At 41.7% G+C, this 72089-nt stretch overlaps 8 non-coding genes across 8 annotated transcripts; all 8 read left to right on the top strand.

Moving 5' to 3' along the window:
• The first annotated feature begins 3118 nt into the window (after positions 1–3118).
• trnaw-cca (transfer RNA tryptophan (anticodon CCA)) lies at positions 3119–3190 on the top strand. Its single transcript has one exon. It is a non-coding gene; the product is annotated as a tRNA-Trp (tRNA).
• Positions 3191–5499: 2309 nt separating this feature from the next.
• On the top strand, positions 5500–5571 carry trnag-ucc (transfer RNA glycine (anticodon UCC)). Its single transcript has one exon. It is a non-coding gene; the product is annotated as a tRNA-Gly (tRNA).
• Positions 5572–28973: 23402 nt separating this feature from the next.
• trnag-ucc (transfer RNA glycine (anticodon UCC)) lies at positions 28974–29045 on the top strand. Its single transcript has one exon. It is a non-coding gene; the product is annotated as a tRNA-Gly (tRNA).
• A 6253-nt stretch (positions 29046–35298) lies between these two features.
• trnaw-cca (transfer RNA tryptophan (anticodon CCA)) lies at positions 35299–35370 on the top strand. Its single transcript has one exon. It is a non-coding gene; the product is annotated as a tRNA-Trp (tRNA).
• Positions 35371–37677: 2307 nt separating this feature from the next.
• Positions 37678–37749, top strand: trnag-ucc (transfer RNA glycine (anticodon UCC)). The gene has a single exon. It is a non-coding gene; the product is annotated as a tRNA-Gly (tRNA).
• Positions 37750–46288: 8539 nt separating this feature from the next.
• On the top strand, positions 46289–46360 carry trnag-ucc (transfer RNA glycine (anticodon UCC)). The gene has a single exon. It is a non-coding gene; the product is annotated as a tRNA-Gly (tRNA).
• A 6239-nt stretch (positions 46361–52599) lies between these two features.
• Positions 52600–52671, top strand: trnaw-cca (transfer RNA tryptophan (anticodon CCA)). The gene has a single exon. It is a non-coding gene; the product is annotated as a tRNA-Trp (tRNA).
• A 2298-nt stretch (positions 52672–54969) lies between these two features.
• trnag-ucc (transfer RNA glycine (anticodon UCC)) lies at positions 54970–55041 on the top strand. Its single transcript has one exon. It is a non-coding gene; the product is annotated as a tRNA-Gly (tRNA).
• The last annotated feature ends 17048 nt before the right edge of the window (positions 55042–72089 follow it).

Here is a 72089-nt window from a genome sequence, read left to right as displayed (position 1 = left end):
TGTGCATTCTTACCGATGCCCCACAACGATCACACCTTTTGATCGATCAGCTATTTAACTCTTTCATCAACCTCCATTACCTATAACATAATTTTGAGAAATGTACTTTTTCTTTCAAGTGTGCTGCAGGAAACATCCACTTATTTATAATTCGTTTTATGTCACTTGTTTGCTGCAAGAAAGGCAAGGCGGTAAGGCTGTAGAACACTGCTACATTATGCATCTTGCACTATGGTGTCTGTAATATAGTTTTTTCGTGCAATACTAATTTATATTGTATTCATAATTCGATTTGTCACTTGTTTCTTGCATACTGTTTTTATTTTGTGTGGTTTTTTATTGTTTCAAAAATAAAGAAAATCTAAGACATAAAGCTATGCAGTTTCTGTGTGAGTGTATGAACACAATGATCGGTGGTGGAATTGGCTGCGATGCCAGGGGCACCAGCTAAAATCTTGCCTAGGGCATCAAATTGGTCAGGGCCGGCCCAGGGCGGAATGACTGATGTGCGGTCCTAATTAATCGGCTACGTAAATCATTCCTTTCCGACCGAACCTGTAACGCTCAAATAATTAATCTGTATAATTTAAATCTATAATCTCTATGAATTATTCCTCGCAGAAAAGCTACTGGGTCTGGATCACTACTGAATCTGTTAGGAACGGCGCCGTCATTGTTGGGGGACACAGTCAGCTGTCATTTAACTGGGCAGATGAAATACAGTCAGATTGTTAGCCATCTAACTTCAAGTTAACCTGACAGGGAGCAGGTTTGAGATGCTGGACATGCTGCTCTGGAAACATAGCTGGCTGAACTTTAAACTCGCTACGGAGAATGGAAAATCCCGAGTTAATGCCAAGTTATCCTGAAACTTAGCCGGCTAACCTACTTATCCAAGTAGGAAGAACACACCCAGGTGCCTATATGTTGTTGGTTTCTTTACAATGCTTGTGTAACTTAATAATATATATACTTTTCCTTGTGCAGAAAACATATCGGCACAATTCGAACTTGTGCAAGTTTTATTGTAGAATACTACTACTAATAATAATAATTACAATTATTATGATAATAAACACGAAACAGAGACTGATTAGCATACGTTGAGGTTATCAACAAAGCTATTAACTCTTTACCATAATGCATTTTTACTATTAAGTTGTATCTGAAGCATATCATCTTTCGTGAAACTTGATTTGATTATGTACTTTCCCAGCGTTACTTTTAACTTTTCTGTATGTGCACATATTCCTGTTATCCACAAACCACTGTAGTTATTTAAAGCAACTAAACGCAATAACTTCATCGTCACTCTTGTAACATTAAAACCCAATATTCACTGGCGCTGTTTAAACTGTGAATAACTAGGTGAGTGCATGTTTTTTCAGACAATGGCCAATTCTACCTGTTCACCAAAAGCAAGCATGTGCAAATATGTACATTTATTATTTGGACCTTATTATATTAAACCTATTGTAAAATAAAATACAATATTAGTAAAGGCAAATACACTCACCTAAAGGATTATTAGATACACCTGTTCAATTTCTCATTAATGCAATTATCTAACCAACCAATCACATGGCAGTTGCTTCAATGCATTTAGGGGTGTGGTCCTGGTCAAGACAATCTCCTGAACTCCAAACTGGATGTCTGAATGGGAATGAAAGGTGATTTAAGCAATTTTGAGCGTGGCATGGTTGTTGGTGCCAGACGGGCCGGTCTGAGTATTTCACAATCTGCTCAGTTACTGGGATTTTCACGCACAACCATTTCTAGGGTTTACAAAAAATGGTGTGAAAAGGGAAAAACATCCAGTATGCAGCAGTCCTGTGGGCGAAAATGCCTTGTTGATGCTAGAGGTCAGAGGAGAATGGGCCGACTGATTCAAGCTGATAGAAGAGCAACTTTGACTGAAATAACCACTCGTTACAACCGAGGTATGCAGCAAGGCATTTGTGAAGCCACAACACGTACAACCTTGAGGCGGATGGGCTACAACAGCAGAAGACCCCACCGGGTACCACTCATCTCCACTACAGATAGGAAAAAGAGGCTACAATTTGCACAAGCTCACCAAAATTGGACAGTTGAAGACTGGAAAAATGTTGCCTGGTCTGATGAGTCTCGATTTCTGTTGAGACATTCAGATGGTAGAGTCAGAATTTGGCGTAAACAGAATGAGAACATGGATCCATCATGCCTTGTTACCACTGTGCAGGCTGGTGGTGGTGGTGTAATGGTGTGGGGGATGTTTTCTTGGCACACTTTAGGCCCCTTAGTGCCAATTGGGCATCGTTTAAATGCCACGGCCTACCTGAGCATTGTTTCTGAGCATGTCCATCCCTTTATGACCACCATGTACCCATCCTCTGATGGCTACTTCCAGCAGGATAATGCACCATGTCACAAAGGTCGAATCATTTCAAATTGGTTTCTTGAACATGACAATGAGTTCACTGTACTAAACTGGCCCCCACAGTCACCAGATCTCGACCCAATTGAGCATCTTTGGGATGTGGTGGAACGGGAGCTTCGTGCCCTGGATGTGCATCCCACAAATCTCGATCAACTGCAAGATGCTATCCTATCAATATGGGCCAACATTTCTAAAGAATGCTTTCAGCACCTTGTTGAATCAATGCCACGTAGAATTAAGGCAGTTCTGAAGGCGAAAGGGGGTAAAACACAGTATTAGTATGGTGTTCCTAATAATCCTTTAGGTGAGTGTATAAGCGGAATATATTTGTTATAAATACAGCAAATATAGTTTTATATTCACTGTATTTTCCATTTCATGGGATTCCAGAATAATTTCTGTATCAAATTTAAACTACTGAGATATCATATTAAAGATATAGGAAAGACCAAACACATGTGCAGTATCCGTTTTTTTTTCTTTCTTTCTGTAATTTCTGCTTTAAGTTTAACTTGGTATTCACGTCATGCCATGTGTTCTGTGTCATGCTCACTGTCACTATCTCTTTAGCATTCTGTTTAACTTCTTCATCACGTCAATGCTTCAGTTGCCCATTCATTAACCTAAATGGTCACTAGCAAAACATCACCATAGTTCCCAATATTTTTCCTTGACGTCCTGTGTTAACTGAAGTTTAAGGACCTCGTGGCACAACGGTAGCGCGTCTGACTCCAGATCAGAAGGTTGTGTGTTCAAATCACGTCGGGGTCAGTCTTTTACTCTACATTCCCTGTAATATCACTCAATAATTCCTGCTGTGGAGAGTGTTATTAATATCCTAGAATGCAAACGTTGTTAGTCTAAGTAACATGCATCTACACCCGAGAGGATGCATAAAAGTCAGTCTGGTCTCCTGCACGTTGAAATTATATTTGATTTTAAGATTCCGTATCGTTTGTTATATTTTAATCTGCCTTGTTATAGGCTATTAACAGTAGACTGTCACAATCCGTGTTTTATTCACCTGCTGTATAGCTCCCTTTTATGTATTTCTTGTGCTTTCGATTACCGCCTACCCAATACTGTCTCACTTTCTGATCCCTGGTCGACACAATTCATACACTAATAATAACGTATAGAAATACTTTAGATAACATCAACACTACTAGGTAATAATAGTAGATGGGATTCAATGTTCATTTCTCGGTTCATGTTTGAGCGATTCCGAGGCCTCGCTAAGGTGCCTTTTAGTGATGCGCCAAGGTCGCTGCACTGTGGCGCGGCACACCGACCCCCCAGGATGTTGCCATATTATTAGGAATATTATTAGGGTTCCACTGTACAAGATCTGCTGCCGTGCTCGGCATTACCAGCAGCTTATCCAGACGGAGGCGCCGGGTGTCACAGAGAGATGCAGGTCGGTGCTGCTAGTGGAGCGAGTCACTCATACTTTGACAATCACTCTTTGGGTGCATCGGGGTGTGTATATTGAAGTCACTAGACTTTCATTGACGTACACGGAGTAGCCTACACAGCATCAGCTGAGTTTGCGCCTGTAGAAAAGCCTGGCTGAATTTCTGCCAGCCCCAGCTCCTCTAGTCCAATAGTGCTATTAGTCAGCAACATTAGATGGCAGTCACACACAAGGTGCTTGAACTTGAGACTGAGAAAGTTTCCAGCTGTTGGAGCGCACCGCTTTCTACGTGGCACTAGTGTAAAGATGTCACTAATGTAAGTTTGTTCGAGATATGATTCTCTCTTAGAGTGCGAGAGGTCCTGGTTTAAAATGCCTTTCTTTTACGGTTTTCTTAATTTCTCATTGTATAAAACACATTATTATTATTTTTATTTCTTGGCAGACGCCCTTATGCAGGGCGACTTGCAACATAAGTGCAAGAATACAGTTAAGTACAAGGCATCAAACATTACAAATTCAAATTTACATTAAACAAAGCAATTCAAGATAATACATTTTACAACTTCCAATGTATACAGTTAAGTACAGTAAGTGCAGTCATACATTGTGAAAAGTAAAGCTAAGTGCCGTCAAGATGTACGACAATTGTCGAAATCATGTATTTGGCCAGTGAATAAGATCTCTTCTCCTCTCATCAGCATTTTATTATGGTATTACCCCTTTTATGTAAAGATTAGTTTATAATGCACATGCATATACTACATATACTATTATCATTTAAAATATTGTAGACAGACGCCATCCGACTGTCTATCCGTCTATTTTTAAATCCATCTAGTTTTGTCCATTTGTCCAAAATGTGGCTAGAGACAGTGGCTTGCTTTCTACCTAGTTCCCCCAGTAAAAGCCATTAACCACTGAAGAAACTCAATTCATTTCTGACAGTCATTTAAGGTAAGGTACATCCTTGCCATTCTTAACAATGACTGTGATGTCATCTACGTAAGCCACCGCTTTGAAAAGTTTCATTAATACACCAGGAACAATCAGCCCAAATAGTCTGTAGGTTATGTAAATGCATCACTACCAGCAGGTGACACACACACACACACACACACACACACTTTTCTCTCGAGTTTGTTTTTCCATTCCAATGGGTGTCCAAGTTACTCCAACAGTCCAAGTTACACTGTCAATCAAATACATCATTGTCCGTGTTCCACCTTGGTGGGTAAATTCAATAAACTATGCGCTAAATAAAAACTGACCTTTAAATAAACAGTATTCATCTATCGAGAATCTATGTTCATGGATTGTATAGAAGTATTTCCACATATGCATCTGGACACTCGGGCAAGCCAGCTGAGAAGTCGCTCAAGTCGCCGCAGCTAAGTATCGCCTTTTTCTCTCGCGTTTCCTAGTTTAGTTAAGAGTTACATTGATTGTTTACGTGGTTTGTTTAGCTAAGAATGATATATCTTGCACCTGTTTTGTAGTAAGAGCAGCGACTGTTTGTTAGTGAATTTAGCAAGTTACTTAGCACACTCAACACGCCCTGTCTGTAATCAGAAGCTTTACACTGTAGGCTGTAATTATTCGCATGTATCTAGTCAGATGAATGATCTGAAATGCATCAAAAGTCATGGAATGAGAGACTTTCTGGGCGTTGGTGGTATAGTGGTGAGCATAGCTGCCTTCCAAGCAGTTGACCCGGGTTCGATTCCCGGCCAACGCAACGTTTTCTTTCTAGGCTTCCGCCATCACACTTGTGATGCTTCGGGGGAGTTCGACACCATTCAAGCTATTGCGACCCTACTAAGCCTGCACTTACCGCTGTTTTCACTAACACACTTCTGGTGAACCGTTGCGCATGAACAGATGACGAATAAATGGCCTTACACTAGTATCCCACAGCACCAGCTTCGTCTGTAGAAAAACAAAGGTTCCTCTCCCTGCTGCAGGATACCCACATCACACTTGACTCGCAGACCTTTACTGCGCCCTCTTGCTTGACGTGGGCCGTGCTCCCAGTAGCGCTGTAACATACATGTGCACTTGCGTGCAAAAGTATTCGGTATTACATTTATTTGACGTGTTCTTTGCTTGAATATACTTTAAAAGCTAATACACTCCTCTCCATGCTCACCAACAACAATGTTGGCGACGATGACGGCTAAAGTAAAGTGAAATAGAAATGCCACTTCCATTCACTCCAATTACTATTGTTGTTATTATTACAAGGGAAAACTATGACCCTTGTTCATCAGTGTCTTGGGCGGACAGTTATGTCATTTAACAACATCCAAGATACCCGAGCCATCGGTCAGTCAGCACCGCTAGATGGCGGCAGTCAGACACTCATGCAATGTTTGAAGGAGAAAGTGTTCAAATAGAGGAGCGCACAACTCTCTACGTGGCACCGATGTTAACTAGTTTTCACAGAAACCTGTGCTATGTGGCTCGTTGGTCTAGGGGTATGATTCAAAGGGTTCAAATCCCGGACGAGCCCTTTGTTTTAGTCTTCTCTCATTCATTTTCATTTTGACAGGGTACTTTTGCCAACATGAAAAACATTTCCTTCATGTATCATGACTTCATTATGGTAATATCTCATTTCGTATGTTTCCAAATAGGCCTCTTAACAATCATCTACAAGCCTACATATACCAGCATGATTTCATACAATGTGCACGATATGTAGTCCATGTCTGTCTCTCTGTCTGTCTAGATATATGTTTATAATTGAGTTGATGATAGTTGCATCTGTGCGCCAAACTGTGTCTGAGCAGCAGACTGTAACTTGAAATAATTGCATGAAAATGTCTGTATCTTCTTAATTTTATGCAGGTTAGTTCAGCTAGTAAGAAAGGTCACTATCTTTTTTTTATCTTTTTCTGTAACTAAACCATTCTGTCTTTCTACATGATGCCGTAAATCCAACATTTCCCCAATTCGCTCCCTGCGAGAAGACAATGCGGTGTGCAATGAAAGTGATAGCCTGTCACTTGGCACTTCAGTTCTGCGTACCACCAAGTCTTATTAGACTCCTTAGTTCTAACTGCAAGTTCCCTGCCATGTCCATGAAAGGGGATTGAGTCCGTATTGAACCATTATCTAAAACACAAAACTATGAGAAAGCTTTCGTGATCTATTGGTGCGCATCGCTACCTTCCGAGTAGTGGCCAGTACTACTACTACTAAAGGTAATTATACTAAGGAACGAATGAACGAAAGAGAGAGTATCATTACTCAGTACACTTAGAGGCTATGTGTGTACTAGTAACTTGTTACTTGATTTAAGTCACGAAAAGTCGCATCCAACGTCAGTCCCATCCTATGTAATGTGTGATGTCCAGAGCCGGCCCTAGCCATTTGGGGGCCATATGCGAGATTTGATAGTAGCCCCAGAACCATCCCCCCTCTCGATGAAAAAAATTTTAGTGGTGCCCATGTTTATGGCGTATAGAGAATGTTTAGTTAAAACTAAAATAAACACAAACATTTAAATAATGCACATCACAGAACATGTATTGCACTTTAACATACACTGTACTTGTTGAAGAAATTGATGTAATAATCAATACAAATGTAAATAGTGCACTATGCATATTGAAATCAGAGCAATAACTAATAAACTGTTTAGGTAAAATAACATCCACACCAAAAATACTCAATACTGAAAATACTATAGTGCACAAAAAACTGAATTTAAATAATACAATTCTATCAAAAATCATTAGCTGACAACTGGCAAACTACTGCAGTACTTAACTACTAGCTGATCATTATCATCATTTGGATGGCAACTGGCAGTAGGCTAGCTAGCAAAGTGAGCTGGATTATTACTTTATAATGATATATAATTTATAAAGACATGTAAATTCCTCACAAAGTTATGACTTAAAGTCCCACTGCTTGGAATTTAGAAAACACAGAACATCACTAAAGTTCCCCTGACATTATCTTTATAAACTCCACCACAATATACATTATATCCATCATATTTACATTACATTTAGCATACATATCCCTGACGCGTGTATTGACCTCACTGGAGACAATATGCTCGAGTCACAGATTAAATGCCCCTCTCCCTCTCGGGTTTACATGGTCTTAGTTTATTGCACTAGAGACGAGTTGTTTACCCGCAGCACTGCACAGGGCAAAGGACTGTCTTGTGCATTGCGCCTTGTTTAATACTTTGTTTTAATGATCTTACCGAGTGGTTTTTTACGTCACTGGTGGGGCTACAAAGCCATGAATCGAAGTGTTTTATCAAGTTAGGATTAAAACACGATGTACAGTACTGAACAGTGTACAACAGACCCACAACAATTTAGAGAGCATAATGATAAAGGAAACCACTGATCCGCATTAACCATGAAACGTCCATCAGCAATGTACTTTACCTTGAAACCCACAATAAATGGACCAGACCGTTACCTTGCACTTTTAAAATGCGTCCATTTCGGGAATGTTACATGGATACCATCATCTCAGACATTAGATTTTGCACGTAAACTGTGGGCTTAGATCGTGGAAAATTGTGCATGTTTTCAAAATTTCTACGCCATTTACTGGTGTTCTTGGGATGCTCCTTCTGTGTGACCGTATACCTCGAGTAAACGTTTACTCGGTCTGCTTGAGCAAGTGGGTTGAAATGACGTGTGTAAGCCGAAAGCCAGTAATGTATTTTGATACCAGACATTACAGCTTTCATGACCAGGGGCGCAGCGAGGATTTCAGGGCCCCATGAAAGTAAAAAAGGTAGTTACCGAAATGTGACCCATCGGGAGGATAGCTAAACCCGGGGGTTATGCCTGTGAGGAGAGGTTGAGGGGTGGATGAGGAAGCTCGCCACTTGATAGGTCAGGTCGTTGAGGTAGGAGGAGAAACAAGTGAGAGCAGTCCCAGAGATTCCAAGGTCAGCGAGGCAGGAGAGGAGGATGGAGTGATCGACGGTGTCAAATGTTGCGGAGAGACCAAGGAGGATGAGGATTGAGGAGAGGGAGGCTGCCCGAGCACAGTTGAGGGAGTCAGTGACTGCCAGGACAGCAGTCTCAGTGGTGTGAGCGGTGTTTGGAAGGCGGATTGCAGAGGATCAAGAAGTGAGAGATGGGAAAGGAATGCAGAGAGCTGACAGTGGACCGCACGCTCGAGGGTCTTTGAGAGGAAGGGGAGTAGGGCGACAGGGCAGAGACAGGTGCCTCTGAGGAGAGGTGGGGTCAAGGGTAGGTTTCTTGAGGAGTGGGATGACCGCAGCTTGTTTAAATGCAAGAGGGGAAACAGCCAGAGAGGAGTGAGGAGTTGAGGAGGGAGGAGAAGAAGGGGAGTTGAAATGGAGCAGACGCTTGCAGGAGGCGAGTAGAGAGAGGGTCCAGGGGACATATTATGGGTTTGTGACCTAGGAGGAGAGAGGAAAGTTCAGAGTCTGAGAGAGGAGAGAATGAAGAAATGGAAGCTTGATCGGTGGGAGACTTGGGCAGGGTGGGAGTGGAGAGGAGACTGTTGAAGAGCTTGTGGATGTCTGTGATCTTGTAGAAGAATGAGGCAAAATGATGAGGTGAGATGAGATGAGGGAGGAGGGGGGAGATGAGAGAGAAGGTGGAGTAAAGCTTGCAGGGGTTGTGGACAGTGGATTCAAAGAATGACTGGAAGTAAGACTGAGGTGAGCGAGGAGGGGAATGTGGGCAGTAGAGAGTGGTAGAGTGCGAGGGTCGCTGGGAGTTTGGATCTCTTCCACTTGTGCTCAGTGGTGCGCAGACTGGATCAGGTTGAGCGGAGAACAGAAGAGATCCAAGGCTGAGGAGGGGAGGGACGGACAGAACGAGACGGTGTAAATGAAGAACTTTTTCCTGAAATCAGGAGCGATTCAAACTTCCGGTTTGAAATAGCTGTAGAACTGTCGCTATTTCGGTTGGAATTTCATGAATAAATTAATATAGGGACAACCTATGGACTGCCTACAAGACGCACAATCCCAAGAAAAAGGGAGCAAAGTCGATCCACGAATTGTTTATGAAGGCAAAAAAAAAATAGGCAATTAACCAATCGTGAAGCATGAATCGATTCCAAAGTACAACAACCCTGCTAGCACATTGCCTCAATGCTGTAGCAATATAAATTATATTGCTACAATGTTATTGGCAATGTTGTGTGTTAGCAGGGAATACCTGTACAGTTTTTTTCCAACAATCTGAAAAGTTAAATACTGGTGCTGAAAAATTAAGTACTAATAAAACAGAAGTATTTGGCACACACAAGTAATGTGTGTTGGTTCGGCAGTTACTGCTCTCAGGAAGGTAATGTGACTGCCTCCCGTCTCCAAAAAAGCTCCCGTCATTGATGAAGCAGGCGTGACCGCACCTTCCCAAGCTCTTCACTATGACTTCACATCTTGTCGCTATTAAAATCTAGGATGTGTCACAGAGTGGAAGTTATACAGTACCACTGGGGGGTAAAACTTATGGAAGCACGACTACACCACCTAGCGGTTGTCTACAGCCGCTAGGACCCATTGGGAGGTTGTCGATTGCCCAAATATGCCCATTTTGCATTTACTACCTCTCAATTCTCCCTTCGATTTAGGTTATTTAAATTGGGGAATCTCAAGCCAGGAGCACACCACAGACCACACAAGACAGGTATACAATTAACTGGATTACAAATCTCTAATATAAAATCCATCAGACTTCCTCTTTATGTTAAAAAGACAAAAGTTCAAACTAAAAAATGCATTCGTGGAGGGTTCTGTTGGTCTCCTCCGGCAGCACCAGGAGCTGGAATGGGGCAGGCAATAGTCCACGTGTCCTAGTACAAAGTAATGAGGGGCTCCGACAAAAATTCAGCTTCTGCTCTGGTCCGGGTTTGGCAATACAAAGAAATTACAATGTCCATGTACAGTCCAAGAAAACAATGGCCGAGTAAAAAAAAAAAAAAACAGGTTGTTTGTTGTTATCCTTTGAAACACTACTGTAGTTCAAAAAGCCTGTACGCTATCCCTTCTCTGGATACTCTCGCTAGCGTTGCAGAGGTCGCCTCAGCTCTCCTCTGGGTCTCTTAGCCCTTTCCGTTACTTGTCCATCAAGTCCTTCGTTCGCCTTTGGCTCCACGTTTCGTTCCCGTTGCTCTGCAATCCCGTCCCCCCCAGCTCCACCCCGGGAGCATTTTATCTCCAGCCTAACAGGTGCTCCTCATGGTCAATTATTGAATTTCGTAGAACCTGGCGAATAAGCGGGTACTCTCATGAATGCGTGATTAGCCATGTGTATATTTAAATCAATCAATCGTAAATAAAACTCGTGCATTTCCGTGAAGTGGGGCGGGACATTCAAAGTAAACAAACGTGATTTTAATGGGAATAATGTGATAATATAAGAGGTTTAAAGTGAATTAATAAAACAAAACAAAAAGCAATCAAAAACACACAAAACAAATACCAAATGCTAGTGATGCAGTAAAGGGACACTGTTTGGAATGAATGAGAATTGTGCATTCTTACCGATGCCCCACAACGATCACACCTTTTGATCGATCAGCTATTTAACTCTTTCATCAACCTCCATTACCTATAACATAATTCTGAGAAATATATCTTTTCTTTCAAGTGTGCTGCAGGAAACATCCACTTATTTATAATTCGTTTTATGTCACTTGTTTGCTGCAAGAAAGGCAAGGCGGTAAGGCTGTAGAACACTGCTACATTATGCATCTTGCACTATGGTGTCGGTAATATAGTTTTTTCGTGCAATACTTATTTATATTGTATTCATAATTCGTTTTGTCACTTGTTTCTTGCATACTGTTTTTATTTTGTGTGTTTTTTTCTTGTTTCAAACATAAAGAAAATCTAAGACATGAAGCTATGCAGTTTCTGTGTAAGTGTATGAACACAATGATCGGTGGTGGAATTGGCTGCGATGCAAGGGGACCAGCTAAAATCTTGCCTAGGGCATCAAATTGGTCAGGGCCGGCCCAGGGCGGAATGACTGATGTGAGTAGATAGTAGGTTTTTTTGGGCGCGGCCTATTTTGTTATGACGTATGCCCTAAGCTTATTAATATTCCTACGTCATAATCGGGGGGCGTGATTTTAGAGTTATTTCCTTAATTATTCCTACGTCATATCCGTCAGAAAGTGTACACCCCTAAAACCCTGAACAACAAGGCCCCCCATAACCGGTTGTTCTTGTTGTTCTTGTTGGTCAACTGTAGAGTGTGAATGGGTCGGCTCTTCCTGTAGCGGTTGGGGGTCTTTTTTAAATATACATGTAAGGGGCCCAGGTCTTAACAATGCCATTTTGAATAGTGCGTTTATCATACTCACACTGTCTCTGTCTCTGTCTCTGTCTGTCTCTCTCTCTCTGTCTCTCTCGCCCAAGCATTTTATAAGATCAACAAGTTCTGTTGTCTGTAATGGTCCCAGGTCTTAACAATGCCATTTTGAATAGTGCGTTTATCATATTCACACTGGCTCTGTCTCTGTCTGTCTCTATATCTCTCTCTCTCGCCCAATCATTTTATAAGATCAACAAGTTCTGTTGTCTGTAATGGTCACAGGTCCTAACAATTCCTGTTATGCATAGGGTACTTATGTTAACCCCAATGTATATGGCTCTGTCTCTCCCCTCAAATTTAATTAAAAATAAAATTAAAAAAAAGAGGGTGTGTGTGTGTGTGGGTGTTTGTGGGTATAGGTTAATTGTATTTGTAAAAAAAAAAAAAAAAAAAAAAAAAAAAAAAAGCTGTGGTTATATTTTATCTCACACATAATGTGTTCATTCGTTTTACTTAAATACATTCTAGGGTCTTAAAGCTCATAAGAGTTAGACTTAAGATAAGGATATGTTTTTAAGGTATTTTAGCAGGCTCAATCCCTGATGATAAGGAATCATTTAAAAAATAAAAACAACTGATCACTCAATGCTAAATAGATCACAACACTCAAGGCTAAATCACTCACACCACGGGGGACGGGGGTGGGCTCAGACAAACGTAGGCATGGCGTGTGGTCTCAAAACATTCAGAATACTTTTAAACTATATAATTTATAAGCTTTGTAAAATAAACCCAAATATCTCTTTTGTGGGGATAAACGCTGTTCTGAGTAGTTTGTGACTTGTTTAATACCAAACAAAGCATCGCTATTAAAAAAAAAAAAAAAAAAAAAAAAATCACTGTAAAAGCGCTACTTATTTTAGATCTTTATAGTTATTTTCTTGGCTCAGGTTGTTTTTTAGCGCGTATAAAGGCCTGAAATATTCTTAGTGTTTATTGACTATAGGTCTTGATGCTTAAAAATGTTTTTTTGAGAGACCAAAAGGTTCTAATAAAAGTTTAGAGTAGAGAGGAGAGAGATCGTCGCCATCTTGGTTTCTATTTGAAATTGATGCAGGGTCATTTTATTGGTTGGTTTTGATATGTTAATTGATAACAGGACGGCACAAAGGCCAGCCCAGAACAATGCCTTACAAGCAGATCCGGCATCCGGCCATCAGTATAAGTATGAAGGTCTGGTCTTCAGCTCGACAGACTCATACTGACCTTTCGATTTAAGCCTAAAGATCAACAATGTCCGGAAACAACATCAACGACTTCGATTTAAACGAGTTTTTAGGTAAGTCTTCAGATTATTTTCATTGACTCAGAGCGTGGGCATGTATTGTAAATAAGGTTATAACATCTGTTTTAAGTTCTGTAAAATTATTTTTCAGCCAGTCAACAGGAGTTAATTCCCAACGCTGAGGAGATCATCTGGAACAACGACGGTAAGATTTTTGTGTTTGCGCTCAAGGGTTCTTATGTATGGGTGTGTGGTTGTGTTTTGAAGCGGCTCAATAGAGTTATGAAAACGTTTTAATATATATTAATGGCGGTCTCTTTAATTACACAGAAACTATCGAAAGGCCTGTGATTAATGTCTCCGAGGATCAACCAAGAGAAGTGGTTGTCCCTAGACAGGCTGTCTGCCGACCGGGTAAGAACTAAACCCCTGTTTGTTTGTATAACGTTTCGGTAAGATGTTTGAGGCCCGTTTTGTTAATTTAAAAAAATATCCTTTCTAACAGTATTAAGAAACGTGGTTCGAGACAACGAAAGGCCTTCCACATCGAGGGATTGTTTCGTTTTACCTTCGAGAACCGTAACCTTTCAAGAATCTGAAAGGCCGTCAGCCCCTGTATCTGATAGCGGTGAGTATATATCTGCCGCTTGTAAGAGGTTAAAGCTTTTTATAAAGAGGGGTGGTTAAAGGTTAAACATGTCTCTTACCTTCACAGAAGTGCAAAAAGCTAAATCAGCTGAAAAACATAAGAAACGATTATTCTTTGGAGGTAAGTAAGATCTTTCAAACTTTAATGTTTTTAAAAGGGTTTTGTTTGCCCGTTGAGGGCTAATATTTAAGCGAGGGGTGTCCATTTCCTGTAGGTCTTGGGGGTTCTGGGAAAGATCTTTAGAAGTCCGGACAGGTCTAGGCTTGTTTCTGGGGCATGTGTTTAGAAATGACCGATTGCCCGACCGTCTGGTTAGGAAGTAAAGCTGTCCGAAAGGTTTTAGTAAGTTGTTTGGCTTATCTCCCGCAATTATACTTCTGTTTTAAAGTGGCTGTAGGAAAAGGCTTGAAGGTGTTCATTGTATTTAATATTTAAACAGATCGTGAAAACGTTTGTGAAACAGGAAGTCCCGGGATCAGGAAGCGTTTACACTTGGAAGGTTCGTTTAAAAATGAAATGTGGTGTGTGTGTGTATAAAAAGTGTTTTATTAACAATATTACATTTAAGAAACAGTTTATTTACAGAGGCTTCTCTGTTTTACATTTATTATCAAGTCCTAATAAATATATTGTCTGTAAATAATAAGGCGTTGTAGTGAATGTCTAAGCCTATTTTCAAAGGTCTAAAAAAGCTAAAGGTTTTGAAGGTCCTGGACATGTTGTTTTAAGTTTGATTTCTGTCGCCGTTTAAAGATGTAAATGTAATGTATATTTTTATTCTTCCCAAGACTCTTGGGATAGTCATTCTGTGGATGAGCTATTGAGGACAATTACCCCGTCTAAGTGGGATCAAACATCTTCCCCGGAGAGATCACCGAGAGGATCCCCCACGGTGGTCTTGGAGACCCCCCAACATCTACTCAGGCCACAGCCTTCTGGGGGTAATTCAACAATCCAGATTCAGCCCGCCGCATTGTCGGGCGGAACAAATACAGGCAACCAACAACCTCAGGGGTCGCCGTCAGTCAGGGTTGACACACCACCCAACGACGGACTGGTTTCAACATCGTCCCCCCAGCCCCGTTTCTTGGCTACAGAAACGCTGAACAGTACACCGCGATTGGCCAGGGTGTCACCGCAAAGGCCTTCTTGGTCTCCGTCCGTGAGTATACGCTCGCTCCCTGCCTCCTTCGACCGAGATTTACCGGAGCGACCATCCTTTGCAGCTGAGCCAGGACACCATCCCCCGGAGCTACTTCCTGAAGGTCGGCATGAGTTGCTACATACCTTGTTACTAAATCAAAGACTTGTGTTAGTGGGGCAAAACCTTGTGATAGAGAGTCAAAACACCCTTATTAATACCCTTACTAACGAATTGTACCGTATTTAATGTTTTAATAGATACAAAACGCCTTACTATTGTGGGTTGTTGGAAAAATAAAAAATAAAAAAAAATGTCCGGACTTGGTAAAAGAACTCACAAACTAAAGGATTATGAACAAGTTAGGGCCCCAAAAAGACCTTCCCGAGAGAACACCCCCGGCCCTGTTGTGAACTCCTCTGATGTCCCAATGAACCAGGAACTATTACAAATGATAAATGATTTAAATAACCCCCAATCACCACCGATAGAATGTGAATTACCAGACTTACCGGTGAACCCCGACCTGTTACAGATGGTCAATGATCTAAATAACCACCTCCCAACGGTAGCGCTTATAGAGGTTCAACCCCTAGTTCACCCCGATTTGTTTGAAATGGTGGAGGCTTTGGAGACGCTACCCCGACCAAATTCTGCCCCTATTATAAATGATTTGAGACCATTAGAACACAGTACGGCGGCAGAAGCAGCCGTCACTATAGAGGAGGGTCTTGACATTAACCGGGTGGATATCTTTGAAGGACTTTTACAGGCTTTAAATGAGCCTCCTCAAAAAGGGGGTTTTGTAGATGTCAGCGGTGGGGGTGTTCGGAATGTGGAGGGTTCTGAGACTGATAAGGCTGTGGATGACATGCTCTGTGAGAATGTAGGGGTTGAAGGCTTTGTTCAAAATGATGATGTGTCCAAGAGTACCAGTGATCCCGTGATTATAGATAGACCGGCCTATAACAATTTTGAAATGATTCAGCGTTTTAATTTTGCAGAACTTTTAAATTGTGACAATTATGCAGAAATATTTGTCAACATACACGAGGCCTTGCAAAACATGCTTGAACAGGTTGCTGAAAGGGTCAGACCTCGAGATGTTGTACAGTTAGAACTCAGAGGGGATGATTTGTTTAGCAACCTATCTGTAATGCTGAGTGGAGATAATTTAGATGTTGATGAATTTCTGGCTAAAATCGAAGCGTTATTGCAAAGTAACGCATCCATCTTAGCTGATGAAAGTCTGTCTCTGGTAATGAATGTGGTTCGTAACCCTGAGGGTGTGGCGCTTAGAAGACTGTCGAAATGCTTGAAGAACGACATAATTAGGAACAAGCTCAGGCAATTAGTGGTGAGTTCCAATGGTGACAATAAGCTCTGTTTTGCTTACAGTTTAATAAAACTACTCACCCCCGACATGCCTGAACCCCAAGCTATGCAAGAGGCTTTAATGCTTCATCAGAGGGCCGGCTTAAACTCTCAACAGATGGTTGCCTTTTCAGACATTGCCATGTTTGAGGAGTTGTTGTCTTTAAAAATTGTTGTGTGGTACCGTTGTGAGGTAAAGGAAGTATTTGTGAAATGTCAGACACATCCTGAAACCCATACACAGACACTGTTTCTCTTCCTAAGTGATAGTCATTACTTTGGAATAAAGAGTTTGACGGCTTTTTTGGGTTGTTCGTATGTTTGTCATTGGTGTTATAAGGCCTTCAATGATAAGCTTAAGCACCGCTGTGACGGTTACTGTAACGTCTGTTTCAATCCGCAATGTCGTAAGGGTTTGGCCCCTACCATTCGATGTAAAGATTGCTTAAGGATTTGTCTCTCCGCGTTCTGTTTTTCCGAACATAAGGTGCAGAGGGCCGCTGCTGAGGGGGTTAAAAAACGGAGTTATTGTGATCAAACTAAATATTGCCCGCAGTGTTGCCTCCAGTACCGTTTTCATGAGGTTAAACCACACAAATGTCTGGAACCGAGATGTAGGATCTGTAATGCGGATTTAACCCCGGGGTCTGAACACCAGTGCTTTATTCAGCCGGTTAAAAAGGAGCCGCCGCACAACCGGTATGTCTTTTTTGATTTTGAATGCCGGCAAGAAAACGGGGTCCATGTTGCTAATTATATACACTGTATTGACATGTTGGATTGTGAGTGGTCAGCTAGCTAGTCCAAAATACCTCAATTACACATTTATTGCCCACAATGCTAAGGGTTATGATTCTTACATATTGATGAAGTATCTGGTGGAAAATGGGGTGACCCCAAAAATAATAGCTCAGGGTAGCAAGATCATGTGTTTCACCGACGAGGTTTTCAACCAACGTTACATAGACTCGTTAAATTTCCTCCCCATGAAATTGAGCGCTTTGCCTAAAGCTCTGGGTTTTGAGGCTCAGAAGAAAGGTTGGTTCTGCCATTTTTTTAATACTAAGGACACTCAAAATTATCGAGGGTCCTACCCGCCCGCCTCTTATTATGGGGTTGATACTATGATGTCTCATGAGAGGGAGGAATTCTTTAAATGGTACAATACGGTTAAGGGTGGTGTTTTTGGTTTTCCGAGAAGAGATGGCCGCTTATTGTAAAAATGATGTGGTGATCCTTAAAGAAGCCTGTTTGCGTTTCCGCGCCGAGGTTATCAACACGTCGGGTCTCGACCCTTTGCAAAGTGTGACCATAGCGTCTCTCTGCATGAAAATGTATCGATCCAATTTCTTGCAGAAAAACACTATAGCGGTCACCACTTCTGACAACTATCGTGCTAGACAAAAGAACTTTTCGACTGTCTCCATACAGTGGCTGGAATATCGGAGTGCCCGGGATAACATCTTCATCAGACATGCTTTAAATCAAGGGGAAGTCAAAATGGGTCCTTACTACTTAGACGGTTTTAGCGACGTGTCCGGGCGGCGTACCGCTTATGAGTTTGCTGGTTGTATTTACCAGGGCTGTCCTCAGTGCTTCGACCCAAACACCTTTAACCCCGTAACACAAAAACTCTGCGGTGATATGTACTATGATTTCCAGGAACGAATTGAAACTTTAAAAAACACCTATGGTTTGAATGTACTGGTGATTTGGGAACACGCGTGGACGACCCTGAAACAACAGGATGTGGGGGTACAACGGTTTATGGAAACCTTGGACTTTCCTGAACGTCTAGAGCCCAGGGATGCGTTATTTGGGGGTCGTACCAACGCCCTCTGTTTACATTATGAGGTAAAGGAGGGTGAGAGAGTAGATTACTATGATTTCACCAGTCTGTACCCTTATGTCAACAAGACCAAAATGTACCCGGTGGGGCATCCAACCATTGTTTATCGTGACTTTCTCGAAATCGGACAGTACTTTGGTTTGATCAAAGTCAGCATGTACCCTCCTCGCGAGCTGTTCTTACCCGTGTTGCCTTACAGGTGTTCGGGAAAATTGATGTTCCCTCTGTGTAGAACGTGTGTGGAAACTGAAAATCAAAATACCTCTTGTCTGCACAGTGATGACGAGAGAGCGCTGACGGGTGTCTGGTGTAGCATTGAGCTTGACAAGGCGGTGGAGAAAGGTTACAGAGTCGGTAAGGTGTATGAGGTTTGGCATTTTTCTGAAAAATCTGATACTCTTTTTGCTGAGTACATTATGACCCATCTGAAAGGGAAACAGGAGGCATCGGGCTATCCCTCATGGTGTGTTGACTCCGCTGCCAAAGAGCGGTACGTTCAGCAATATTTTGAAAAGGAAGGGATCCGTCTAGAGCCGGGGAACATAACTGTAAACCCCGCCAAGAGACAAATGTCCAAACTGATTTTAAACAGTCTGTGGGGTAAGTTTGGGGAAAGAAATAACCGTCTAAACACAACCTTGATTAAAACCCCTGAACAGTTTATAGAATTTATGTTTTCCAAACAACATGCAGTATCACACTTTCAATTCTTAAATGACCACGTGGCACAGGTCCAGTGGAGGGCCCCTAAAGATTTCCCCACCAAACAGGGAAACGTTAATGTTTTCATAGCGGTTTTTACCACGGCTTACGCCCGGCTTGAACTGTACAACTTAATGGATCAGCTGCAGGAACGCACGCTCTATCATGATACTGACTCTGTAATCTTTGTCACCAGGCCAGGGGATTGGGTCCCTCCCCTCGGGGACTACCTTGGGGAGTTAACGAGTGAGCTAGATCCTCAGGACCACATAGTTGAGTTTGTTTCAGGGGGTCCTAAGACTTACGCATACAGAACGGCTGCGGGTAAGACCTGTATGAAAGTTAAGGGTTTCACTCTGAACCATTGTAACAACAAGCTCATTAACATCAAGTCTCTGACGACCCTGGTACAAAGTTTTGTAACCGAGAAAGACGCGCCTCCTCGCGAGATTATTACAGCCGGAAATCAGATCTATCGCAATAAAAAGGGGTACACATTGGAAAATAGATCACTAAACAAACGGTTCAGGGTGGTGTACAATAAAAGAGTGTTGAAGACTGATTATACCACTCTGCCTTATGGATATTAGCGGTGGTTTTGATAACAGACTTCAACACCCTTTCTCCTGTATTATAGCCGGTCCCTCCAATTCGGGTAAGAGCTATCTTATAAAGAACATCATAGAAGATGTGGACGCAACCGTGTCCCAAGCTCTTGACAACATAGTGTGGTGTTACTCTTGCTGGCAACCTCTCTACGATGATTTGGCATCAAAAAAAAATAATCTGAAATTTGTGCAAGGTCTCCCCGCCTCGTTGTGTGACGATGACCTGTTCCCGCCCGGACAAACTAATCTAGTGATCCTTGATGACCTGATGGAGCAGGCCGGTGACAACAGTGAAGTGGAAAAAGCTTTACAAAAGTACACTCATCATAGGAATTTAAGTATTATTTATTTAGTTCAAAATCTATTTTTTCAAGGTAAAAAAAGCCGCACTATTAATTTAAATGCCAATTATATAATTCTTTTTAAAAACCCCAGAGATAAACTACAGGTCACCGTCTTGGCTCGTCAAATGTACCCTAACCAGACCAAATTCTTTTTGGAGGCATTTGAGGATGCCACCAAAAAACCCTACGGGTACTTGATTGTGGACTTAAAAGCACAAACTCCAGAAGACTTTCGCCTCAGAACAGGTTTGTGCCCGCCCGATTGGCCGGCAGTGTATGTGCTAAAGAAAAGGAAATAAATAAGAATGTCTGTTCGGATTAAAAGAAATCTGCCGCTTTTGCAAATGTTATTTGAGGGGAGCCCGTGCCATAGGAAAGCTGTGCTGGCAGGGGCCCCCTCGGATTTGATCGAGACCCTGTGTGAAATAGCTTTTAACATCTTACGCGGTAATATACCCCTAACCCCTTCTCAACATTCTAAACTCAAAAAACAAAAAGCGGTTATCAAGATCATCGCTAATAAGAAGTATTCTATTAAAAGAAAAAGAAAGAAGATTAATCAAACCGGAGGTTTTATAGGACCGCTGTTGAGCATAGCCGTGCCTTTCCTAACCAGTCTTCTAGCTTCCAGAGTGGGTTAATAATGGAATATGCTCAGAAAATGTTTTTGATCCCTCAGGAGCAGCTTGAGAAACTGAGAAAAAATGTTGTCGGGCCAGAGCCCATTAGACAAACGGCCGAAAACAACCTGGACTCTGAAATGAAAGCTATACTGGCCAGGGCCGATTTAAATCAGTATTCCAAAGCCCAGATGTATAGCAACACGTTACAGCTCTACCTCCGTCTGGTTAGACAGGGTGAAAAAGATCAAAACATTTTAACTTTAACCATGGCCTCTCAAGAAAATGGTTCTGGGACTGATGCGGGGGGTACGGTTGATAAAGATGTTGCGGTGCCCGAACCTGTTGAGAGTTCAGAGGGAGATGTTGTAACGGATGTTTTGAGAAACATGCCGGCCAGAAGCAAAAGACATGCAGAATATATTCTGCACAAAATGGTTCAGAAACCGCGGGTAACGACTTGGAATGAACAGGGTGAATTTGTTTTTAAAGGACAACTGCTCAAAGGTTCACACATGTTTGATTTGTTGAAGAGTGTCACTAGCACTAATAAGGTACCCGATAGTCGCCGACCTGTAGGCTGGAATGCTTTCCTACAGGCGATGGCCTGTCTGAACATACCCCAATCAACAGTCCCTAACCAGGAAACGCGACAAAAAATCCGTCTGTGTAAAGAGGTGGTGACTGATCTGACGCCGATATCTCATTACTCTGACCGTGTTGAGCAACCCTCCTCAGGATCTATCCATCGTTGGGAAGCTTATTAATCTCATGTTTTTATTTGTCTCCCCTGTAAATAAGGAACCGACAAACCATTTTTTTATTTTTATTTTTTATTTTCAAATGTTGTACATTTATTTATAACATAACCCTGCTTTGTATAAGATTTGTGCTGAATAAAAACAAAACTAATGATTCAAAGGCTGTTTTCATTATTTTTTCACTTTAACACGCATGACATCTTTTAAAATCCTCACAAGAACACCCCATCTGTATACATGGCTGGCTAGGGTCGTAAGTCATTGTGTTATAAGGGGGGGTCCACAGTGTCCTGACAAACTCTGCCACTTTTTTATCATTTTGGCCTAAATCCTCACTGTACAAGGACATAATATCGGGGTATGACCTTCCTTTAGATCTATGATATAAGAAAAACACACAGTGTTGACCACAAGTGAAGGTCTGAAGACTTTGTACTTGACGACCGCTGTAAATGGTTTCTTGACAGTTGTTGAGCAGAAAGTTATTGATCTTCCGAGGGAAAGGTCTGAAATCCGGGGGGTTTCCATAGGAATCAAAAAATTCCCCACGGCGGTCCTCCCTTAGATAAATAGCCAGCCAATGTTCTCCGGGCATATTTTTAGGGTGTGTGTTGATTATGTACATTGCAGGTAAATTCTTGATCTTAAATTTAGGCAGCTGGTCGCAGGCGTAGACTCCTTGAAACACTTTCCGTGAGCCGTCCAGGGCATTCATGATGTGGTTGAGCTCTCTGGTGTTCATTTTAATAATAATCATACAGAACGTTTCTCCTCTGATTCACCTCAATAATGTTGTCAAACACAGCATACACGACCATATTTACAGTGCGTGGTAGAGGCTGCTTGAAACGCATCTCCAAACGCATATTGCCCGTCTTCATCAGTGAAAAATGTTGTCCACACTCTTCGTCAGGGGTCAGGTTGAAACCGTACAGGGTGTAACCGCTGCAGTATTCCCGGCGATCGATCAGCAGAGGTTGATCCTTGAGATGGCGACCCGTAGCCAGTACTAGACTGTAATATTCACGAACCGCGTTGCCGTTTTCAAAGTCAGGTTGAAAAGGTCTGGATGGAACCTGCACACCATCGACGTACAGTGCTATAAATTCCGCGTTATAATGTTTAAAGTTAAAGGGGTTCTTGTTGTAAACCCCGGTAAATGCATCATTATCCACGAGACCTATAATAACCTGTTTTGGGAGCTGGCCTAGAAACAGATTTTCCTGGTTCATCACCCGTGTCCCTGCGGGGATACTGTGGACTTTCATATAGACTCTTTCGATCGGGTACTTGGCGTTTGCCGTCATTAAAGCCTGCGCATGTCCTAGTTTAACCGCCGGGGAGACGGATACTTTTTTCACAAACAGCGAGGCCGATAATATGGTCAGTTTATATTTTTCAGTATCAGGGGTCATCAGACAAAAAGCACTTTTACTACGGATCATTTTAATTTTAATGTCTACCCCGTTGAGCATGAGTTTTTCTTGGAAAAATATGTCTGCATGAATATGTCCCATTAGCTCAAAGGTCCTCCCTTCTGTTGAAAAGGCCGTTCTTTTTTGCAAACCCTTATTGAGTCCCTCTGGATCCTGGTCGTCCATAGCTTCCGGGGTGTCTTTGAAGAAAAGGCCGGGGCTGAACTGTTTGCTTAGGGTCTCCTCACTATAATTAAGGATACACTCCATCATGGCCCTATAGGGGTAAGTATTGCTGCTTTGACTAATGAGCCGATCTCCCAGGGTCACATCCACCTGTGAAAACATGGTGGCCACCGGGTAATTGATGACCCCAGCGTTGGCCGTCTTCTCGATTGCATCGCCATCCTCATCAGTCACTTTACAGTTCATTAAAATAAATGTGTTATTCAAATCAATATAATCCTCGCCATTGCCAGCTATAAAAAACTCCAGAGGGGCCGTATCTGAAATTGCGGAAAGAGGGGGTATCTCTACATATATGCTCTTATCTATACTCGTTTGAGTGTATGGAACTGTAAACAGATCCAGTTCTGATTTGACGCATTCTTCCGATAGACTGTGGACAAAAGACATTTTTAAAAGATGTATCCTGAGGCTCTATTTGTCTTTCTTTGAGACTTTCTTTTTGCAGGTTTTTTCTTGTGCTGCTTCCTTCTCCGAGTGTTTCCACGATATGTTGGAGAATGAGAGCTTCTTCGTTTTTTGTTAGCCACGGATCTTCGTCGCCCTGGTGGACACATACTGTTTCTTCTTTTACCCCCCCTCCTCGCCATTACCATGAGACCCGAACCCTCCTGCTGCTCATGGCTAGCTGCCCGGTTCATAACATTGGTGAACACGTCACTAACAATATTTTTAGCCGCTGATTTCAAGTGGGGTCTGGCTATAGCAAAGCCTCTCTTAAGCAGGGGTACGGCCATTCTAAAGAGACCACGAAAGAGTCCTCCTAGACCGGCTCCATACATTGTGGGGGCTCCTACAAAACCGGGCAAGCCGTTCCCGGCTTGCATCTTGTAATAATCCACATAGGCGCTAGGATCTACATAACCCCTCGAGGTAGCCATTTTAATAATGTACACACTGTTTCAGGGGTCGAAAATGTAGTTTGACAATAACTTTACCGAAGCGGAAGGGTACGTTGATATTCTGATCCGATTTTACTTCGATCGTGATGTTGTCAAAGTGGGTCTTTGAGACTGGTACGTAGTGTGGCTTGTCATAAGTAATTGTGACCATGTCATTGCTTTTACCTTTAAGAAGTACATTTCTCAAAAGGGGGACATAGCTATCCCCGACCCTCTGGTGTGTTATGATATCCGTATACACATAAAGAGTGTAAAAGCCGCCCCTGATGTCAGCCGGGAAGGGGGCCACCACTTCTGAGAACCTGCTCTCTGTGTCAGAATAGAACCCTAATATACGCCCCAGTTGTCCTTTGGTTTGAATGCTAATACCAGGTTTTGACACCTTGTACACTCTGTTTTTAATAGGGTTGTAATATAGCTTGATGTTGGGGGTGCCTTCTGAGAACTGTTTATGCATCTCATCTAATATTGTATCCACATTGTCATAATAACCTCCTTGCATCGTGAATGTCCATTGACTCTTTTTAACATCGTCAAAAATGGCGAAGGTGGCATCCTTATCTTGTAAAACAGCCCAAGTGTAAGGATACTGTATTTCCGCCAACCCCACTTCCCACGACCCCCTTAGATCTATAGATTTTCCAAATTGTACCGTGTAACTGGATATTTCATTTTTAGGGTATATATCGAGAGAGGCGTTACTGGGTAGAGTCACGTAGAAGCCTCCTGATTCCATCTTGAGTATCGAATGTAATGACCCCCTCACACCGGCGGGCATGTTGTTATAAGGCTTGAATATCACAAACCTGTTGTTCAGGGACCCAACTATTGAACTTTTCAGGCCATCCAAGCCATTTCACCAACACATATTTTTTCCGGTTCTGGGTTTTCTCAGCTAATATCTTTTCAACTCTGTATACAATGTCTTTACCCACAATAATTTTTTGTAACTCGGCTTCGTAAAACGTTCCTTCTATATCCTCCCCGTCATAGTCTTTTAACCGGTACACGGGGGGGTCTCTAGCCACCTGTTCGGTAACTGTAAAATATTCGTCAGAAAATGTTTGTTCATAATCTTTGGCAAAAGTACTCCTTAGCTTTGAAACGCGAACCACATCGCCGATGTTGAACTTATAAGTAGTTTTCCCCTTCTTAATAAATGGGCCGTATAATTTTTTATAGACCTTAAAAGAATTACTTTGATCAACATCTATAGGCTTCATTTTAATACTGGCGTGATACCCTTGGTTGTAAGCATCGATAAAATCCTGAACTTTATCAAAATACTTGAACGTGTTGACCGCTGTAAAATATCTCCACATTTTGGTCTTTATGGTGCGGTTAAACCTCTCCACCACCGATGCCTTAAGCTCATTACCGGTGGTGAAATGATGTATTTTGTGTCTCTTCAGTAGATTCTGAAATTCTCTGTTGAGAAACTCTTTTCCTTTATCAGTCTGCAGTTTTTTAGGACATCGTCCCTGGGACAATATATCCTCAAAGGCCCTTGTCACCACCCGACCTGTTTTATTATGTAGAATGCGAGCCCAGGCATATTTTGATAACACATCGATACACATCAACATAAATTCGTGACCATTGTTATGTTTTGATAAATTTGACATATCGACTAGATCCATTTGCCATTGTGAGTCTATGTCAGTTGCATATACACGGTTTCTTTTAAAGTTAATCCTGAGAGGTTTATGTAAGGTATAGGCGTCTTGTTCCCGTAACCATTCTGAAACAACCACATCATTAACCTTCACACCGGCCTCAGCGAGTCCCCTTTGAAAACCCTTCTTACCCGCCAAACCCCCAATCTTGGCTGGGTTGTAGTATAGTTCATGCATTTGGGGAGCTTGCCGAGTCATTCTGCCAAATAAACACACAGACCCACACTATGCGCAAAGTTTTTATACAAGGTTTTTTATTCAACTTCAGGAGAGCAGATACCCCTTTTTAGACATTTGAGAAAAGTATAACATACACAACAATTTTTTCTACGGTCCAGACAAAAAGAAATCAGATGATTGGTTACTTGATCTATATCAACAAATACCTGTTTCTTTATCTTGTAGGCACACACCTCAGTTACATATGTAAATAAAACAACAATATGACCTATTTTAAAAGTAAACAGAGGGGTATTAAACATGCTCAGTAAAAGGTCATACAGATGTTGATGAAATGGCCTAATATCATTCTTGGCCCCCTTGAGCGCTTCATCCCAGTGTTCGTACCCCCCGGTCTTTGTTACAGCAGCCATGAACTTTTCCAGGTTTGAAAGTTGATCCTCATCGATGGTTAAATCTGTAGAGAAAAGGCTCGCGTTGGCTACTTTTCTGTCAAGCACATGGTGTAATAGCGCTCTCAGGTTAGCTGCAGAGTGTTGATGACAGAACCAGTTGCAGCAGCAGTCCAGAACATTCCCCATGTTCAAAGTCCCTTAGTTCAGGTCAGAGTCTGAATCAGTGGCGTAGATGTCGAATTCTTCGTCGCTGCCCCCAGCTTTAACTTCTTTACGGAAGAAATAAGCTTTTAGCTTGCCAGCGGTTTTTCTACTTGGCTCATCCAGGTCATTGAGCAGCTGCCCAAGTTTCTCTATTATAAACGGCTCCTTTTTCAGCTCCAGCAAAATCTCATCTATGATTTTCTGGACTTGTCCAGCAGTGACATGTATGTGGGAGTAAGACAGAGCCTTGATTAGTGCCGGTTTCAGCCACGGTTTGTTCAGTCTTCTGTAAAACACGTTGAAATAGAACAGGAAATAGTAACGGTCTGGTTCAAACAAACAACTGTGTCTCAACTGACTGGGGTGATTCACTTCACACCCCCGACAGACTTCTTTCAGAGCTCGGTCGATGAGAGCACTCAGAATATACACCAGGGTGCTTTTAACCACTCTGCTTACTTGGACACCTACCCCGGGCATAAATCCTGCGTCTTCATCACGCCCCCGAGACAGTCCGATGCTCATTGGGTCGCCTGGTGGTTTGTGGGGTGTTTCTACATCCATTGGACTGACCCCCTCCTGAGACGCACAGACGGTAGACAGTTCGGCAAAATCGAGGCCCTCCATGAGCTCCAGAGGCTGGGGATCCCCGAGACTCATTTGGACATCCATCGCTCCGCATGTTGTTTCGTCCTGAGGGACCGGGGTCTGAGGTCTTGGAGGGTAACCGCAGTCAGAGGGTTCCGGAGTGTATACAAAATCTGGGGAATAGAACCAGGGGTGATCCCGGGTTTGAAGAGGCCTGTAGAGCCTGTCGACGTCCGCAGCTTTCGGGTAAGACATTCTCTTTAATTTTAAACCATGAATGAATTGTTGCGCCTTTTATCCTATCTCTTCACTACGTCACGACACACCGCCCTCTTAGAAGAGAGTAGACCCTGAGCCGTCAGACCCCCCTCCAACCCCCCACAGGTCGTCTGTTTTATCATCGTCGTCGTCATTCAAGGGGGATATATAATCCATAATCCAGCATATTCAACTTCTAACAGAATCCAGTTGTGAACATTTGGTCAAGATGTCAAAACCATCATTTATACAGTTTATGACCTCTTTCAAGAACGGCCAGTCCACGGCGTCAAACATAATTTCAGTAACCTGTTTTTCTGGATCCTCCACAACCCCTTCAATAGGGTTTGTAATCAGGGTACTGCTAAACAAAACCTTACGATCAGTAGTTAGAGATAGACTCTTCACCACTGTACCGTAGTTCTGCAAGCTTTCCCATTCACACCTTTCAAAACTCTGAGTCGGAGACTCCGTTTCGCCTTCTCTTGGACCCTCTTGCAAGCCTTCTATAGTCTTATCCACAAGCCCCAGGTCTCTCCATGCCATCACCTTCAACCAGTCCTCAAAAGAGTATTCAATCACCGTCTCAAAAGGTTCCAACGTACCCTCCTTCTCTCCCAAAGCAAAAAGCTCCACTCCAACATAGCTGGGATCCCTTTTAAAGCGGTAACCCCGTCGACCCCCCCAGAACAACACCCAGGAGCGTTCAATCTTCAAATTGGTGAGTACAGGAACCCTTGCCCGGGATTGTTTCTTGCGGGGTTTCATGTTGATGTCGCTGGACATGTTGAAGAAGCGGGATGTTTCAGATGCTGAGAATTAAAGAGGTATTGCCTAAAAGCAGTGCGGGGTCTTAAATAGAGAGGAGAGTTTCGGGGCGTTGCCTTCAGAGGGGGGGGGGGGTCTTTATGGGTGGCCTTGTTGTTCAGGGTTTTAGGGGTGTACACTTTCTGACGGATATGACGTAGGAATAATTAAGGAAATAACTCTAAAATCACGCCCCCCAATTATGACGTAGGAATATTAATAAGCTTAGGGCATACGTCATAACAAAATAGGCCGCGCCCAAAAAACCCTACTATCTACTGATGTGAAGTCCTAATTAATCGGCTACGTAAATCATTCCTTTCCGACCGAACCTGTAACGCTCAAATAAATAATCTGTATAATTTATTGAGCCATCTAACTTCAAGTTAACCTGACACTGAGCAGGTTTGATTTTTGTTTGTCCGTGTTCCACCTCGGGGGGTAAATTCAATAAACTATGCGCTAAATAAAAACTGACCTTTAAATAAACAGTATTCATCTATCGAGAATCTATGTTCATGGTTTGTATAGAAGTATTTCCACATATGCATCTGGACACTCGGGCAAGCCAGCTGAGAAGTCGCTCAAGTCGCCGCAGCTAAGTATCGCCTTTTTCTCTCGCGTTTCCTAGTTTAGTTAAGAGTTACATTGATTGTTTACGTGGTTTGTTTAGCTAAGAATGATATATCTTGCACCTGTTTTGTAGTAAGAGCAGCGACTGTTTGTTAGTGAATTTAGCAAGTTACTTAGCACACTCAATCAGAAGCTTTACACTGTAGGCTGTGATTATTCGCATGTATCTAGTCAGATGAATGATCTGAAATGCATCAAAAGTCATGGAATGAGAGACTTTCTGGGCGTTGGTGGTATAGTGGTGAGCATAGCTGCCTTCCAAGCAGTTGACCTGGGTTCGATTCCCGGCCAACGCAACGTTTTCTTTCTAGGCTTCCGCCATCACACTTGTGATGCTTCGGGGGAGTTCGACACCATTCAAGCTATTGCGACCCTACTAAGCCTGCACTTACCGCTGTTTTCACTAACACACTTCTGGTGAACCGTTGCGCATGAACAGATGACGAATAAATGGCCTTACACTAGTATCCCACAGCACCAGCTTCGTCTGTAGAAAAACAAAGGTTCCTCTCCCTGCTGCAGGATACCCACATCACACTTGACTCGCAGACCTTTACTGCGCCCTCTTGCTTCACGTGGGCCGTGCTCCCAGAAGCGCTGTAACATACATGTGCACTTGCGTGCAAAAGTATTTGGTATTACATTTATTTGACGTGTTCATTGCTTGAATATACTTTAAAAGCTAATACACTCCTCTCTATGCTCACCAACAACAATGTTGGCGATGATGACGGCTAAAGTAAGGAGAAATAGAAATGCCACTTCCATTCACTCCAATTACTATTGTTGTTATTATTACAAGGGAAAACTATGACCCTTGGTCATCAGTGTCTTGGGCGGACAGTTATGTCATTTAACAACATCCAAGATACCCAAGCCATCGGTCAGTCAGCACCGCTAGATGGCGGCAGTCAGACACTCATGCAATGTTTGAAGAAGAAAGTGTTCAAATAGAGGAGCGCACAACTCTCTACGTGGCACCGATGTTAACTAGTTTTCACAGAAACCTGTGCTATGTGGCTCGTTGGTCTAGGGGTATGATTCAAAGGGTTCATATCCCGGACGAGCCCTTTGTTTTAGTCTTCTCTCATTCATTTTCATTTTCTCAGCAAAGCACCCATGACAGGGTACTTTTGCCAACATGAAAAACATTTCCTTCATGTATCATGACTTCATTATGGTAATATCTCATTTCGTATAATTCCAAATAGGCCTCTTTACAATCATCTACAAGTCTACATATACCAGCATGATTTCAGACAATGTGCACGATATGTAGTCCATGTCTGTCTCTCTGTCTCTCTAGATATATGTTTATAATTGAGTTGATGATAGTTGCATCTGTGCGCCAAACTGTGTCTGAGCAGCAGACTGTAACTTGAAATAATTGCATGAAAATGTCTGTATCTTCTTAATTTTATGCAGGTTAGTTCAGCTAGTAAGAAAGGTCACTATCTTTTTTATCTTTTTCTGTAACTAAACCATTCAGTCTTTCTACATGATGCCGTAAATCCAACATTTCCCCAATTCGCTCCCTGCGAGAAGACAATGCGATGTGCAATGAAAGTGATTGCCTGTCACTTGGCACTTCAGTTCTGCGTACCACCAAGTCTTATTAGACTCCTTAGTTCTATACTGAAAATACTATAGTGCATAAAAAACTGAACTAATGCACATCACAGAACATGTATTGCACTTTAACATACACTGTACTTGTTGAAGAAATTGATGTAATAATCAATACAAATGTAAATAGTGCACTATGCATATTGAAATCAGAGCAATAACTAATAAACTGTTTAGGTAAAATAACATCCACACCAAAAATACTCAATACTGAAAATACTATAGTGCATAAAAAACTGAATTTCAATAATACAATACTATGAAAAATCATTAGCTGACAACTGGCAAACTACTACAGTACTTAACTACTAGCTGATCATGATCATCATTTGGATGGCAACTGGCAGTAGGCTAGCTAGCAAAGTGAGCTGGATTATTACTTTATAATGATATATAATTTATAAAGACATGTAAATTCCTCACAAAGTTATGACTTAAAGTCCCACTGCTTGGAATTTAGAAAACACAGAATATCACTAAAGTTCACCTGACATTATGTTTATGAACTCCACCACAATATACATTATATCCATCATATTTACATTACATTTAGCATACATATCCCTGACGCGTGTATTGACCTCACTGGAGACAATATGCTCGAGTCACAGATTAAATGCCCCTCTCCCTCTCGGGTTTACATGGTCTTAGTTTATTGCACTAGAGACGAGTTGTTTACCCGCAGCACTGCACAGGGCAAAGGACTGTCTTGTGCATTGCGCCTTGTTTAATACTTTGTTTTAATGATCTTACCGAGTGGTTTTTTACGTCACTGGTGGGGCTACAAAGCCATGAATCGAAGTGTTTTATCAAGTTAGGATTAAAACACGATGTACAGTACTGAACAGTGTACAACAGACCCACAACAATTTAGAGAGCATAATGATAAAGGAAACCACTGATCCGCATTAACCATGAAACGTCCATCAGCAATGTACTTTACCTTGAAACCCACAATAAATGGACCAGACCGTTACCTTGCACTTTTAAAATGCGTCCATTTCGGGAATGTTACATGGATACCATCATCTCAGACATTAGATTTTGCACGTAAACTGTGGGCTTAGATCGTGGAAAATTGTGCATGTTTTCAAAATTTCTACGCCATTAACTGGTGTTCTTGGGATGCTCCTTCTGTGTGACCGTATACCTCGAGTAAACGTTTACTCGGTCTGCTTGAGCAAGTGGGTTGAAATGACGTGTGTAAGCCGAAAGCCAGTAATGTATTTTGATACCAGACATTACAGCTTTCATGACCAGGGGCGCAGCGAGGATTTCAGGGCCCCATGAAAGTAAAAAAGGTAGCTACCGAAGTGTGACCCATCGGGAGGATAGCTAAACCCGGGGGTTATGCCTGTGAGGAGAGGTTGAGGGGTGGATGAGGAAGCTCGCCACTTGATAGGTCCGGTCGTTGAGGTAGGAGGAGAAACAAGTGAGAGCAGTCCCAGAGATTCCAAGGTCAGCGAGGCAGGAGAGGAGGATGGAGTGATCGACGGTGTCAAATGTTGCGGAGAGACCAAGGAGGATGAGGATTGAGGAGAGGGAGGCTGCCCGAGCACAGTTGAGGGAGTCAGTGACTGCCAGGAGAGCAGTCTCACTGGTGTGAGAGGTGTTTGGAAGGCGGATTGCAGAGGATCAAGAAGTGAGAGATGGGAAAGGAATGCAGAGAGCTGACAGTGGAAAGTGAATAAATAAAACAAAACAAGAAGCAATAAAAAACACACAAAACAAATACCAAAATAGGCTAACGCCCATTGCTTGTGATGCAATAAAGGGACACTGTTTGGAATGAATGAGAATTGTGCATTCTTACAGATGCCCCACAACGATCACACCTTTTGATCGATCAGCTATTTAACTCTTTCATCAACCTCCATTACCTATAACATAATTCTGAGAAATGTACTTTTTCTTTCAAGTGTGCTGCAGGAAACATCCACTTATTTATAATTCGTTTTATGTCACTTGTTTGCTGCAAGAAAGGCAAGGCGAGTAAGGCTGTAGAACACTGCTACATTATGCATCTTGCACTATGGTGTCGGTAATATAGTTTTTTCGTGCAATACTTATTTATATTGTATTCATAATTCGTTTTGTCACTTGTTTCTTGCATACTGTTTTTATTTTGTGTGGTTTTTTATTGTTTCAAAAATAAAGAAAATCTAAGACATGAAGCTATGCAGTTTCTGTGTGAGTGTATGAACACAATGATCGGTGGTGGAATTGGCTGCGATGCAAGGGGACCAGCTAAAATCTTGCCTAGGGCATCAAATTGGTCAGGGCCGGCCCAGGGCGGAATGACTGATGTGCGGTCCTAATTAATCGGCTACGTAAATCATTCCTTTCCGACCGAACCTGTAACGCTCAAATAATTAATCTGTATAATTTAAATCTATAATCTCTATGAATTATTCCTCGCAGAAAAGCTACTGGGTCTGGATCACTACTGGATCTGTTAGGAACGGCGCCGTCATTGTTGGGGGACACAGTCAGCTGTCATTTAACTGGGCAGATGAAATACAGTCAGATTGTTAGCCATCTAACTTCAAGTTAACCTGACAGGGAGCAGGTTTGAGATGCTGGACATGCTGCTCTGGAAACATAGCTGGCTGAACTTTAAACTCGCTACGGAGAATGGAAAATCCCGAGTTAATGCCAAGTTATCCTGAAACTTAGCCGGCTAACCTACTTATCCAAGTAGGAAGAACACATCCAGGTGCCTATATGTTGTTGGTTTCTTTACAATGCTTGTGTAACTTAATAATATATATACTTTTCCTTGTGCAGAAAACATATCGGCACAATTCGAACTTATGCAAGTTTTATTGTAGAATACTACTACTACTAATAATAATTACAATTATTATGATAATAAACACGAAACAGAGACTGATTAGCATACGTTGAGGTTATCAACAAAGCTATTAACTCTTTACCATAATGCATTTTTACTATTAAGTTGTATCTGAAGCATATCATCTTTCGTGAAACTTGATTTGATTGTGTACTTACCCAGCGTTACTTTTCACTTTTCTGTATGTGCACATATTCCTGTTATCCACAAACCACTGTAGTTATTTAAAGCAACTAAACGCAATAACTTCATCGTCACTCTTGTAACATTAAAACCCAATATTCACTGGCGCTGTTTAAACTGTGAATAACTAGGTGAGTGCATGTTTTTTTCAGATAATGGCCAATTCTACCTGTTCACCAAAAGCAAGCATGTGCAAATATGTACATTTATTATTTGGACCTTATTATATTAAATCTATTGTAAAATAAAATACAATATTAGTAAAGGCAAATACACTCACCTAAAGGATTATTAGATACACCTGTTCAATTTCTCATTAATGCAAATATCTAACCAACCAATCACATGGCAGTTGCTTCAATGCATTTAGGGGTGTGGTCCTGGTCAAGACAATCTCCTGAACTCCAAACTGGATGTCTGAATGGGAAAGAAAGGTGATTTAAGCAATTTTGAGCGTGGCATGGTTGTTGGTGCCAGACGGGCCGTTCTGAGTATTTCACAATCTGCTCAGTTACTGGGATTTTCACGCACAACCATTTCTAGGGTTTACAAAAAATGGTGTGAAAAGGGAAAAACATCCAGTACGCGGCAGTCCTGTGGGCGAAAATGCCTTGTTGATGCTAGAGGTCAGAGGAGAATGGGCCGACTGATTCAAGCTGATAGAAGAGCAACTTTGACTGAAATAACCACTCGTTACAACCGAGGTATGCAGCAAGGCATTTGTGAAGCCACAACACGTACAACCTTGAGGCGGATGGGCTACAACAGCAGAAGACCCCACCGGGTACCACTCATCTCCACTACAAATAGGAAAAAGAGGCTACAATTTGCACAAGCTCACCAAAATTGGACAGTTGAAGACTGGAAAAATGTTGCCTGGTCTGATGAGTCTCGATTTCTGTTGAGACCTTCAGATGGTAGAGTCAGAATTTGGCGTAAACAGAATGAGAACATGGATCCATCATGCCTTGTTACCACTGTGCAGGCTGGTGGTGGTGGTGTAATGGTGTGGGGGATGTTTTCTTGGCACACTTTAGGCCCCTTAGTGCCAATTGGGCATCGTTTAAATGCCACGGCCTACCTGAGCATTGTTTCTGAGCATGTCCATCCCTTTATGACCACCATGTACCCATCCTCTGATGGCTACTTCCAGCAGGATAATGCACCATGTCACAAAGGTCGAATCATTTCAAATTGGTTTCTTGAACATGACAATGAGTTCACTGTACTAAACTGGCCCCCACAGTCACCACATCTCAACCCAATAGAGCATCTTTGGGATGTGGTGGAACGGGAGCTTCGTGCCCTGGATGTGCATCCCACAAATCTCGATCAACTGCAAGATGCTATCCTATCAATATGGGCCAACATTTCTAAAGAATGCTTTCAGCACCTTGTTGAATCAATGCCACGTAGAATTAAGGCAGTTCTGAAGGCGAAAGGGGGTAAAACACAGTATTAGTATGGTGTTCCTAATAATCCTTTAGGTGAGTGTATAAGCGGAATATATTTGTTATAAATACAGCAAATATAGTTTTATATTCACTGTATTTTCCATTTCATGGGATTCCAGAATAATTTCTGTATCAAATTTAAACTACTGAGATATCATATTAAAGATATAGGAAAGACCAAACATATGTGCAGTGTCCGGTTTTCTTTGTTTTCTTTCTTTCTGTAATTTCTGCTTTAAGTTTAACTTGGTATTCACGTCATGCCATGTGTTCTGTGTCATGCTCACTGTCACTATCTCTTTAGCATTCTGTTTAACTTCTTCATCACGTCAATGCTTCAGTTGCCCATTCATTAACCTAATGGTCACTAGCAAAACATCACCATAGTTCCCAATATTTTTCCTTGACGTCCTGTGTTAACTGAAGTTTAAGGACCTCGTGGCGCAACGGTAGCGCGTCTGACTCCAGATCAGAAGGTTGTGTGTTCAAATCACGTCGGGGTCAGTGTTTTACTCAACATTCCCCGTAATATCACTCAATAATTCCTGCTCTGGAGAGTGTTATTAATATCCTAGAATGCATACGTTGTTAGTCTAAGTAACATGCATCTACACCCGAGAGGATGCATAAAAGTCAGTCTGGTCTCCTGCACGTTGAAATTATATTTGATTTTAAGAATCCGTATCGTTTGTTATATTTTAATCTGCCTTGTTATAGGCTATTAACAGTGGACTGTCACAATCCGTGTTTTATTCACCTGCTGTATAGCTCCCTTTTATGTATTTCTTGTGCTTTCGATTACCGCCTACCCTATACTGTCTCACTTTCTGATCCCTGGTCGACACAATTCATACACTAATAAAAACGTATAGAAATACTTTAGATAACATCAACACTACTAGGTAATAATAGTAGATGGGATTCAATGTTCATTTCTCGGTTCATGTTTGAGCGATTCCGAGGCCTCGCTAAGGTGCCTTTTAGTGATGCGCTAAGGTCGCTGCACTGTGGCGCGGCACACCGACCCCCCAGGATGTTGCCATATTATTAGGAATATTATTAGGGTTCCACTGTACAAGATCTGCTGCCGTGCTCGGCATTACCAGCAGCTTATCCAGACGGAGGCGCCGGGTGTCACAGAGAGATGCAGGTCGGTGCTGCTAGTGGAGCGAGTCACTCATACTTTGACAATCACTCTTTGGGTGCATCGGGGTGTGTATATTGAAGTCACTAGACTTTCATTGACGTACACGGAGTAGCCTACACAGCATCAGCTGAGTTTGCGCCTGTAGAAAAGCCTGGCTGAATTTCTGCCAGCCCCAGCTCCTCTAGTCCAATAGTGCTATTAGTCAGCAACACTAGATGGCAGTCACACACAAGGTGCTTGAACTTGAGACTGAGAAAGTTTCCAGCTGTTGGAGCGCACCGCTTTCTACGTGGCACTAGTGTAAAGATGTCACTAATGTAAGTTTGTTCGAGATATGATTCTCTCTTAGAGTGCGAGAGGTCCTGGTTTAAAATGCCTTTCTTTTACGGTTTTCTTAATTTCTCATTGTATAAAACACATTATTATTATTTTTATTTCTTGGCAGACGCCCTTATGCAGGGCGACTTGCAACATAAGTGCAAGAATACAGTTAAATACAAGGCATCAAACATTACAAATTCAAATTTACATTAAACAAAGCAATTCAAGATAATACATTTTACAACTTCCAATGTATACAGTTAAGTACAGTAAGTGCAGTCATACATTGTGAAAAGTAAAGCTAAGTGCCGTCAAGATGTACGACAATTGTCGAAATCATGTATTTGGCCAGTGAATAAGATCTCTTCTCCTCTCATCAGCATTTTATTATGGTATTACCCCTTTTCTGTAAAGATTAGTTTATAATACACATGCATATACTACATATACTATTATCATTTAAAATATTGTAGACAGACGCCATCCGACTGTCTATCCGTCTATTTTTAAATCCATCTAGTTTTGTCCATTTGTCCAAAATGTGGCTAGAGACAGTGGCTTGCTTTCTACCTAGTTCCCCCAGTAAAAGCCATTAACCACTGAAGAAACTCAATTCATTTCTGACAGTCATTTAAGGTAAGGTACATCCTTGCCATTCTTAACAATGACTGTGATGTCATCTACGTAAGCCACCGCTTTGAAAAGTTTCATTAATACACCAGGAACAATCAGCCCAAATAGTCTGTAGGTTATGTAAATGCATCACTACCAGCAGGTGACACACACACACACACACACACACACTTTTCTCTCGAGTTTGTTTTTCCATTCCAATGGGTGTCCAAGTTACTCCAACAGTCCAAGTTACACTGTCAATCAAATACATCATTGTCCGTGTTCCACCTCGGGGGGTAAATTCAATAAACTATGCGCTAAATAAAAACTGACCTTTAAATAAACAGTATTCATCTATCGAGAATCTATGTTCATGGTTTGTATAGAAGTATTTCCACATATCCATCTGGACACTCGGGCAAGCCAGCTGAGAAGTCGCTCAAGTCGCCGCAGCTAAGTATCGCCTTTTTCTCTCGCGTTTCCTAGTTTAGTTAAGAGTTACATTGATTGTTTACGTGGTTTGTTTAGCTAAGAATGATATATCTTGCACCTGTTTTGTAGTAAGAGCAGCGACTGTTTGTTAGTGAATTTAGCAAGTTACTTAGCACACTCAACACGCCCTGTCTGTAATCAGAAGCTTTACACTGTAGGCTGTGATTATTCGCATGTATCTAGTCAGATGAATGATCTGAAATGCATCAAAAGTCATGGAATGAGAGACTTTCTGGGCGTTGGTGGTATAGTGGTGAGCATAGCTGCCTTCCAAGCAGTTGACCCGGGTTCGATTCCCGGCCAACGCAACGTTTTCTTTCTAGGCTTCCGCCATCACACTTGTGATGCTTCGGGGGAGTTCGACACCATTCAAGCTATTGCGACCCTACTAAGCCTGCACTTACCGCTGTTTTCACTAACACACTTCTGGTGAACCGTTGCGCATGAACAGATGACGAATAAATGGCCTTACACTAGTATCCCACAGCACCAGCTTCGTCTGTAGAAAAACAAAGGTTCCTCTCCCTGCTGCAGGATACCCACATCACACTTGACTCGCAGACCTTTACTGCGCCCTCTTGCTTCACGTGGGCCGTGCTCCCAGAAGCGCTGTAACATACATGTGCACTTGCGTGCAAAAGTATTCGGTATTACATTTATTTGACGTGTTCATTGCTTGAATATACTTTAAAAGCTAATACACTCCTCTCCATGCTCACCAACAACAATGTTGGCGACGATGACGGCTAAAGTAAGGAGAAATAGAAATGCCACTTCCATTCACTCCAATTACTATTGTTGTTATTATTACAAGGGAAAACTATGACCCTTGGTCATCAGTGTCTTGGGCGGACAGTTATGTCATTTAACAACATCCAAGATACCCGAGCCATCGGTCAGTCAGCACCGCTAGATGGCGGCAGTCAGACACTCATGCAATGTTTAAAAAGAAAGTGTTCAAATAGAGGAGCGCACAACTCTCTACGTGGCACCGATGTTAACTAGTTTTCACAGAAACCTGTGCTATGTGGCTCGTTGGTCTAGGGGTATGATTCAAAGGGTTCAAATCCCGGACGAGCCCTTTGTTTTAGTCTTCTCTCATTCATTTTCATTTTCTCAGCAAAGCACCCTTGACAGGGTACTTTTGCCAACATGAAAAACATTTCCTTCATGTATCATGACTTCATTATGGTAATATCTCATTTCGTATGTTTCCAAATAGGCCTCTTAACAATCATCTACAAGCCTACATATACCAGCATGATTTCATACAATGTGCACGATATGTAGTCCATGTCTGTCTCTCTGTCTGTCTAGATATATGTTTATAATTGAGTTGATGATAGTTGCATCTGTGCGCCAAACTGTGTCTGAGCAGCAGACTGTAACTTGAAATAATTGCATGAAAATGTCTGTATCTTCTTAATTTTATGCAGGTTAGTTCAGCTAGTAAGAAAGGTCACTATCTTTTTTATCTTTTTCTGTAACTAATCCATTCAGTCTTTCTACATGATGCCGTAAATCCAACATTTCCCTAATTCGCTCCCTGCGAGAAGACAATGCGGTGTGCAATGAAAGTGATAGCCTGTCACTTGGCACTTCAGTTCTGCGTACCACCAAGTCTTATTAGACTCCTTAGTTCTATACTGAAAATACTATAGTGCATAAAAAACTGAACTAATGCACATCACAGAACATGTATTGCACTTTAACATACACTGTACTTGTTGAAGAAATTGATGTAATAATCAATACAAATGTAAATAGTGCACTATGCATATTGAAATCAGAGCAATAACTAATAAACTGTTTAGGTAAAATAACATCCACACCAAAAATACTCAATACTGAAAATACTATAGTGCATAAAAAACTGAATTTAAATAATACAATACTATGAAAAATCATTAGCTGACAACTGGCAAACTACTACAGTACTTAACTACTAGCTGATCATTATAATCATTTGGATGGAAAATGGCAGTAGGCTAGCTAGCAAAGTGAGCTGGATTATTACTTTATAATGATATATAATTTATAAAGACATGTAAATTCCTCACAAAGTTATGACTTAAAGTCCCAATGCTTGGAATTTAGAAAACACAGAATATCACTAAAGTTCCCCTGACATTATGTTTATGAACTCCACCTCAATATACATTATATCCATCATATTTACATTACATTTAGCATACATATCCCTGACGCGTGTATTGACCTCACTGGAGACAATATGCTCGAGTCACAGATTAAATGCCCCTCTCCCTCTCGGGTTTACATGGTCTTAGTTTATTGCACTAGAGACGAGTTGTTTACCCGCAGCACTGCACAGGGCAAAGGACTGTCTTGTGCATTGCGCCTTGTTTAATACTTTGTTTTAATGATCTTACCGAGTGGTTTTTTACGTCACTGGTGGGGCTACAAAGCCATGAATCGAAGTGTTTTATCAAGTTAGGATTAAAACACGATGTACAGTACTGAACAGTGTACAACAGACCCACAACAATTTAGAGAGCATAATGATAAAGGAAACCACTGATCCGCATTAACCATGAAACGTCCATCAGCAATGTACTTTACCTTGAAACCCACAATAAATGGACCAGACCGTTACCTTGCACTTTTAAAATGCGTCCATTTCGGGAATGTTACATGGATACCATCATCTCAGACATTAGATTTTGCATGTAAACTGTGGGCTTAGATCGTGGAAAATTGTGCATGTTTTCAAAATTTCTACGCCATTTACTGGTGTTCTTGGGATGCTCCTTCTGTGTGACCGTATACCTCGAGTAAACGTTTACTCGGTCTGCTTGAGCAAGTGGGTTGAAATGACGTGTGTAAGCCGAAAGCCAGTAATGTATTTTGATACCAGACATTACAGCTTTCATGACCAGGGGCGCAGCGAGGATTTCAGGGCCCCATGAAAGTAAAAAAGGTAGCTACCGAAGTGTGACCCATCGGGAGGATAGCTAAACCCGGGGGTTATGCCTGTGAGGAGAGGTTGAGGGGTGGATGAGGAACCTCGCCACTTGATAGGTCCGGTCGTTGAGGTAGGAGGAGAAACAAGTGAGAGCAGTCCCAGAGATTCCAAGGTCAGCGAGGCAGGAGAGGAGGATGGAGTGATCGACGGTGTCAAATGTTGCGGAGAGACCAAGGAGGATGAGGATTGAGGAGAGGGAGGCTGCCCGAGCACAGTTGAGGGAGTCAGTGACTGCCAGGAGAGCAGTCTCAGTGGTGTGAGCGGTGTTTGGAAGGCGGATTGCAGAGGATCAAGAAGTGAGAGATGGGAAAGGAATGCAGAGAGCTGACAGTGGAAAGTGAATAAATAAAACAAAACAAGAAGCAATAAAAAACACACAAAACAAATACCAAAATAGGCTAACGCCCATTGCTAGTGATGCAATAAAGGGACACTGTTTGGAATGAATGAGAATTGTGCATTCTTACCGATGCCCCACAACAATCACACCTTTTGATCGATCAGGTATTTAACTCTTTCATCAACCTCCATTACCTATAACATAATTCTGAGAAATATACCTTTTCTTTCAAGTGTGCTGCAGGAAACATCCACTTATTTATAATTCGTTTTATGTCACTTGTTTGCTGCAAGAAAGGCAAGGCGAGTAAGGCTGTAGGACAATGCTACATTATGCATCTTGCACTATGGTGTCTGTAATATAGTTTTTTCGTGCAATACTTATTTATATTGTAGTCATAATTCGTTTTGTCTCTTGTTTCTTGCATACTGTTTTTATTTTGTGTGGTTTTTTATTGTTTCAAAAATAAAGAAAATCTAAGACATGGAAGCTATGCAGTTTCTGTGTGAGTGTATGAACACAATGATCGGTGGTGGAATTGGCTGCGATGCCAGGGGCACCAGCTAAAATCTTGCCTAGGGCATCAAATTGGTCAGGGCCGGCCCAGGGCGGAATGACTGATGTGCGGTCCTAATTAATCGGCTACGTAAATCATTCCTTTCCGACCGAACCTGTAACGCTCAAATAATTAATCTGTATAATTTAAATCTATAATCTCTATGAATTATTCCTCGCAGAAAAGCTACTGGGTCTGGATCACTACTGGATCTGTTAGGAACGGCGCCGTCATTGTTGGGGGACACAGTCAGCTGTCATTTAACTGGGCAGATGAAATACAGTGATTTTGTTAGCCATCTAACTTCAAGTTATCCTGACAGGGAGCAGGTTTGAGATGCTGGACATGCTGCTCTGGAAACATAGCTGGCTGAACTTTAAACTCGCTACGGAGAATGGATAATCCCGAGTTAATGCCAAGTTATCCTGAAACTTAGCCGGCTAACCTACTTATCCAAGTAGGAAGAACACACCCAGGTGCCTATATGTTGTTGGTTTCTTTACAATGCTTGTGTAACTTAATAATATATATACTTTTCCTTGTGCAGAAAACATATCGGCACAATTCGAACTTATGCAAGTTTTATTGTAGAATACTACTACTAATAATAATAATTACAATTATTATGATAATAAACACGAAACAGAGACTGATTAGCATACGTTGAGGTTATCAACAAAGCTATTAACTCTTTACCATAATGCATTTTTACTATTAAGTTGTATCTGAAGCATATCATTTTTCGTGAAACTTGATTTGATTATGTACTTACCCAGCGTTACTTTTAACTTTTCTGTATGTGCACATATTCCTGTTATCCACAAACCACTGTAGTTATTTAAAGCAACTAAACGCAATAACTTCATCGTCACTCTTGTAACTTTAAAACCCAATATTCACTGGCGCTGTTTAAACTGTGAATAACTAGGTGAGTGCATGTTTTTTTCAGATAATGGCCAATTCTACCTGTTCACCAAAAGCAAGCATGTGCAAATATGTACATTTATTATTTGGACCTTATTATATTAAACCTATTGTAAAATAAAATACAATATTAGTAAAGGCAAATACACTCACCTAAAGGATTATTAGATACACCTGTTCAATTTCTCATTAATGCAATTATCTAACCAACCAATCACATGGCAGTTGCTTCAATGCATTTAGGGGTGTGGTCCTGGTCAAGACAATCTCCTGAACTCCAAACTGAATGTCTGAATGGGAAAGAAAGGTGATTTAAGCAATTTTGAGCGTGGCATGGTTGTTGGTGCCAGACGGGCTGGTCTGAGTATTTCACAATCTGCTCAGTTACTGGGATTTTCACGCACAACCATTTCTAGGGTTTACAAAAAATGGTGTGAAAAGGGAAAAACATCCAGCATGCGGCAGTCCTGTGGGCGAAAATGCCTTGTTGATGCTAGAGGTCAGAGGAGAATGGGCCGACTGATTCAAGCTGATAGAAGAGCAACTTTGACTGAAATAACCACTCGTTACAACCGAGGTATGCAGCAAAGCATTTGTGAAGCCACAACACGTACAACCTTGAGGCGGATGGGCTTCAACAGCAGAAGTCCCCACCGGGTACCACTCATCTCCACTACAAATAGGAAAAAGAGGCTACAATTTGCACAAGCTCACCAAAATTGGACAGTTGAAGACTGGAAAAATGTTGCCTGGTCTGATGAGTCTCGATTTCTGTTGAGACCTTCAGATGGTAGAGTCAGAATTTGGCGTAAACAGAATGAGAACATGGATCCATCATGCCTTGTTACCACTGTGCAGGCTGGTGGTGGTGTAATGGTGTGGGAGATGTTTTCTTGGCACACTTTAGGCCCCTTAGTGCCAATTGGGCATCGTTTAAATGCCACGGCCTACATGAGCATGTCCATCCCTTTATGACCACCATGTACCCATCCTCTGATGGCTACTTCCAGCAGGATAATGCACCATGTCACAAAGGTCGAATCATTTCAAATTGGTTTCTTGAACATGACAATGAGTTCACTGTACTAAACTGGCCCCCACAGTCACCAGATCTCGACCCAATTGAGCATCTTTGGGATGTGGTGGAACGGGAGCTTCGTGCCCTGGATGTGCATCCCACAAATCTCGATCAACTACAAGATGCTATCCTATCAATATGGGCCAACATTTCTAAAGAATGCTGTCAGCACCTTGTTGAATCAATGCCACGTAGAATTAAGGCAGTTCTGAAGGCGAAAGGGGGTAAAACACAGTATTAGTATGGTGTTCCTAATAATCCTTTAGGTGAGTGTATAAGCGGAATATATTTGTTATAAATACAGCAAATATAGTTTTATATTCACTGTATTTTCCATTTCATGGGATTCCAGAATAATTTCTGTATCAAATTTAAACTACTGAGATATCATATTAAAGATATAGGAAAGACCAAACATATGTGCAGTGTCCGGTTTTCTTTTTTTTCTTTCTTTCTGTAATTTCTGCTTTAAGTTTAACTTGGTATTCACGTCATGCCATGTGTTCTGTGTCATGCTCACTGTCACTATCTCTTTAGCATTCTGTTTAACTTCTTCATCACGTCAATGCTTCAGTTGCCCATTCATTAACCTAATGGTCACTAGCAAAACATCACCATAGTTCAGATCAGAAGGTTGTGTGTTCAAATCACGTCGGGGTCAGTCTTTTACTCTACATTCCCTGTAATATCACTCAATAATTCCTGCTCTGGAGAGTGTTATTAATATCCTAGAATGCATACGTTGTTAGTCTAAGTAACATGCATCTACACCCGAGAGGATGCATAAAAGTCAGTCTGGTCTCCTGCACGTTGAAATTATATTTGATTTTAAGAATCCGTATCGTTTGTTATATTTTAATCTGCCTTGTTATAGGCTATTAACAGTGGACTGTCACAATCCGTGTTTTATTCACCTGCTGTATAGCTCCCTTTTATGTATTTCTTGTGCTTTCGATTACCGCCTACCCTATACTGTCTCACTTTCTGATCCCTGGTCGACACAATTCATACACTAATAAAAACGTATAGAAATACTTTTGATAACATCAACACTACTAGGTAATAATAGTAGATGGGATTCAATGTTCATTTCTCGGTTCATGTTTGAGCGATTCCGAGGCCTCGCTAAGGTGCCTTTTAGTGATGCGCTAAGGTCGCTGCACTGTGGCGCGGCACACCGACCCCCCAGGATGTTGCCATATTATTAGGAATATTATTAGGGTTCCACTGTACAAGATCTGCTGCCGTGCTCGGCATTACCAGCAGCTTATCCAGACGGAGGCGCCGGGTGTCACAGAGAGATGCAGGTCGGTGCTGCTAGTGGAGCGAGTCACTCATACTTTGACAATCACTCTTTGGGTGCATCGGGGTGTGTATATTGAAGTCACTAGACTTTCATTGACGTACACGGAGTAGCCTACACAGCATCAGCTGAGTTTGCGCCTGTAGAAAAGCCTGGCTGAATTTCTGCCAGCCCCAGCTCCTCTAGTCCAATAGTGCTATTAGTCAGCAACATTAGATGGCAGTCACACACAAGGTGCTTGAACTTGAGACTGAGAAAGTTTCCAGTTGTTGGAGCGCACCGCTTTCTACGTGGCACTAGTGTAAAGATGTCACTAATGTAAGTTTGTTCGAGATATGATTCTCTCTTAGAGTGCGAGAGGTCCTGGTTTAAAATGCCTTTCTTTTACGGTTTTCTTAATTTCTCATTGTATAAAACACATTATTATTATTTTTATGTCTTGGCAGACGCCCTTATGCAGGGCGACTTGCAACATAAGTGCAAGAATACAGTTAAGTACAAGGCATCAAACATTACAAATTCAAATTTACATTAAACAAAGCAATTCAAGATAATACATTTTACAACTTCCAATGTATACAGTTAAGTACAGTAAGTGCAGTCATACATTGTGAAAAGTAAAGCTAAGTGCCGTCAAGATGTACGACAATTGTCGAAATCATGTATTTGTCCAGTGAATAAGATCTCTTCTCCTCTCATCAGCATTTTATTATGGTATTACCCCTTTTCTGTAAAGATTAGTTTATAATACACATGCATATACTACATATACTATTATCATTTAAAATATTGTAGACAGACGCCATCCGACTGTCTATCCGTCTATTTTTAAATCCATCTAGTTTTGTCCATTTGTCCAAAATGTGGCTAGAGACAGTGGCTTGCTTTCTACCTAGTTCCCCCAGTAAAAGCCATTAACCACTGAAGAAACTCAATTCATTTCTGACAGTCATTTAAGGTAAGGTACATCCTTGCCATTCTTAACAATGACTGTGATGTCATCTACGTAAGCCACCGCTTTGAAAAGTTTCATTAATACACCAGGAACAATCAGCCCAAATAGTCTGTAGGTTATGTAAATGCATCACTACCAGCAGGTGACACACACACACACACACACACACTTTTTTCTCGAGTTTGTTTTTCCATTCCAATGGGTGTCCAAGTTACTCCAACAGTCCAAGTTACACTGTCAATCAAATACATCATTGTCCGTGTTCCACCTCGGGGGGTAAATTCAATAAACTATGCGCTAAATAAAAACTGACCTTTAAATAAACAGTATTCATCTATCGAGAATCTATGTTCATGGTTTGTATAGAAGTATTTCCACATATGCATCTGGACACTCGGGCAAGCCAGCTGAGAAGTCGCTCAAGTCGCCGCAGCTAAGTATCGCCTTTTTCTCTCGCGTTTCCTAGTTTAGTTAAGAGTTACATTGATTGTTTACGTGGTTTGTTTAGCTAAGAATGATATATCTTGCACCTGTTTTGTAGTAAGAGCAGCGACTGTTTGTTAGTGAATTTAGCAAGTTACTTAGCACACTCAACACGCCCTGTCTGTAATCAGAAGCTTTACACTGTAGGCTGTGATTATTCGCATGTATCTAGTCAGATGAATGATCTGAAATGCATCAAAAGTCATGGAATGAGAGACTTTCTGGGCGTTGGTGGTATAGTGGTGAGCATAGCTGCCTTCCAAGCAGTTGACCCGGGTTCGATTCCCGGCCAACGCAACGTTTTCTTTCTAGGCTTCCGCCATCACACTTGTGATGCTTCGGGGGAGTTCGACACCATTCAAGCTATTGCGACCCTACTAAGCCTGCACTTACCGCTGTTTTCACTAACACACTTCTGGTGAACCGTTGCGCATGAACAGATGACGAATAAATGGCCTTACACTAGTATCCCACAGCACCAGCTTCGTCTGTAGAAAAACAAAGGTTCCTCTGCCTGCTGCAGGATACCCACATCACACTTGACTCGCAGACCTTTACTGCGCCCTCTTGCTTCACGTGGGCCGTGCTCCCAGAAGCGCTGTAACATACATGTGCACTTGCGTGCAAAAGTATTCGGTATTACATTTATTTGACGTGTTCATTGCTTGAATATACTTTAAAAGCTAATACACTCCTCTCCATGCTCACCAACAACAATGTTGGCGACGATGACGGCTAAAGTAAGGAGAAATAGAAATGCCACTTCCATTCACTCCAATTACTATTGTTGTTATTATTACAAGGGAAAACTATGACCCTTGGTCATCAGTGTCTTGGGCGGACAGTTATGTCATTTAACAACATCCAAGATACCCGAGCCATCGGTCAGTCAGCACCGCTAGATGGCGGCAGTCAGACACTCATGCAATGTTTGAAGGAGAAAGTGTTCAAATAGAGGAGCGCACAACTCTCTACGTGGCACCGATGTTAACTAGTTTTCACAGAAACCTGTGCTATGTGGCTCGTTGGTCTAGGGGTATGATTCAAAGGGTTCAAATCCCGGACGAGCCCTTTGTTTTAGTCTTCTCTCATTCATTTTCATTTTCTCAGCAAAGCACCCTTGACAGGGTACTTTTGCCAACATGAAAAACATTTCCTTCATGTATCATGACTTCATTATGGTAATATCTCATTTCGTATGTTTCCAAATAGGCCTCTTAACAATCATCTACAAGCCTACATATACCAGCATGATTTCATACAATGTGCACGATATGTAGTCCATGTCTGTCTCTCTGTCTGTCTAGATATATGTTTATAATTGAGTTGATGATAGTTGCATCTGTGCGCCAAACTGTGTCTGAGCAGCAGACTGTAACTTGAAATAATTGCATGAAAATGTCTGTATCTTCTTAATTTTATGCAGGTTAGTTCAGCTAGTAAGAAAGGTCACTATCTTTTTTATCTTTTTCTGTAACTAATCCATTCAGTCTTTCTACATGATGCCGTAAATCCAACATTTCCCCAATTCGCTCCCTGCGAGAAGACAATGCGGTGTGCAATGAAAGTGATAGCCTGTCACTTGGCACTTCAGTTCTGCGTACCACCAAGTCTTATTAGACTCCTTAGTTCTATACTGAAAATACTATAGTGCATAAAAAACTGAACTAATGCACATCACAGAACATGTATTGCACTTTAACATACACTGTACTTGTTGAAGAAATTGATGTAATAATCAATACAAATGTAAATAGTGCACTATGCATATTGAAATCAGAGCAATAACTAATAAACTGTTTAGGTAAAATAACATCCACACCAAAAATACTCAATACTGAAAATACTATAGTGCATAAAAAACTGAATTTAAATAATACAATACTATGAAAAATCATTAGCTGACAACTGGCAAACTACTACAGTACTTAACTACTAGCTGATCATTATAATCATTTGGATGGAAAATGGCAGTAGGCTAGCTAGCAAAGTGAGCTGGATTATTACTTTATAATGATATATAATTTATAAAGACATGTAAATTCCTCACAAAGTTATGACTTAAAGTCCCAATGCTTGGAATTTAGAAAACACAGAATATCACTAAAGTTCCCCTGACATTATGTTTATGAACTCCACCTCAATATACATTATATCCATCATATTTACATTACATTTAGCATACATATCCCTGACGCGTGTATTGACCTCACTGGAGACAATATGCTCGAGTCACAGATTAAATGCCCCTCTCCCTCTCGGGTTTACATGGTCTTAGTTTATTGCACTAGAGACGAGTTGTTTACCCGCAGCCCTGCACAGGGCAAAGGACTGTCTTGTGCATTGCGCCTTGTTTAATACTTTGTTTTAATGATCTTACCGAGTGGTTTTTTACGTCACTGGTGGGGCTACAAAGCCATGAATCGAAGTGTTTTATCAAGTTAGGATTAAAACACGATGTACAGTACTGAACAGTGTACAACAGACCCACAACAATTTAGAGAGCATAATGATAAAGGAAACCACTGATCCGCATTAACCATGAAACGTCCATCAGCAATGTACTTTACCTTGAAACCCACAATAAATGGACCAGACCGTTACCTTGCACTTTTAAAATGCGTCCATTTCGGGAATGTTACATGGATACCATCATCTCAGACATTAGATTTTGCACGTAAACTGTGGGCTTAGATCGTGGAAAATTGTGCATGTTTTCAAAATTTCTACGCCATTTACTGGTGTTCTTGGGATGCTCCTTCTGTGTGACCGTATACCTCGAGTAAACGTTTACTCGGTCTGCTTGAGCAAGTGGGTTGAAATGACGTGTGTAAGCCGAAAGCCAGTAATGTATTTTGATACCAGACATTACAGCTTTCATGACCAGGGGCGCAGCGAGGATTTCAGGGCCCCATGAAAGTAAAAAAGGTAGCTACCGAAGTGTGACCCATCGGGAGGATAGCTAAACCCGGGGGTTATGCCTGTGAGGAGAGGTTGAGGGGTGGATGAGGAACCTCGCCACTTGATAGGTCCGGTCGTTGAGGTAGGAGGAGAAACAAGTGAGAGCAGTCCCAGAGATTCCAAGGTCAGCGAGGCAGGAGAGGAGGATGGAGTGATCGACGGTGTCAAATGTTGCGGAGAGACCAAGGAGGATGAGGATTGAGGAGAGGGAGGCTGCCCGAGCACAGTTGAGGGAGTCAGTGACTGCCAGGAGAGCAGTCTCAGTGGTGTGAGCGGTGTTTGGAAGGCGGATTGCAGAGGATCAAGAAGTGAGAGATGGGAAAGGAATGCAGAGAGCTGACAGTGGAAAGTGAATAAATAAAACAAAACAAGAAGCAATAAAAAACACACAAAACAAATACCAAAATAGGCTAACGCCCATTGCTAGTGATGCAATAAAGGGACACTGTTTGGAATGAATGAGAATTGTGCATTCTTACCGATGCCCCACAACAATCACACCTTTTGATCGATCAGGTATTTAACTCTTTCATCAACCTCCATTACCTATAACATAATTCTGAGAAATATACCTTTTCTTTCAAGTGTGCTGCAGGAAACATCCACTTATTTATAATTCGTTTTATGTCACTTGTTTGCTGCAAGAAAGGCAAGGCGAGTAAGGCTGTAGGACAATGCTACATTATGCATCTTGCACTATGGTGTCTGTAATATAGTTTTTTCGTGCAATACTTATTTATATTGTAGTCATAATTCGTTTTGTCTCTTGTTTCTTGCATACTGTTTTTATTTTGTGTGGTTTTTTATTGTTTCAAAAATAAAGAAAATCTAAGACATGGAAGCTATGCAGTTTCTGTGTGAGTGTATGAACACAATGATCGGTGGTGGAATTGGCTGCGATGCCAGGGGCACCAGCTAAAATCTTGCCTAGGGCATCAAATTGGTCAGGGCCGGCCCAGGGCGGAATGACTGATGTGCGGTCCTAATTAATCGGCTACGTAAATCATTCCTTTCCGACCGAACCTGTAACGCTCAAATAATTAATCTGTATAATTTAAATCTATAATCTCTATGAATTATTCCTCGCAGAAAAGCTACTGGGTCTGGATCACTACTGGATCTGTTAGGAACGGCGCCGTCATTGTTGGGGGACACAGTCAGCTGTCATTTAACTGGGCAGATGAAATACAGTGATTTTGTTAGCCATCTAACTTCAAGTTATCCTGACAGGGAGCAGGTTTGAGATGCTGGACATGCTGCTCTGGAAACATAGCTGGCTGAACTTTAAACTCGCTACGGAGAATGGATAATCCCGAGTTAATGCCAAGTTATCCTGAAACTTAGCCGGCTAACCTACTTATCCAAGTAGGAAGAACACACCCAGGTGCCTATATGTTGTTGGTTTCTTTACAATGCTTGTGTAACTTAATAATATATATACTTTTCCTTGTGCAGAAAACATATCGGCACAATTCGAACTTATGCAAGTTTTATTGTAGAATACTACTACTAATAATAATAATTACAATTATTATGATAATAAACACGAAACAGAGACTGATTAGCATACGTTGAGGTTATCAACAAAGCTATTAACTCTTTACCATAATGCATTTTTACTATTAAGTTGTATCTGAAGCATATCATCTTTCGTGAAACTTGATTTGATTATGTACTTACCCAGCGTTACTTTTAACTTTTCTGTATGTGCACATATTCCTGTTATCCACAAACCACTGTAGTTATTTAAAGCAACTAAACGCAATAACTTCATCGTCACTCTTGTAACTTTAAAACCCAATATTCACTGGCGCTGTTTAAACTGTGAATAACTAGGTGAGTGCATGTTTTTTTCAGATAATGGCCAATTCTACCTGTTCACCAAAAGCAAGCATGTGCAAATATGTACATTTATTATTTGGACCTTATTATATTAAACCTATTGTAAAATAAAATACAATATTAGTAAAGGCAAATACACTCACCTAAAGGATTATTAGATACACCTGTTCAATTTCTCATTAATGCAATTATCTAACCAACCAATCACATGGCAGTTGCTTCAATGCATTTAGGGGTGTGGTCCTGGTCAAGACAATCTCCTGAACTCCAAACTGAATGTCTGAATGGGAAAGAAAGGTGATTTAAGCAATTTTGAGCGTGGCATGGTTGTTGGTGCCAGACGGGCTGGTCTGAGTATTTCACAATCTGCTCAGTTACTGGGATTTTCACGCACAACCATTTCTAGGGTTTACAAAAAATGGTGTGAAAAGGGAAAAACATCCAGCATGCGGCAGTCCTGTGGGCGAAAATGCCTTGTTGATGCTAGAGGTCAGAGGAGAATGGGCCGACTGATTCAAGCTGATAGAAGAGCAACTTTGACTGAAATAACCACTCGTTACAACCGAGGTATGCAGCAAAGCATTTGTGAAGCCACAACACGTACAACCTTGAGGCGGATGGGCTTCAACAGCAGAAGTCCCCACCGGGTACCACTCATCTCCACTACAAATAGGAAAAAGAGGCTACAATTTGCACAAGCTCACCAAAATTGGACAGTTGAAGACTGGAAAAATGTTGCCTGGTCTGATGAGTCTCGATTTCTGTTGAGACCTTCAGATGGTAGAGTCAGAATTTGGCGTAAACAGAATGAGAACATGGATCCATCATGCCTTGTTACCACTGTGCAGGCTGGTGGTGGTGTAATGGTGTGGGAGATGTTTTCTTGGCACACTTTAGGCCCCTTAGTGCCAATTGGGCATCGTTTAAATGCCACGGCCTACATGAGCATGTCCATCCCTTTATGACCACCATGTACCCATCCTCTGATGGCTACTTCCAGCAGGATAATGCACCATGTCACAAAGGTCGAATCATTTCAAATTGGTTTCTTGAACATGACAATGAGTTCACTGTACTAAACTGGCCCCCACAGTCACCAGATCTCGACCCAATTGAGCATCTTTGGGATGTGGTGGAACGGGAGCTTCGTGCCCTGGATGTGCATCCCACAAATCTCGATCAACTACAAGATGCTATCCTATCAATATGGGCCAACATTTCTAAAGAATGCTGTCAGCACCTTGTTGAATCAATGCCACGTAGAATTAAGGCAGTTCTGAAGGCGAAAGGGGGTAAAACACAGTATTAGTATGGTGTTCCTAATAATCCTTTAGGTGAGTGTATAAGCGGAATATATTTGTTATAAATACAGCAAATATAGTTTTATATTCACTGTATTTTCCATTTCATGGGATTCCAGAATAATTTCTGTATCAAATTTAAACTACTGAGATATCATATTAAAGATATAGGAAAGACCAAACATATGTGCAGTGTCCGGTTTTCTTTTTTTTCTTTCTTTCTGTAATTTCTGCTTTAAGTTTAACTTGGTATTCACGTCATGCCATGTGTTCTGTGTCATGCTCACTGTCACTATCTCTTTAGCATTCTGTTTAACTTCTTCATCACGTCAATGCTTCAGTTGCCCATTCATTAACCTAATGGTCACTAGCAAAACATCACCATAGTTCCCAATATTTTTCCTTGACGTCCTGTGTTAACTGAAGTTTAAGGACCTCGTGGCGCAACGGTAGCGCGTCTGACTCCAGATCAGAAGGTTGTGTGTTCAAATCACGTCGGGGTCAGTCTTTTACTCTACATTCCCTGTAATATCACTCAATAATTCCTGCTCTGGAGAGTGTTATTAATATCCTAGAATGCATACGTTGTTAGTCTAAGTAACATGCATCTACACCCGAGAGGATGCATAAAAGTCAGTCTGGTCTCCTGCACGTTGAAATTATATTTGATTTTAAGAATCCGTATCGTTTGTTATATTTTAATCTGCCTTGTTATAGGCTATTAACAGTGGACTGTCACAATCCGTGTTTTATTCACCTGCTGTATAGCTCCCTTTTATGTATTTCTTGTGCTTTCGATTACCGCCTACCCTATACTGTCTCACTTTCTGATCCCTGGTCGACACAATTCATACACTAATAAAAACGTATAGAAATACTTTTGATAACATCAACACTACTAGGTAATAATAGTAGATGGGATTCAATGTTCATTTCTCGGTTCATGTTTGAGCGATTCCGAGGCCTCCCTAAGGTGCCTTTTAGTGATGCGCTAAGGTCGCTGCACTGTGGCGCGGCACACCGACCCCCCAGGATGTTGCCATATTATTAGGAATATTATTAGGGTTCCACTGTACAAGATCTGCTGCCGTGCTCGGCATTACCAGCAGCTTATCCAGACGGAGGCGCCGGGTGTCACAGAGAGATGCAGGTCGGTGCTGCTAGTGGAGCGAGTCACTCATACTTTGACAATCACTCTTTGGGTGCATCGGGGTGTGTATATTGAAGTCACTAGACTTTCATTGACGTACACGGAGTAGCCTACACAGCATCAGCTGAGTTTGCGCCTGTAGAAAAGCCTGGCTGAATTTCTGCCAGCCCCAGCTCCTCTAGTCCAATAGTGCTATTAGTCAGCAACATTAGATGGCAGTCACACACAAGGTGCTTGAACTTGAGACTGAGAAAGTTTCCAGTTGTTGGAGCTTTCTACGTGGCACTAGTGTAAAGATGTCACTAATGTAAGTTTGTTCGAGATATGATTCTCTCTTAGAGTGCGAGAGGTCCTGGTTTAAAATGCCTTTCTTTTACGGTTTTCTTAATTTCTCATTGTATAAAACACATTATTATTATTTTTATTTCTTGGCAGACGCCCTTATGCAGGGCGACTTGCAACATAAGTGCAAGAATACAGTTAAGTACAAGGCATCAAACATTACAAATTCAAATTTACATTAAACAAAGCAATTCAAGATAATACATTTTACAACTTCCAATGTATACAGTTAAGTACAGTAAGTGCAGTCATACATTGTGAAAAGTAAAGCTAAGTGCCGTCAAGATGTACGACAATTGTCGAAATCATGTATTTGTCCAGTGAATAAGATCTCTTCTCCTCTCATCAGCATTTTATTATGGTATTACCCCTTTTCTGTAAAGATTAGTTTATAATACACATGCATATACTACATATACTATTATCATTTAAAATATTGTAGACAGACGCCATCCGACTGTCTATCCGTCTATTTTTAAATCCATCTAGTTTTGTCCATTTGTCCAAAATGTGGCTAGAGACAGTGGCTTGCTTTCTACCTAGTTCCCCCAGTAAAAGCCATTAACCACTGAAGAAACTCAATTCATTTCTGACAGTCATTTAAGGTAAGGTACATCCTTGCCATTCTTAACAATGACTGTGATGTCATCTACGTAAGCCACCGCTTTGAAAAGTTTCATTAATACACCAGGAACAATCAGCCCAAATAGTCTGTAGGTTATGTAAATGCATCACTACCAGCAGGTGACACACACACACACACACACACACTTTTTTCTCGAGTTTGTTTTTCCATTCCAATGGGTGTCCAAGTTACTCCAACCGTCCAAGTTACACTGTCAATCAAATACATCATTGTCCGTGTTCCACCTCGGGGGGTAAATTCAATAAACTATGCGCTAAATAAAAACTGACCTTTAAATAAACAGTATTCATCTATCGAGAATCTATGTTCATGGTTTGTATAGAAGTATTTCCACATATGCATCTGGACACTCGGGCAAGCCAGCTGAGAAGTCGCTCAAGTCGCCGCAGCTAAGTATCGCCTTTTTCTCTCGCGTTTCCTAGTTTAGTTAAGAGTTACATTGATTGTTTACGTGGTTTGTTTAGCTAAGAATGATATATCTTGCACCTGTTTTGTAGTAAGAGCAGCGACTGTTTGTTAGTGAATTTAGCAAGTTACTTAGCACACTCAACACGCCCTGTCTGTAATCAGAAGCTTTACACTGTAGGCTGTGATTATTCGCATGTATCTAGTCAGATGAATGATCTGAAATGCATCAAAAGTCATGGAATGAGAGACTTTCTGGGCGTTGGTGGTATAGTGGTGAGCATAGCTGCCTTCCAAGCAGTTGACCCGGGTTCGATTCCCGGCCAACGCAACGTTTTCTTTCTAGGCTTCCGCCATCACACTTGTGATGCTTCGGGGGAGTTCGACACCATTCAAGCTATTGCGACCCTACTAAGCCTGCACTTACCGCTGTTTTCACTAACACACTTCTGGTGAACCGTTGCGCATGAACAGATGACGAATAAATGGCCTTACACTAGTATCCCACAGCACCAGCTTCGTCTGTAGAAAAACAAAGGTTCCTCTCCCTGCTGCAGGATACCCACATCACACTTGACTCGCAGACCTTTACTGCGCCCTCTTGCTTCACGTGGGCCGTGCTCCCAGAAGCGCTGTAACATACATGTGCACTTGCGTGCAAAAGTATTCGGTATTACATTTATTTGACGTGTTCATTGCTTGAATATACTTTAAAAGCTAATACACTCCTCTCCATGCTCACCAACAACAATGTTGGCGACGATGACGGCTAAAGTAAGGAGAAATAGAAATGCCACTTCCATTCACTCCAATTACTATTGTTGTTATTATTACAAGGGAAAACTATGACCCTTGGTCATCAGTGTCTTGGGCGGACAGTTATGTCATTTAACAACATCCAAGATACCCGAGCCATCGGTCAGTCAGCACCGCTAGATGGCGGCAGTCAGACACTCATGCAATGTTTAAAAAGAAAGTGTTCAAATAGAGGAGCGCACAACTCTCTACGTGGCACCGATGTTAACTAGTTTTCACAGAAACCTGTGCTATGTGGCTCGTTGGTCTAGGGGTATGATTCAAAGGGTTCAAATCCCGGACGAGCCCTTTGTTTTAGTCTTCTCTCATTCATTTTCATTTTCTCAGCAAAGCACCCTTGACAGGGTACTTTTGCCAACATGAAAAACATTTCCTTCATGTATCATGACTTCATTATGGTAATATCTCATTTCGTATGTTTCCAAATAGGCCTCTTAACAATCATCTACAAGCCTACATATACCAGCATGATTTCATACAATGTGCACGATATGTAGTCCATGTCTGTCTCTCTGTCTGTCTAGATATATGTTTATAATTGAGTTGATGATAGTTGCATCTGTGCGCCAAACTGTGTCTGAGCAGCAGACTGTAACTTGAAATAATTGCATGAAAATGTCTGTATCTTCTTAATTTTATGCAGGTTAGTTCAGCTAGTAAGAAAGGTCACTATCTTTTTTATCTTTTTCTGTAACTAATCCATTCAGTCTTTCTACATGATGCCGTAAATCCAACATTTCCCCAATTCGCTCCCTGCGAGAAGACAATGCGGTGTGCAATGAAAGTGATAGCCTGTCACTTGGCACTTCAGTTCTGCGTACCACCAAGTCTTATTAGACTCCTTAGTTCTATACTGAAAATACTATAGTGCATAAAAAACTGAACTAATGCACATCACAGAACATGTATTGCACTTTAACATACACTGTACTTGTTGAAGAAATTGATGTAATAATCAATACAAATGTAAATAGTGCACTATGCATATTGAAATCAGAGCAATAACTAATAAACTGTTTAGGTAAAATAACATCCACACCAAAAATACTCAATACTGAAAATACTATAGTGCATAAAAAACTGAATTTAAATAATACAATACTATGAAAAATCATTAGCTGACAACTGGCAAACTACTACAGTACTTAACTACTAGCTGATCATTATAATCATTTGGATGGAAAATGGCAGTAGGCTAGCTAGCAAAGTGAGCTCCAGCTTCGTCTGTAGAAAAACAAAGGTTCCTCTCCCTGCTGCAGGATGTGCAATGAAAGTAATAGCCTGTCACTTGGCACTTCAGTTCTGCGTACCACCAAGTCTTATTAGACTCCTTAGTTCTAACTGCAAGTTCCCTGCCATGTCCATGAAAGGGGATTGAGTCCGTATTGAACCATTATCTAAAACACAAAACTATGAGAAAGCTTTCGTGATCTATTGGTGCGCATCGCTGCCTTCCGAGTAGTGGCCAGTACTACTACTACTAAAGGTAATTATATTAAGGAACGAATGAACGAAAGAGAGAGTATCATTACTCAGTACACTTAGAGGCTATGTGTGTACTAGTAACTTGTTACTTGATTTAAGTCACGAAAAGTCCCATCCAACGTCAGTCCCATCCTATGTAATGTGTGATGTCCAGAGCCGGCCCTAGCCATTTGGGGGCCATATGCGAGATTTGATAGTAGCCCCAGAACCATCCCCCCTCTCGATGAAAAACATTTTAGTGGTGCCCATGTTTATGGCGTATAGAGAATGTTTAGTTAAAACTAAAATAAACACAAACAATTAAATAATGCACATCACAGAACATGTATTGCACTTTAACATTCACTGTACTTGTTGAAGAAATTGATGTAATAATCAATACAAATGTAAATAGTGCACTATGCATATTGAAATCAGAGCAATAACTAATAAACTGTTTAGGTAAAATAACATCCACACCAAAAATACTCAATACTGAAAATACTATAGTGCACAAGAAACTGAATTTAAATAATACAATACTATGAAAAATCATTAGCTGACAACTGGCAAACTACTGCAGTACTTAACTACTAGCTGATCATTATCATCATTTGGATGGCAACTGGCAGTAGGCTAGCTAGCAAAGTGAGCTGGATTATTACTTTATAATGATATATAATTTATAAAGACATGTAAATTCCTCACAAAGTTATGACTTAAAGTCCCACTGCTTGGAATTTAGAAAACACAGAACATCACTAAAGTTCCCCTGACATTATCTTTATAAACTCCACCACAATATACATTATATCCATCATATTTACATTACATTTAGCATACATATCCCTGACGCATGTATTGACCTCACTGGAGACAATATGCTCGAGTCACAGATTAAATGCCCCTCTCCCTCTCGGGTTTACATGGTCTTAGTTTATTGCACTAGAGACGAGTTGTTTACCCGCAGCACTGCACAGGGCAAAGGACTGTCTTGTGCATTGCGCCTTGTTTAATACTTTGTTTTAATGATCTTACCGAGTGTTTTTTTACATCACTGGTGGGGCTACAAAGCCATGAATCGAAGTGTTTTATCAAGTTAGGATTAAAACACGATGTACAGTACTGAACAGTGTACAACAGACCCACAACAATTTAGAGAGCATAATGATAAAGGAAACCACTGATCCGCATTATCCATGAAACGTCCATCAGCAATGTACTTTACCTTGAAACCCACAATAAATGGACCAGACCGTTACCTTGCACTTTTAAAATGCGTCCATTTCGGGAATGTTACATGGATACCATCATCTCAGACATTAGATTTTGCATGTAAACTGTGGGCTTAGATCGTGGAAAATTGTGCATGTTTTCAAAATTTCTACGCCATTTACTGGTGTTCTTGGGATGCTCCTTCTGTGTGACCGTATACCTCGAGTAAACGTTTACTCGGTCTGCTTGAGCAAGTGGGTTGAAATGACGTGTGTAAGCCGAAAGCCAGTAATGTATTTTGATACCAGACATTACAGCTTTCATGACCAGGGGCGCAGCGAGGATTTCAGGGCCCCATGAAAGTAAAAAAGGTAGTTACCGAAGTGTGACCCATCGGGAGGATAGCTAAACCCGGGGGTTATGCCTGTGAGGAGAGGTTGAGGGGTGGATGAGGAACCTCGCCACTTGATAGGTCCGGTCGTTGAGGTAGGAGGAGAAACAAGTGAGAGCAGTCCCAGAGATTCCAAGGTCAGCGAGGCAGGAGAGGAGGATGGAGTGATCGACGGTGTCAAATGTTGCGGAGAGACCAAGGAGGATGAGGATTGAGGAGAGGGAGGCTGCCCGAGCACAGTTGAGGGAGTCAGTGACTGCCAGGACAGCAGTCTCAGTGGTGTGAGCGGTGTTTGGAAGGCGGATTGCAGAGGATCAAGAAGTGAGAGATGGGAAAGGAATGCAGAGAGCTGACAGTGGACCGCACGCTCGAGGGTCTTTGAGAGGAAGGGGAGTAGGGCGACAGGGCAGAGACAGGTGCCTCTGAGGAGAGGTGGGGTCAAGGGTAGGTTTCTTGAGGAGTGGGATGACCGCAGCTTGTTTAAATGCAAGAGGGGAAACAGCCAGAGAGGAGTGAGGAGTTGAGGAGGGAGGAGAAGAAGGGGAGTTGAAATGGAGCAGACGCTTGCAGGAGGCGAGTAGAGAGAGGGTCCAGGGGACATATTATGGGTTTGTGACCTAGGAGGAGAGAGGAAAGTTCAGAGTCTGAGAGAGGAGAGAATGAAGAAATGGAAGCTTGATCGGTGGGAGACTTGGGCAGGGTGGGAGTGGAGAGGAGACTGTTGAAGAGCTTGTGGATGTCTGTGATCTTGTAGAAGAATGAGGCAAAATGATGAGGTGAGATGAGATGAGGGAGGAGGGGGGAGATGAGAGAGAAGGTGGAGTAAAGCTTGCAGGGGTTGTGGACAGTGGATTCAAAGAATGACTGGAAGTAAGACTGAGGTGAGCGAGGAGGGGAATGTGGGCAGTAGAGAGTGGTAGAGTGCGAGGGTCGTTGGGAGTTTGGATCTCTTCCACTTGTGCTCAGTGGTGCGCAGACTGGATCAGGTTGAGCGGAGAACAGAAGAGATCCAAGGCTGAGGAGGGGAGGGACGGACAGAACGAGACGGTGTAAATGAAGAACTTTTTCCTGAATCAGGAGCGATTCAAACTTCCGGTTTGAAATAGCTGTAGAACTGTCGCTATTTCAGTTGGAATTTCATGAATAAATTAATATAGGGACAACCTATGGACTGCCTACAAGACGCACAATCCCAAGAAAAAGGGAGCAAAGTCGATCCACGAATTGTTTATGAAGGCAAAAAAAAAATAGGCAATTAACCAATCGTGAAGCATGAACCGATTCCAAAGTACAACAACCCTGCTAGCACATTGCCTCAATGCTGTAGCAATATAAATGATATTGCTACAATGTTATTGGCAATGTTGTGTGTTAGCAGGGAATACCTGTACAGTTTTTTTCCAACAATCTGCAAAGTTAAATACTGGTGCTGAAAAATTAGGTACTAATAAAACAGAAGTATTTGGCACACACAAGTAATGTGTGTTGGTTCGGCAGTTACTGCTCTCAGGAAGGTAATGTGACTGCCTCCCGTCTCCCCAAAGCTCCCGTCATTGATGAAGCAGGCGTGACCGCACCTTCCCAAGCTCTTCACTATGACTTCACATCTTGTCGCTATTAAAATCTAGGATGTGTCACAGAGTGGAAGTTATACAGTACCACTGGGGGGTAAAACTTATGGAAGCACGACTACACCACCTAGCGGTTGTCTACAGCCGCTAGGACCCATTGGGAGGTTGTCGATTGCCCAAATATGCCCATTTTGCATTTACTACCTTTCAATTCTCCCTTCGATTTAGGTTATTTAAATTGGGGAATCTCAAGCCAGGAGCACACCACAGACCACACAAGACAGGTATACAATTAACTGGATTACAAATCTCTAATATAAAATCCATCAGACTTCCTCTTTATGTTAAAAAGACAAAAGTTCAAACTAAAAAATGCATTCGTGGAGGGTTCTGTTGGTCTCCTCCGGCAGCACCAGGAGCTGGAATGGGGCAGGCAATAGTCCACGTGTCCTAGTACAAATTAATGAGGGGCTCCGACAAAAATTCAGCTTCTGCTCTGGTCCGGGTTTGGCAATACAAAGAAATTACAATGTCCATGAAAGTAATAGCCTGTCACTTGGCACTTCAGTTCTGCGTACCACCAAGTCTTATTAGACTCCTTAGTTCTAACTGCAAGTTCCCTGCCATGTCCATGAAAGGGGATTGAGTCCGTATTGAACCATTATCTAAAACACAAAACTATGAGAAAGCTTTCGTGATCTATTGGTGCGCATCGCTGCCTTCCGAGTAGTGGCCAGTACTACTACTACTAAAGGTAATTATATTAAGGAACGAATGAACGAAAGAGAGAGTATCATTACTCAGTACACTTAGAGGCTATGTGTGTACTAGTAACTTGTTACTTGATTTAAGTCACGAAAAGTCCCATCCAACGTCAGTCCCATCCTATGTAATGTGTGATGTCCAGAGCCGGCCCTAGCCATTTGGGGGCCATATGCGAGATTTGATAGTAGCCCCAGAACCATCCCCCCTCTCGATGAAAAACATTTTAGTGGTGCCCATGTTTATGGCGTATAGAGAATGTTTAGTTAAAACTAAAATAAACACAAACAATTAAATAATGCACATCACAGAACATGTATTGCACTTTAACATTCACTGTACTTGTTGAAGAAATTGATGTAATAATCAATACAAATGTAAATAGTGCACTATGCATATTGAAATCAGAGCAATAACTAATAAACTGTTTAGGTAAAATAACATCCACACCAAAAATACTCAATACTGAAAATACTATAGTGCACAAGAAACTGAATTTAAATAATACAATACTATGAAAAATCATTAGCTGACAACTGGCAAACTACTGCAGTACTTAACTACTAGCTGATCATTATCATCATTTGGATGGCAACTGGCAGTAGGCTAGCTAGCAAAGTGAGCTGGATTATTACTTTATAATGATATATAATTTATAAAGACATGTAAATTCCTCACAAAGTTATGACTTAAAGTCCCACTGCTTGGAATTTAGAAAACACAGAACATCACTAAAGTTCCCCTGACATTATCTTTATAAACTCCACCACAATATACATTATATCCATCATATTTACATTACATTTAGCATACATATCCCTGACGCATGTATTGACCTCACTGGAGACAATATGCTCGAGTCACAGATTAAATGCCCCTCTCCCTCTCGGGTTTACATGGTCTTAGTTTATTGCACTAGAGACGAGTTGTTTACCCGCAGCACTGCACAGGGCAAAGGACTGTCTTGTGCATTGCGCCTTGTTTAATACTTTGTTTTAATGATCTTACCGAGTGTTTTTTTACATCACTGGTGGGGCTACAAAGCCATGAATCGAAGTGTTTTATCAAGTTAGGATTAAAACACGATGTACAGTACTGAACAGTGTACAACAGACCCACAACAATTTAGAGAGCATAATGATAAAGGAAACCACTGATCCGCATTATCCATGAAACGTCCATCAGCAATGTACTTTACCTTGAAACCCACAATAAATGGACCAGACCGTTACCTTGCACTTTTAAAATGCGTCCATTTCGGGAATGTTACATGGATACCATCATCTCAGACATTAGATTTTGCATGTAAACTGTGGGCTTAGATCGTGGAAAATTGTGCATGTTTTCAAAATTTCTACACCATTTACTGGTGTTCTTGGGATGCTCCTTCTGTGTGACCGTATACCTCGAGTAAACGTTTACTCGGTCTGCTTGAGCAAGTGGGTTGAAATGACGTGTGTAAGCCGAAAGCCAGTAATGTATTTTGATACCAGACATTACAGCTTTCATGACCAGGGGCGCAGCGAGGATTTCAGGGCCCCATGAAAGTAAAAAAGGTAGTTACCGAAGTGTGACCCATCGGGAGGATAGCTAAACTCGGGGGTTATGCCTGTGAGGAGAGGTTGAGGGGTGGATGAGGAACCTCGCCACTTGATAGGTCCGGTCGTTGAGGTAGGAGGAGAAGCAAGTGAGAGCAGTCCCAGAGATTCCAAGGTCAGCGAGGCAGGAGAGGAGGATGGAGTGATCGACGGTGTCAAATGTTGCGGAGAGACCAAGGAGGATGAGGATTGAGGAGAGGGAGGCTGCCCGAGCACAGTTGAGGGAGTCAGTGACTGCCAGGACAGCAGTCTCAGTGGTGTGAGCGGTGTTTGGAAGGCGGATTGCAGAGGATCAAGAAGTGAGAGATGGGAAAGGAATGCAGAGAGCTGACAGTGGACCGCACGCTCGAGGGTCTTTGAGAGGAAGGGGAGTAGGGCGACAGGGCAGAGACAGGTGCCTCTGAGGAGAGGTGGGGTCAAGGGTAGGTTTCTTGAGGAGTGGGATGACCGCAGCTTGTTTAAATGCAAGAGGGGAAACAGCCAGAGAGGAGTGAGGAGTTGAGGAGGGAGGAGAAGAAGGGGAGTTGAAATGGAGCAGACGCTTGCAGGAGGCGAGTAGAGAGAGGGTCCAGGGGACATATTATGGGTTTGTGACCTAGGAGGAGAGAGGAAAGTTCAGAGTCTGAGAGAGGAGAGAATGAAGAAATGGAAGCTTGATCGGTGGGAGACTTGGGCAGGGTGGGAGTGGAGAGGAGACTGTTGAAGAGCTTGTGGATGTCTGTGATCTTGTAGAAGAATGAGGCAAAATGATGAGGTGAGATGAGATGAGGGAGGAGGGGGGAGATGAGAGAGAAGGTGGAGTAAAGCTTGCAGGGGTTGTGGACAGTGGATTCAAAGAATGACTGGAAGTAAGACTGAGGTGAGCGAGGAGGGGAATGTGGGCAGTAGAGAGTGGTAGAGTGCGAGGGTCGTTGGGAGTTTGGATCTCTTCCACTTGTGCTCAGTGGTGCGCAGACTGGATCAGGTCGAGCGGAGAACAGAAGAGATCCAAGGCTGAGGAGGGGAGGGACGGACAGAACGAGACGGTGTAAATGAAGAACTTTTTCCTGAATCAGGAGCGATTCAAACTTCCGGTTTGAAATAGCTGTAGAACTGTCGCTATTTCAGTTGGAATTTCATGAATAAATTAATATAGGGACAACCTATGGACTGCCTACAAGACGCACAATCCCAAGAAAAAGGGAGCAAAGTCGATCCACGAATTGTTTATGAAGGCAAAAAAAAAATAGGCAATTAACCAATCGTGAAGCATGAACCGATTCCAAAGTACAACAACCCTGCTAGCACATTGCCTCAATGCTGTAGCAATATAAATGATATTGCTACAATGTTATTGGCAATGTTGTGTGTTAGCAGGGAATACCTGTACAGTTTTTTTCCAACAATCTGCAAAGTTAAATACTGGTGCTGAAAAATTAGGTACTAATAAAACAGAAGTATTTGGCACACACAAGTAATGTGTGTTGGTTCGGCAGTTACTGCTCTCAGGAAGGTAATGTGACTGCCTCCCGTCTCCCCAAAGCTCCCGTCATTGATGAAGCAGGCGTGACCGCACCTTCCCAAGCTCTTCACTATGACTTCACATCTTGTCGCTATTAAAATCTAGGATGTGTCACAGAGTGGAAGTTATACAGTACCACTGGGGGGTAAAACTTATGGAAGCACGACTACACCACCTAGCGGTTGTCTACAGCCGCTAGGACCCATTGGGAGGTTGTCGATTGCCCAAATATGCCCATTTTGCATTTACTACCTCTCAATTCTCCCTTCGATTTAGGTTATTTAAATTGGGGAATCTCAAGCCAGGAGCACACCACAGACCACACAAGACAGGTATACAATTAACTGGATTACAAATCTCTAATATAAAATCCATCAGACTTCCTCTTTATGTTAAAAAGACAAAAGTTCAAACTAAAAAATGCATTCGTGGAGGGTTCTGTTGGTCTCCTCCGGCAGCACCAGGAGCTGGAATGGGGCAGGCAATAGTCCACGTGTCCTAGTACAAATTAATGAGGGGCTCCGACAAAAATTCAGCTTCTGCTCTGGTCCGGGTTTGGCAATACAAAGAAATTACAATGTCCATGTACAGTCCAAGAAAACAATGGCCGAGTAAAAAAAAAAAAAAAAACAGGTTGTTTGTTGTTATCCTTTGAAACACTACTGTAGTTCAAAAAGCCTGTACGCTATCCCTTCTCTGGATACTCTCGCTAGCGTTGCAGAGGTCGCCTCAGCTCTCCTCTGGGTCTCTTAGCCCTTTCCGTTACTTGTCCATCAAGTCCTTCGTTCGCCTTTGGCTCCACGTTTCGTTCCCGTTGCTCTGCAATCCCGTCCCCCCCAGCTCCACCCCGGGAGCATTTTATCTCCAGCCTAACAGGTGCTCCTCATGGTCAATTATTGAATTTCGTAGAACCTGGCGAATAAGCGGGTACTCTCATGAATGCGTGATTAGCCATGTGTATATTTAAATCAATCAATCGTAAATAAAACTCGTGCATTTCCGTGAAGTGGGGCGGGACATTCAAAGTAAACAAACGTGATTTTAATGGGAATAATGTGATAATATAAGAGGTTTAAAGTGAATTAATAAAACAAAACAAAAAGCAATAAAAAACACACAAAACAAATACCAAAATACCATTGCTAGTGATGCAGTAAAGGGACACTGTTTGGAATGAATGAGAATTGTGCATTCTTACCGATGCCCCACAACGATCACACCTTTTGATCGATCAGCTATTTAACTCTTTCATCAACCTCCATTACCTATAACATAATTCTGAGAAATATACCTTTTCTTTCAAGTGTGCTGCAGGAAACATCCACTTATTTATAATTCGTTTTATGTCACTTGTTTGCTGCAAGAAAGGCAAGGCGGTAAGGCTGTAGAACACTGCTACATTATGCATCTTGCACTATGGTGTCGGTAATATAGTTTTTTCGTGCAATACTTATTTATATTGTATTCATAATTCGTTTTGTCACTTGTTTCTTGCATACTGTTTTTATTTTGTGTGTTTTTTTCTTGTTTCAAACATAAAGAAAATCTAAGACATGAAGCTATGCAGTTTCTGTGTAAGTGTATGAACACAATGATCGGTGGTGGAATTGGCTGCGATGCAAGGGGACCAGCTAAAATCTTGCCTAGGGCATCAAATTGGTCAGGGCCGGCCCAGGGCGGAATGACTGATGTGAGTAGATAGTAGGGTTTTTTGGGCGCGGCCTATTTTGTTATGACGTATGCCCTAAGCTTATTAATATTCCTACGTCATAATTGGGGGGCGTGATTTTAGAGTTATTTCCTTAATTATTCCTACGTCATATCCGTCAGAAAGTGTACACCCCTAAAACCCTGAACAACAAGGCCCCCCATAACCGGTTGTTCTTGTTGTTCTTGTTGGTCAACTGTAGAGTGTGAATGGGTCGGCTCTTCCTGTAGCGGTTGGGGGTCTTTTTTAAATATACATGTAAGGGGCCCAGGTCTTAACAATGCCATTTTGAATAGTGCGTTTATCATATTCACACTGTCTCTGTCTCTGTCACTGTCTGTCTCTCTCTCTCTGTCTCTCTCGCCCAAGCATTTTATAAGATCAACAAGTTCTGTTGTCTGTAATGGTCCCAGGTCTTAACAATGCCATTTTGAATAGTGCGTTTATCATATTCACACTGGCTCTGTCTCTGTCTGTCTCTATATCTCTCTCTCTCGCCCAATCATTTTATAAGATCAACAAGTTCTGTTGTCTGTAATGGTCACAGGTCCTAACAATGCCTGTTTTGCATAGGGTACTTATGTTAACCCCAATGTATATGGCTCTGTCTCTCCCCTCAAATTTAATTAAAAATAAAATTAAAAAAAAGAGGGTGTGTGTGTGTGTGGGTGTTTGTGGGTATAGGTTAATTGTATTTGTATATAAAAAAAAAAAAAATAAAAAAAAAAATTAAAAGCTGTGGTTATATTTTATCTCACACATAATGTGTTCATTCGTTTTACTTAAATACATTCTAGGGTCTTAAAGCTCATAAGAGTTAGACTTAAGATAAGGATATGTTTTTAAGGTATTTTAGCAGGCTCAATCCCTGATGATAAGGAATCATTTAAAAAATAAAAACAACTGATCACTCAATGCTAAATAGATCACAACACTCAAGGCTAAATCACTCACACCACGGGGGACGGGGGTGGGCTCAGACAAACGTAGGCATGGCGTGTGGTCTCAAAACATTCAGAATACTTTTAAACTATATAATTTATAAGCTTTGTAAAATAAACCCAAATATCTCTTTTGTGGGGATAAATGCTGTTCTGAGTAGTTTGTGACTTGTTTAATACCAAACAAAGCATCGCTATTAAAAAAAAAAAAAAAAAAAAAAATCACTGTAAAAGCGCTACTTATTTTAGATCTTTATAGTTATTTTCTTGGCTCAGGTTGTTTTTTAGCGCGTATAAAGGCCTGAAATATTCTTAGTGTTTATTGACTATAGGTCTTGATGCTTAAAAATGTTTTTTTGAGAGACCAAAAGGTTCTAATAAAAGTTTAGAGTAGAGAGGAGAGAGATCGTCGCCATCTTGGTTTCTATTTGAAATTGATGCAGGGTCATTTTATTGGTTGGTTTTGATATGTTAATTGATAACAGGACGGCACAAAGGCCAGCCCAGAACAATGCCTTACAAGCAGATCCGGCATCCGGCCATCAGTATAAGTATGAAGGTCTGGTCTTCAGCTCGACAGACTCATACTGACCTTTCGATTTAAGCCTAAAGATCAACAATGTCCGGAAACAACATCAACGACTTCGATTTAAACGAGTTTTTAGGTAAGTCTTCAGATTATTTTCATTGACTCAGAGCGTGGGCATGTATTGTAAATAAGGTTATAACATCTGTTTTAAGTTCTGTAAAATTATTTTTCAGCCAGTCAACAGGAGTTAATTCCCAACGCTGAGGAGATCATCTGGAACAATGACGGTAAGATTTTTGTGTTTGCGCTCAAGGGTTCTTATGTATGGGTGTGTGGTTGTGTTTTGAAGCGGCTCATTAGAGTTATGAAAACGTTTTAATATATATTAATGGCGGTCTCTTTAATTACACAGAAACTATCGAAAGGCCTGTGATTAATGTCTCCGAGGATCAACCAAGAGAAGTGGTTGTCCCTAGACAGGCTGTCTGCCGACCGGGTAAGAACTAAACCCCTGTTTGTTTGTATAACGTTTCGGTAAGATGTTTGAGGCCCGTTTTGTTAATTTAAAAAAATATCCTTTCTAACAGTATTAAGAAACGTGGTTCGAGACAACGAAAGGCCTTCCACATCGAGGGATTGTTTCGTTTTACCTTCGAGAACCGTAACCTTTCAAGAATCTGAAAGGCCGTCAGCCCCTGTATCTGATAGCGGTGAGTATATATCTGCCGCTTGTAAGAGGTTAAAGCTTTTTATAAAGAGGGGTGGTTAAAGGTTAAACATGTCTCTTACCTTCACAGAAGTGCAAAAAGCTAAATCAGCTGAAAAACATAAGAAACGATTATTCTTTGGAGGTAAGTAAGATCTTTCAAACTTTAATGTTTTTAAAAGGGTTTTGTTTGCCGTTGAGGGCTAATATTTAAGCGAGGGGTGTCCATTTCCTGTAGGTCTTGGGGGTTCTGGGAAAGATCTTTAGAAGTCCGGACAGGTCTAGGCTTGTTTCTGGGGCATGTGTTTAGAAATGACCGATTGCCCGACCGTCTGGTTAGGAAGTAAAGCTGTCCGAAAGGTTTTAGTAAGTTGTTTGGCTTATCTCCCGCAATTATACTTCTGTTTTAAAGTGGCTGTAGGAAAAGGCTTGAAGGTGTTCATTGTATTTAATATTTAAACAGATCGTGAAAAAGTTTGTGAAACAGGAAGTCCCAGGATCAGGAAGCGTTTACACTTGGAAGGTTCGTTTAAAAATGAAATGTGGTGTGTGTGTGTATAAAAAGTGTTTTATTAACAATATTACATTTAAGAAACAGTTTATTTACAGAGGCTTCTCTGTTTTACATTTATTATCAAGTCCTAATAAATATATTGTCTGTAAATAATAAGGCGTTGTAGTGAATGTCTAAGCCTATTTTCAAAGGTCTAAAAAAGCTAAAGGTTTTGAAGGTCCTGGACATGTTGTTTTAAGTTTGATTTCTGTCGCCGTTTAAAGATGTAAATGTAATGTATATTTTTATTCTTCCCAAGACTCTTGGGATAGTCATTCTGTGGATGAGCTATTGAGGACAATTACCCCGTCTAAGTGGGATCAAACATCTTCCCCGGAGAGATCACCGAGAGGATCCCCCACGGTGGTCTTGGAGACCCCCCAACATCTACTCAGGCCACAGCCTTCTGGGGGTAATTCAACAATCCAGATTCAGCCCGCCGCATTGTCGGGCGGAACAAATACAGGCAACCAACAACCTCAGGGGTCGCCATCAGTCAGGGTTGACACACCACCCAACGACGGACTGGTTTCAACATCGTCCCCCCAGCCCCGTTTCTTGGCTACAGAAACGCTGAACAGTACACCGCGATTGGCCAGGGTGTCACCGCAAAGGCCTTCTTGGTCTCCGTCCGTGAGTATACGCTCGCTCCCTGCCTCCTTCGACCGAGATTTACCGGAGCGACCATCCTTTGCAGCTGAGCCAGGACACCATCCCCCGGAGCTACTTCCTGAAGGTCGGCATGAGTTGCTACATACCTTGTTACTAAATCAAAGACTTGTGTTAGTGGGGCAAAACCTTGTGATAGAGAGTCAAAACACCCTTATTAATACCCTTACTAACGAATTGTACCGTATTTAATGTTTTAATAGATACAAAACGCCTTACTATTGTGGGTTGTTGGAAAAATAAAAAATAAAAAAAAATGTCCGGACTTGGTAAAAGAACTCACAAACTAAAGGATTATGAACAAGTTAGGGCCCCAAAAAGACCTTCCCGAGAGAACACCCCCGGCCCTGCTGTGAACTCCTCTGATGTCCCAATGAACCAGGAACTATTACAAATGATAAATGATTTAAATAACCCCCAATCACCACCGATAGAATGTGAATTACCAGACTTACCGGTGAACCCCGACCTGTTACAGATGGTCAATGATCTAAATAACCACCTCCCAACGGTAGCGCTTATAGAGGTTCAACCCCTAGTTCACCCCGATTTGTTTGAAATGGTGGAGGCTTTGGAGACGCTACCCCGACCAAATTCTGCCCCTATTATAAATGATTTGAGACCATTAGAACACAGTACGGCGGCAGAAGCAGCCGTCACTATAGAGGAGGGTCTTGACATTAACCGGGTGGATATCTTTGAAGGACTTTTACAGGCTTTAAATGAGCCTCCTCAAAAAGGGGGTTTTGTAGATGTCAGCGGTGGGGGTGTTCGGAATGTGGAGGGTTCTGAGACTGATAAGGCTGTGGATGACATGCTCTGTGAGAATGTAGGGGTTGAAGGCTTTGTTCAAAATGATGATGTGTCCAAGAGTACCAGTGATCCCGTGATTATAGATAGACCGGCCTATAACAATTTTGAAATGATTCAGCGTTTTAATTTTGCAGAACTTTTAAATTGTGACAATTATGCAGAAATATTTGTCAACATACACGAGGCCTTGCAAAACATGCTTGAACAGGTTGCTGAAAGGGTCAGACCTCGAGATGTTGTACAGTTAGAACTCAGAGGGGATGATTTGTTTAGCAACCTATCTGTAATGCTGAGTGGAGATAATTTAGATGTTGATGAATTTCTGGCTAAAATCGAAGCGTTATTGCAAAGTAACGCATCCATCTTAGCTGATGAAAGTCTGTCTCTGGTAATGAATGTGTTTCGTAACCCTGAGGGTGGGGCGCTTAGAAGACTGTCGAAATGCTTGAAGAACGACATAATTAGGAACAAGCTCAGGCAATTAGTGGTGAGTTCCAATGGTGACAATAAGCTCTGTTTTGCTTACAGTTTAATAAAACTACTCACCCCCGACATGCCTGAACCCCAAGCTATGCAAGAGGCTTTAATGCTTCATCAGAGGGCCGGCTTAAACTCTCAACAGATGGTTGCCTTTTCAGACATTGCCATGTTTGAGGAGTTGTTGTCTTTAAAAATTGTTGTGTGGTACCGTTGTGAGGTAAAGGAAGTATTTGTGAAATTTCAGACACATCCTGAAACCCATACACAGACACTGTTTCTCTTCCTAAGTGATAGTCATTACTTTGGAATAAAGAGTTTGACGGCTTTTTTGGGTTGTTCGTATGTTTGTCATTGGTGTTATAAGGCCTTCAATGATAAGCTTAAGCACCGCTGTGACGGTTACTGTAACGTCTGTTTCAATCCGCAATGTCGTAAGGGTTTGGCCCCTACCATTCGATGTAAAGATTGCTTAAGGATTTGTCTCTCCGCGTTCTGTTTTTCCGAACATAAGGTGCAGAGGGCCGCTGCTGAGGGGGTTAAAAAACGGAGTTATTGTGATCAAACTAAATATTGCCCGCAGTGTTGCCTCCAGTACCGTTTTCATGAGGTTAAACCACACAAATGTCTGGAACCGAGATGTAGGATCTGTAATGCGGATTTAACCCCGGGGTCTGAACACCAGTGCTTTATTCAGCCGGTTAAAAAGGAGCCGCCGCACAACCGGTATGTCGTTTTTGATTTTGAATGCCGGCAAGAAAACGGGGTCCATGTTGCTAATTATATACACTGTATTGACATGTTGGATTGTGAGTGGTCAGCTAGCTAGTCCAAAATACCTCAATTACACATTTATTGCCCACAATGCTAAGGGTTATGATTCTTACATATTGATGAAGTATCTGGTGGAAAATGGGGTGACCCCAAAAATAATAGCTCAGGGTAGCAAGATCATGTGTTTCACCGACGAGGCTTTCAACCAACGTTACATAGACTCGTTAAATTTCCTCCCCATGAAATTGAGCGCTTTGCCTAAAGCTCTGGGTTTTGAGGCTCAGAAGAAAGGTTGGTTCTGCCATTTTTTTAATACTAAGGACACTCAAAATTATCGAGGGTCCTACCCGCCCGCCTCTTATTATGGGGTTGATACTATGATGTCTCATGAGAGGGAGGAATTCTTTAAATGGTACAATACGGTTAAGGGAGGTGTTTTTGATTTCCGAGAAGAGATGGCCGCTTATTGTAAAAATGATGTGGTGATCCTTAAAGAAGCCTGTTTGCGTTTCCGCGCCGAGGTTATCAACACGTCGGGTCTCGACCCTTTGCAAAGTGTGACCATAGCGTCTCTCTGCATGAAAATGTATCGATCCAATTTCTTGCAGAAAAACACTATAGCGGTCACCACTTCTGACAACTATCGTGCTAGACAAAAGAACTTTTCGACTGTCTCCATACAGTGGCTGGAATATCTGAGTGCCCGGGATAACATCTTCATCAGACATGCTTTAAATCAAGGGGAAGTCAAAATGGGTCCTTACTACTTAGACGGTTTTAGCGACGTGTCCGGGCGGCGTACCGCTTATGAGTTTGCTGGTTGTATTTACCAGGGCTGTCCTCAGTGCTTCGACCCAAACACCTTTAACCCCGTAACACAAAAACTCTGCG

This window comes from Amia ocellicauda, chromosome 19 (genome assembly GCF_036373705.1).
Source record: "Amia ocellicauda isolate fAmiCal2 chromosome 19, fAmiCal2.hap1, whole genome shotgun sequence".
NCBI lineage: Eukaryota > Metazoa > Chordata > Actinopteri > Amiiformes > Amiidae > Amia > Amia ocellicauda.
The sequence above is the reverse complement of the archived record's forward strand: the minus strand, read 5'-3'. Positions and strand labels throughout refer to the sequence as shown.